At 47.4% G+C, this 72089-nt stretch overlaps 1 pseudogene; it reads left to right on the plus strand.

The window, feature by feature from the left end:
* Nucleotides 1–33808: 33808 nt before the first annotated feature.
* LOC148504755 (uncharacterized) lies at nucleotides 33809–39164 on the plus strand (annotated as a pseudogene).
* The last annotated feature ends 32925 nt before the right edge of the window (nucleotides 39165–72089 follow it).

A 72089-nucleotide genomic window follows, 5' to 3' on the forward strand; every position in this document is an offset into this window, starting at 1 on the left:
TAAAGGGTGCTGTAACCCCTATAGGGCACTCCAAACAAAATAAAAAAATATTTTCTGTGTTTGTGAATTGTGTGGGCTGTAGCTGCACGTGCATCAACAAAGGAGCAGCGTCAAGCGTGCGCCTGTGTCCCATAGGTAAATGGCTGGCTGGTTTGACCACTACAGGGTGGTGTAACCCCCAAAGTACACTCCACACAAAAAAAAATATATATTTCTGTGTTTGTGAATTGTGTGCACAGTGGCTGCACGTGCATCAACAAAGGAGCAGCGTCAAGCGTGCGCCTGTGTCCCATAGGTAAAGGGTCGGCTGGTTTGACCACTACAGGGTGGTGTAACCCCCAAAGTACACTTCAAACAAAAAAATATATATTTTCTGTGTTTGTGAATTGTGTACACTGTGGCTGCACGTGCATCAACAAAGGAGCAGCGCCAAGCGTGCGCCTATGTCCCATAGGTAAAGGGCCGGCTGGCTTGACCGCTAAAGGGTGCTGTAACCCTGAAAGGGCACTCCAAACAAAATAAAAAAATATCTTTTTTTGTGTTTGTGAATTGTGTGCGCAGTAGCCGCACGTACATCAACAAATATCTTTTTTTGCCAAGCGTGCGCCTGTGTCCCATAAATAAAGGGCTGGCAGGCTTGTCCATTAAACGGTGCTGTAACCCCCAAAGGGCACTCCAAACAAAATAAAAAAATATTTTCTGTGTTTGTGAATTGTGAGCGGCTGTAGCTGCACGTGCATCAACAAAGGAGCAGCACCAAGCGTGCGCCTGTGTCTCATAAGTAAAGGGCCGGCTGGCTCATTTCTTAAAGGGTGCTGTAACCGTCAAAGTGTACTAGTCTCCAACAAAAATGAAAAATAATTTTCTGTGTTTGTGAATTGTGTGCACTGTGGCTGCACGTGCATCAACAAAGGAGCAGCGCCAAGCGTGCGCCTTTGTCCCATAGGTAAAGGGCTGGCTGGCTTGACTGCTAAAGGGTGCTGTAACCCCCAAAGTGCACTCCAAACAAAATAAAAATATATATTTTTTTGTTTGTGAATTGTGTGCGCAATAGCCGCACGTGCATCAACAAAGTAGTCCCAAGCGTGCACCTGTGTCCCATAAATAAAGGGCCGGCTGGCTTGTCCGTTAAAGGGTGCTGTAACCCCCCAAAGGGCACTCCAAACAAATTAAAAAAATATTTTCTCTGTTTCTGAATTGTGTGGGCTGTAGCTGCACGTGCATCAACAAAGGAGCAGCGCCAAGCGTGCGCCTGTGTACCATAAGTAAAGGGCCGGCTGGCTCATTTCTTAAAGGGTGCTGTAACCCACAAAGTGCACTAGTCTCCATCAAAAAAAAAATATATTTTCTGTGTTTTTGAATTGTGTGCACTGTGGCTGCACGTGCATCAACAAAGGAGCAGCGCCAAGCGTGCGCCTGTGTCCCATAGGTAAAAGGCCGGCTGGCTTGACCACTAAAGGGTGCTGTAACCCCCAAAGGGCACTCCAAACAAAATAAAAAAATATATTTTTTTGTGTTTGTGAATTGTGTGCGCAGTAGCCGCACGTACATCAACAAAGTAGTAAAAAGTGTGCGCCTGTGTCCCATAAATAAAGGGCCGGCTGGCTTGTCCGTTAAAGGGTGCTGTAACCCCCCAAAGGGCACTCCAAACAAAATAAAAAAATATTTTCTGTGTTTGTGAATTGTGTGGGCTGTAGCTGCAAGTGCATCAACAAAGGAGCAGCGCCAAGCGTGCGCCTGTGTACCATAAGTAAAGGGCCGGCTGGATCATTTCTTAAAGGGTGGTGTAACCCACAAAGTGCACTAGTCTCCAACAAAAATGAAAAATTATTTTCTGTGTTTGTGAATTGTGTGCACTGTGGCTGCACGTGCATCAACAAAGGAGCAGCGCCAAGCGTGCGCCTGTGTCCCATAGGTAAAGGGCAGGCTGGTTTGACCGCTACAGGGTGCTGTGACCCCCAAAGTACACTCCAAGCAAAAAAATATATATTTTCTGTGTTTGTGAATTGTGTGCACTGTGACTGCACGTGCATCAACAAATGAGCAGCGCCAAGCGTGCGCCTGTGTCCCATAGGTAAAGGGCAGGCTGGCTTGACCGCTAAAGGGTGCTGTAACCCCCAAAGGGCACTCCAAACAAAATAAAAAAATATATTTTTTTGTGTTTGTGAATTGTGTGCGCAGTAGCCGCACGTGCATCAACAAAGTAGTGCCAAGTGTGCACCTGTGTCCCATAAATAAAGGGCCGGCTGGCTTGTCCGTTAAACGGTGCTGTAAACCCCAAAGTACACTCCAAACAAAATATAAAAATATTTTCTGTGTTTGTGAATTGTGTGGGCTGTAGCTGCACGTGCATCAACAAAGGAGCAGCGCCAAGCGTGCGCCTGTGTTCCATAAGTAAATAGCCGGCTGGCTCATTTCTTAAAGGGTGGTGTAACCCCCAAAGTGCACTAGTCTCAACAAAAATAAAAAATTATTTTCTGTGTTTGTGTGCGCCTTAGCCGCACATATATATCAATATAACATAAATGGAGGACCAAACTTTCTCTGATAAAAATAAAAAAGGGAAAGATCAAGATCCACTTCCTCCTAGTGCTGAAGCTGCTGCCACTAGTCATGACATAGATGATAACATGCCATCAACGTCGTCTGCCAAGGCCGATGCCCAATGTCATAGTAGAGGGCACGTACAATCCCAAATGACACAGTTCCGGAAAATGACCTTGAAAAAAACATTTAAATCATCTGAAGAGAAACATAAACTTGCCAATACGCCATTTACGACACGGAGTGGCAAGGAACGGCTAAGGTCTTTCCCTATGTTCATGACTAGTGGTTCAGATTCACATGACGATGGAAGCCCTCCTCCTACTAAAAAAATCAAACGAGTTAAGCTGGCAAAAGCACAGCAAAGAACTGTGCGTTCTAAGAAGATCTCAAAAATCCCCAAGGAGAGTCCAAGTGTGGTGGCGGTTGCGATGCCTGACCTTCCCAGCACTGGACGGGAAGTGGTGGCTCCTTCCACCATTTGCACACCCCCTGCAAGTGCTGAAAGGAGCATCCATAGTCCACTTGCTGATATGCAAATTGAAGATGTCATTGTTGAAGTACAACAGGATGAGGATACTGGTGTAGCTGGCACTGAGGAGGAAGTTGGCGAGGAGGATTCTGATGGTGATGTGGTTTGTTTAAATCAGGCTCCGGGGGAGACAGTTGTTGTCCGTGGGATGAAAAAGCACATCATGGTCATGCCTGGGCAGAAGACAAAACATTCCACCTCTTTGGTCTGGCAATATTTCTATCCAAATCCGGACAACTGTCTTGCCATATGTACCATATGTAAAGGTGAAATAAGTAGGGGTAGGGACGTTAACCACCTAGGAACATCCTCCCTTATACGGCACCTGCAGCGCGTTCATAAAAAGTTACTGTCAAGTTCAGAAACTTTGACTAAGACCATAAGCAGTCCAGGGACACCTAAATCCCGTTGTCCTGTTGTATCCAAGCGCCTGCAAACCACACCGTCAACTGCCTCCTCATCAATTTCCTCCTTAGTCAGGATCGGAAGTAGTCCTGCAGGCCATGTCACTGGCATGACTGACTCTCCTATCCGGGATTCCTCCGGAGGATCCTGCATTGCTACGCCTCCTGCTGCCGCTGCTGCTGTTGCTGCTGCTGGGAGTTGTTCATCATCCCAGAGAGGAAGTAGGAACACCACTACTATTTTTACTAAACAATTGACCCTCCAACAGTCCTTAGCGAGGAGGATGAAGTACGACATCCTGAAGCAAAATGTATAACTGAGGCCTTGACTGCTATGTTGGTGTTAGACGTGCATCCGGTATCTGCCATTAGTGCAGTGGGATTTAAACAATTGATGGAGGTAGTGTGTCCCCGGTACCAAATCCCATCTAGATTCCACTTCACTCGGCAGGCGATACCGAGACTGTACAGAAATGTCAGAAAAAGTGTCCTCAGTGTCCTGAAAAATGCGGTTGTACCCGATGTCCACTTAACCACGGACATGTGGACAAGTGGAACAGGGCAGACTAAGGACTATATGATTGTGACAGCCCACAGGGTAGATGTATCACCTTACGCACCAACAACAGCAGCGTCACCAGTAGCAGCATCTCAGAAATGCCAGCTCGTTCCAAGGCAGGCTACGCTGTGTATCACCGGTTTCAGTAAGAGGCACACCACCAACAACCTCTTAGAGAAACTGAGGGAAATCATCGCCCAGTGGCTTACCCCACTTAGACTCTCCTGGGGATTTGTGATATCTGACAACGCCACCAATATTGTGCGGGCAATACATCTGGGCAAATTCCAGTACGTCCCATGTTTTGCTCACACAATAAACTTGGTGGTGCAGAATTTTCTGAAAAGCGACAGGGGCATGCAGGAGACACTTTGGGTGGGCTGAAAAATTTCTGGCCACTTTCGCCATTCAGCGACTGCGTGCCAAAGACTGGAATGCCAGCAAACACTCTTGAACCTGCCCCGCCATCACCTGAAGCAAGAGGTTGTGACGCGGTGGAACTCAACCCTCTATATGCTTCAGAGGATGGAGGAGCAGCAAAAGGCCATTCAAGCCTATACATCTACCTGTAACATAGGCAAAGGAGGGGGTATGCACCTGACTCAAGCGCAGTGGAGAATGATTTCCGTGTTGTGCAAGGTTCTCCAGCCCTTCGAACTTGCCACACATGAAGTCAGTTCAGACACTGCCAGCTTGAGTCACGTCATTCCCCTCATCAGGCTTTTGCAGAAGCAGCTGGAGAAAGTGAAGGAGGAGCTAAGATGGAGTGATTCCGCTCGGCATGTGGGACTTGTGGATGAAGCCCTTCATTCGCTTTGCCAGGATTCCAGGGTTGTCAATCTGTTGAAATCAGACCACTACATTTTGGCCACCGTGCTCGATCCTAGGTTTAAAGCCTATGTGGTGTCTCTCTTTCTGGCCGACACAAGCCTGCAGAGGTGCAAAGACCTGCTGGTGAAAACACTGTCAGCTGAAGCGGAACGTGACACGTCAACAGCTCCTTCTTTATTTTCTCCCGCAACTGGGGCTGCCAGGAAACAGCTTAGAAATCCTAAGCAACCTGCTGATGCAGTACAGGCAGGACCAAGTTTGGACATTTGTTCCGGACTCAAGGACCTGCCAAATATTTATGGCATGTCTACTGTCACTGCATATGATACTGTCACCACTGACAGAATGGTGGAGGATTACATCGGTGACAGCATCCAAGTAGACATGTCAGACAGTCCATACCTGTACTGGCAGGAAAAAGAGGCAATTTGGAGGCCCCTGTACAAACTGGCTCTATTTTACCTGAGTTGCCCCCCCTCCAGTGTGTACTCCAAAACAGTTTTTAGTGCAGCCAGGAACTTTGTCAGTGAAAGGCGTAGGAGATTACTTCCACAAAATGTGGAGAAGATGATATTCATCAAAATTTTCTCCCGCAACTGGGGCTGCCAGGAAAAAACTTAGGTATCCTAAGCAACCCGCTGGTGGTGATGCAGGGCAGGCAGGACCAAGTTTGGACATCTGGTCTGGACTGAAGGACCTGGCAACAATTTCTGACATGTCTACTGTCACTGCATATGATACTGTCACCATTGACAGAATGGTGGAGGATTACATCAGTGACAGCATCCAAGTAGGCATGTCAGACAGTCCGTACCTGTACTGGCAGGAAAAAGAGGCAAATTGGAGCCCCTGTATAAACTGGCTCTATTTTACCTGAGTTGCCCCCCCTCCAGTGTGTACTCCGAAAGAGTGTTTAGTGCAGCCGGGAACCTTGTCAGCGAAAGGCGTAGGATGTTGCTTCCACAAAATGTGGAGAAGATGATGTTCATAAAAATTAATTACCAACTCTTCCAGGGAGACCAGCCTCCAGAACGTACAGAGGGACCTGTGGTGGTGGATTCCAGCAGGGACGAGTTAATACTCTGTGAGGATGAGGACGTACACAACACTGAAGAGGGTGAGGAATCGGTGGATGAGGAGGATGAGGACGACATCTTGCCTCCGTAGAGTAAGTTTGTGCAGGGACAGATTAATTGCCAGCTTGTTTTGTGGGGGCCCAAAAGAACCAATCATTTCAGACCCTGGTGCTGAAATGTTTGGTTTGTTAAAGTGTGCATGTCCTGTTTATACAACATAAGGGTGGATGGGAGGGCCCAAGGACAATTCCATCTTGCACCTCTTTTTTTTCTTTGCATTATGTACTGTTCGGGGCCTAGTTTTTCAAACTGCCATCCTGTCTGCCACTGCAGTGCCACTCCTAGATGGGCCACGTGTTTGTGCCGCCCACTTTTGTCGCTTAGCATAGCCTTTTGGACATAAAAACACTATTGTGAGGTGTGAGGTGTTCAGAATAGACTGGAAATGAGTGGAAATTAAGGTTATTGAGGTTAATAATAGCATTGGAGCAGAAAAACCAACACATTCTGTGATTTTAGCTGTTTTTATTTATTTTATTTTTTTTAAATACAGATCCAAAACACAAAACCCAGAACCCAAAACACGGAAGGGTGGTTTTGGCAAAACCAATCCAGATCCAAAACACGAAGAAAGATCCAGATCCAAAACCAAAACACAAAACACGAAAAGTGGCCGGTGCACACCCCTAATATATATATATATCCATGATGACCATGTGAAGCAAATACATTGAGTTGTTGGATTGTTTTTGCTGCCTGTTTGTATTATTTTGAGAAATCTGAGTACTGCCCTTTCCTTACTCCACAGGGATGAGTCCAGGTTCTGCCTCAGTGGACACAGATTTTCTGGTCTCAGAAGCTGCCAGGAACTGGTCAGGCTGAGTAAGTTTAAGCTTACACAGCCTGACCAAAGGAACAACCATCGCGGTCATGGGCCGCAATGGTGATATAAGGCTGCGCCTACGGACGCTACACTCGGATCACAGACAGAGCAAGGAGTCTATTTCCTACAGTCACCTCCTGCTGCATTTACATTTACGTTGGACGGTATTGCACAGCCGCTGCCTTGCAGCTGTGCACTACCATCCATCTCTGAATTAGGGCCTAATTCAGAGCTGAACGCTCTGATCAGAGCGCTCGCTCTGAATCAGGGCCCTCCTCCTGGACGCTCGTATAGCTGTGGGTGACCACCCACAGCATATGCGAGCGTCCATGATGATGGTCGCGATGTTCATGACCATCGCGACCATCGGGCTTGCGACGGAGACCCTGCGGTAGGGTCTCTCTGCCGCAAGCCCTGGAGTGATTTTAGCTATATCAGAGCCAAAATCACTCCCACTGGGGGCGGCTTCAGACGGTAGGCGTTCCCATGGGAACGCCTCCTTCTGGCTGCCACACCCCCAGCACGCCCACCAAAGGGGGCGTGCTGTCAGTCACCATCGACAGCACGCCCCCTTTGGTGCGAGACCCCGAGCGATGTATTTCTCGTCGCTCGCCGGGTCTCACGCATGCGCACGACGGAGCTCCCTCCGTCGTGCGCATGCGCAGTGGGGGAACATCAACCCCTTGCGAGCGTCCTGCCGCTCGCAAGCGGGTCTGAATGACCCCCTTAGGCCCTTTATCTACTAAACACTACTTTGCATAAGTTGGTTGATGTAGCATAAATATTTCAAATAGATATTTATTAACTGTGCTAGAAAACTCAAGTAATCTGATTGGTTGTTATAGGCAACATTTACCAACACTAACCAATTTTTATAGATGTCCCATGTTTACTACCTATTATTTAACATTTTTATTATTATTTCTCTTTTACAGAATAATCTTATCTTATACAGATACTTGATTAAGTAATTGTTGTTGTCACGTAAATACACCTCATTAGTTCTGGCCAATCACACACACTGGTATTTCAGTGTTGTAAAAGTTGAGATATACAGCCTGGGGGGGGGGGGGGAGTTTTATGACAAGAACTAAATTGAAACGTTCTAAACTACCGACTGGATTCATTTGATACAATGGGCTCTATTTACTACAATCCGCATATTGAATGCAGATTGTAGTGTGATATTACCATTGTGAATTCAGGCAATATCACAGGGATTTATCATAAATCGCTTGCAGGGACAGAGCTTGCGAGAAAGCTCTGTTCCTGCGAATCCCCTCCGCAGACTAGTCACGGTATTTTCTGAAAAAATACCGTGACTAAGTGCCCACGCAGTCCCCCGCTGCTACCCCCCAACCCCTGCCCCCCGGCACTAAGCCCTGCCCCCTGCAATCATGGACCCCCGCGAACCCCCCTCCCTTAATGTCACTTACCTGCAGTCAACGGTGCTCCAGTGATGTCTTCCATGTCCTCGGGTCAGGTGATCGCCCATACTGCACTGGGACCCGATCACCTGATGACTGGGCTGCAGTGCAACATGGGAGACCAGCTGACCAGAGGGGAGAACATCACCGCAACCCCGTCCACCGATCCCTGGAGTCAGGTAAGTACATTTTTGTTTTTACTTTTTTTATATCTTTTTTTTACTGTAATCAGCTTGCGGTCTGTTTAAACCACACAGCTGATCACTGGGGCCGGCTCCCGGCTCTGCTCTCCCTGTTAGAGCAGAGTAGGAGCCCAGTAACTGGGGGAGACGCTGGATAACACCACCTCCAGGTGGCGTTATTATCACAGGGCCTCCCTAGGTATTTTTTTTACATTTTATTTTTAGTAACTCTGGTCGGATCACATTTCCCATTACAATTATGGGAAATGTGATCTGCTTACTAAAAATAAGTGATACTTAAGGTGCATACACAAACGATTTTTTGAACGATTATCGTTAAACGATATCATTTAACGATAATCGTTTGAAAAAATCGTTCACTTTCTGAGTCAAATGATGAACGATTATTGTTCATGCGCATTCACGTTTGTAGTTTGTAGTTCAGTCAGACTTGTCAACTGAACGATTTTCATTAAGGGAATATGCAAAAATCATTTGTAGTTCAAAAAAATCATTCATTACACTTTAAAAAATCTGACAGATAATTGTTCATAAAAATCGTTCATAAAATCGTTGGTAACAAAATCCTTGTGTGTGTATGCAGCTTTAGGGGTTGGAGTAGACTTTTACTAATTCTACTCCAATTGCCCTTTAGTAACTGTAGGTGAAACTAAAATAATGTGAAAAGGGTGTGAAAACACCCTTTTTCACTTTATTTTAGTCAAAATAATGTTAATGAATAGAGCTCAATGTTTTATAATAAATGTAGGCAGAATACATTTATTGCTTTAAAGAATATTATTAAAAAAAAGTGTTCAGAAGCCAAAAATCTATAAGTATCACATAAATTTGTTAAAAAAGCTTTTTCATCGCAGACCTGCGTTATTAGATTGACGTAAAGTACGAATGTGGGCAGTGAGACTCAGAAACAGAAAGATTATTACAATTCTTCTTGGCCATTAATATTTATTAAGGATTGTGCAATATAATTAGGCCTGCAATTTATATTGTGACTTCTGTATATTTTTATTATTGAATAAATGTCTAATAAAATCTTGAGTAACCCTAATCCATACTTGCCAACTCTCCGTGATTGCCAGGAAGACTCCCTGAAATAGTAGCAATCTCCCTGCCTCCCTGAAGAGTCTAGTAATCTCCCTGATTGCACCTTACCCCCTGTTAATTATAAAAAAAACAGATATATACATTCAAAAAGGACCATTAGTATAATTTCCCTGCATTGGTTATAAGGCACAATGATCCCTATGGCTACATGCATTTTCTGAAAAGTATTAGTGTGTTTTCATCAACAAGTAGGTCTTAGTAACTGCTTTGGGGCTCGTTTATATATGGATGTCAGGTTTATGACACGCCTCTCAGATGTAGCAGTACACGCCCACTTTAACGCCGCACTAATAGGTGTTGTTTTCACACTCTCCCTGAAATGCTTTTCAAAGTATGCAGGTATGCCCTGGCCTAATTGTGTGGTTTGTCTTTTTTACGAGTCGCTTTCAATGCAGGATATTTATAATAAGGGACAGGCATGTTAGCCACCAAGGATTCTTAGGGGCATATTAATTTAGCTGCAAACAAGGTTAAATGACGTAAGGTAGTCTTGACCAATCATGGCTTCATTAGCATAATATCATCCAGAAAGCCCTCCTGAGTTCCTATTCACTACACATGGACCATCAGTATTGATTACATGGACCAAAACTGAGAGGATATCTGTGACTCGGACATACATCACACTGTATTATTATAAACTGCTTCATATCACCATAAGGCCGGTTTTCACAATTGTTTTAATTTGTGCATGATGCTTATTCCCAATTATTTTGTAAAAAATAAAATGGTAATATTGGGGATCATGTTTGAGTTTATCTAACATGGGATTGCAAATATCTTACATTCTTCTAATAACAAGGGGTACATACAGGTATCTCTTACCCAAGGCTGGTGCTAACCTTAGGCAGCTGCCGATTGTACCAGCCACTAGAGGGCACCATTGAGTCCACCTACCATAAGCATGAAGGATGTCCATGAGGGAGATAAGGTTATATTATTAAAGATATAATAATATGCATATACCTTCAGGGGTGGATTGGGACACCGGGCCATTTCCTGCTGGGCCAGTCCCTTTGTTCTCTGTAGTGACCCCCTTTATTCATCCCTCCTGCCGGCTGCCATGATCGGAGCTCAGCTCAGCTCAGAACGGGCAGAAGTAGTACACTGTGTGGAGTTTGTATATTCTCCCTGTGCTTGCGTGGGTTTCCTCCGGGTACTCCAGTTTCCTCCCATATTCCAAAAATATACTGGTGGATCCTAACAAAATTACCCCTAGTGTGTATGTGTGTGAGCATGTGATAGAGAACATAGGGCCTGATTCAGACCCACTCGCGAGCGGCTGTACGCTCGCAAGTGGGTCGATGGTCTGCACTGAGCATGCGCACGACGGAGGGAGCTCCGTCGTGCGCATGCGCCAGACACGACGAGCGAAGGACTTTCCTTCGCTCGTTGTGTCCGATCAAAGGGGGCGTGCTGTCAATGTTGATTGACAGCACGCCCCCTTTGGTGGGCGTGCCGGGGGCGTGCCTCCCTGACGGGGGCGTTCCCACGGGAACGCCTCCCGTCAGAAGCCGGCCCACTGACATCACTAGTGATGTCAGTGGGAGTGATTTTGGCTCTGATAGAGCCAAAATCACTCCGGAGCTTGCGGTTGAAAACCTCAACCGCAGGCTCCGGCTCGCAATTTCGATGGTCGCGATGGTCACGACCATCGCGGCCATCAAAATGCACGCTCGTATAGCCTGTGGGTGGTGACCCACAGCTATACGAGCGTCCAGGAGGACGCTCCATGAAAAAGGAGCCCGGCCCTCATGCAGAGCGTGCGCTCTGCTCAGAGCGTACGGCTCTGAATGAGGGCCATAGATTTTAAGCTCCACTGAGGCAGGGACTGATGTAAATAGCCCAATATTCTCTGTAAAGCTCTGCGGAATATGTGTGCGCTATATAAATAACTGGTAGTAATAATAATAAATAAAATGGTTGTTAGGGGAGCTACTGCACAAGCCCTGCAGCAGCAGTTCCTCCCATAAGCCTTTGCGGAGCCAGTCAGTCACCACTGATGGCTCCGCCTCCAGCCAGATCGAGACCACTTCCAATGTACCCCACTCTCAATAGCAGCATCCCCGACCCTCCCTCCCCCCACACACACAGGTCCTCTACCTGCTCCTCTCATTATAGCTGCAAACAATTCCCCCACCCCCAATCACGGCACCCCCGAACCCCCCCACCCCAACACACACATAAACAGGTCCTCTTTCCCCCCAAAATTCCCCCACCCCCAATCACAGCATCCCCGACCCCCCAACACACACACATAAACAGGTCCTCCTTTCCTGCTTTTCTCCTCATCGCTCCAAACACTTCCCCAAGCCCCATCCGCAGCCTCCCCTCCCCCACCCACACACAGGCCCCCTTTCCTGCTCTCTCATAGCTCCAAACACTCCCCGGCCCCCATCCACGACACCTCCGTCCCCCCCACACAGGTCCCCTTTCCTGCTCTCTCTTCATAGCTCCAAACGCTTCCCCCACCCCCATCCGTACCTCTGCTTCCCCTCACATACAGGTCCCCTTTGCTGCTCATAGCTGCAAATATTCCCCACCCCCTATCGCGGCACCCCCTTACACACACACACAAGTCCCCTAGCTTCACAGATCCAAACACTTTCCCCAATACCATCTGTGGCACCCCCGACAACCATCTTCCCCCACACAGGTCCCCTTTCCTGCTCTCTCCTCACAGCTCCAAACACTTCACCGACTCCCATCCTCGGCACCCCCCTCCCCCATGCAGGTCCTCTTCACTGGTAGAACAGTGTAAGTGACTAGGGTCCTCATTTATTAATGAGTGATAAAACTCGTTGCATATGATAATGGTGCTCCAGCTAATCACCCTCCCAACTGTCATCTGTTTGAAAAATGACAGTTGTGAGCTGATTGGCCGGATCACCATTATCATACGTAACGCGTTTTATCACTTGTTGTGAATGATAGAACTTGTTAATAACTGAGGGCCTGCTTCAGACCCGGTCGCAAGCGCAGAGCTCTCGCAACTGGGTCAATGGTGGCCCACAGCGCATGCGCACGACGGAGCCGACTCCATTGTGTGCATTGCCGAGACCCGGATAGCGACAGGCACTCCGTCGCTCCGGGTCTCGCACCAAAGGGGGCGAGCTGTCGATGTTGAGTGACAGCTCACCCCGTTTGGTGGGCGGGCCGGGTGGGTGGCAGCCCAAATGGAGGCGTTCCCATGAGAACGCCTGCCATTTGGGGGCGGCCACACTGATATCACAAGTGATGTCAGTGGATAGCTTCCGGCTCTTTTAGAGCCGAAAGCTCTCTGGGGCTTGTGATGGACGAGACCCTACCACAAGGGTTTTGTCACAAGCCCAATGGTCGCGATGGTCTTGACCATCGCGACCATCATCCTGGATGGTCGCTATAGCTGTGGGTGGTAACACACAGCTATGCAAGCGGCCAGGAGGCCGCTCAAAAAAAAAAAAAAGACGGCCCTGATTCAGAGCGAGCGCTCGCTTTTTGCGAGCGGCTTTGAATCAGGCCCTTTGTGTGTTATACCACACAGTAGTACTCCTTATACACAGTATGCCACACATTAGTACTCCTTATACACATTATGCCACACAGTAGTACTCTTTATACACATTATGCCACACAGTAGTACTCCTTATACACATTATACCACACAGTAGTACTCCTTATACACATTATGCCACACTATAGTACTCCTTATACACATTATGCCAGACTGTAGTACTCCTTATACACATTATGCCACACTGTAGTACTCCTTATACACATTATACCACACAGTAGTACTCCTTATACACATTATACCACACAGTAGTACTCCTTATACACATTATGCCACACTATAGTACTCCTTATACACATTATGCCACACTGTAGTACTCCTTATACACATTATGCTACACAGTAATGTTCCATATACACATTATGCCACACTGTAGTCAGTGACTGCACTGAGCGAAAAAAATTGTGGGTCCCAGGGACCCCTCACATTAAAAAAACTGAGGTCCTACACCACTTTTTCTGGGTCCCGTCACATATTATGGGAGTTGAGGGCAGGCACCAGTTAGGACAGTGCTGGGGGGGTATAGCAGTTGGGGTACAGGGTGTTGGGGTAGAGCTGGGGGTAAAGGCAGGGAGAAGTTGGGGTAGAGCTGCACCTATAGGGGAGTAAGGGCAGACAGGGCTAGGAGTAAAGTGGGGTAAGTGCAGACAGTTGTTGTGACAGTGCTAGGCGGCAAGGAGGGGGCTAGAGGTAGGTAGTGCTGGGGCAGGGAGGAGCAATGGTAGATAGATACTGGCGCAGTACTTGGGGGGCACTGTGTGGGTTAGCATCAAGCAGAACTCTGGGTTGGGAGGTGGTGAGGGTAGATAGCTGCTGGGGCAGTACTGCAGGCAAGGAGGAGGTTAGGAACAAGCAGTGCTGGGTTTAGGGAGGAGGTCATGGTAGATAGCAGCTAGGGCAGTACTGGGGGGCAAGGAGGGGGTTAGGGGCAGTGCTGGTGTTAGAGAGTGGACAAGTGTAGATAGCAGCTGGGGCAGTATGGGAGGCATAGAGGGGAAAAGAGTTGTTAGCAGCTAGGGCAGTACTGGGGGCAAGGACAAGGTTAGTAGGGCAGATATCTAAAGCAGTACTGGGGGGCACGGAGGGAGTTAGGAGAAGGCATTACTGGGGTTAGGGATGCGGTTAGGATAGCATCTGGGGCAGAACGGAGGGTAGGGAGGGGGTAAGGATAGACAGCACATGGGGTAGTGGTTACATTCTTGCTTTTGCTGGGAGCCATCGGCCTCACCTTCCCTGCCTCCTGTGTGCACAGAGCTCAGCTTGCTGAAAGAGCGGTGGCTGCTAGATGGGCCCGGCACCACCGACAATACTTCTGTCTGATGGATGGAGTGCAAACTGACTCAGAGTGGAGCGCCACGGAGAAGGTGATTGCACGGGTGATGCTGTGTGGTGATTGGATTGCTAGATGCCGCATGGTCATTGACTGGGGGAGGCACTGCGCGGTAATTGTCTGGGGGGATTGGCAGAGGAGACGCCGCTGTGCAACGAATGGCAGGAGAGATGCCACCTCACATTGTTTGGCAGGGGAGATGCCTGCCACAGCACCAGCAAGTCCTACAGGACCCAATCAGTTTTTAAAACTTGGTCCCCAGTTTGCTATTGCACGTAAAAATGCGCTATAGGGTGTATTTTGTGATCACTGTGTAGTACTCCTTATACACATTATGCTACACTGTAATAGTGTCATTTATAACAAATTATGCCATGCAGTAATGCCCCTTACACATTATACCATGCAGTAATGCCCTTTACACATAACGCCGTGCAGTAATGCCACTTACAAATTATGCCGCACACAGTAATGCCCCTTACACAGTATGCAGCGCACAGTAATCCCCCTTACACATTATGCCACATGCAGCAGATAAAGTGATAAAGTGCAGAATGATAAATGACCAACCAATCAGATCCCCACTGTCATTTTTCAAACACAGTCTGTAACAAGACAGAAGCTGAGTGGCTGGTCGGTTATCACTCTGCACTTTATCACTTTCCAGAGCTTCATACATCTGCCCCATTATGCCACATGTAGCAAATGCCCTTTATAATACTTTATGCCACACAGTAATGCCCCTTACACATTATGCCACACTGTAAAGCCCCTTGCACATTATGCCACAGTATAATGCCCTTTACTCATTATGCCACACTCTAATGCCCCCCCAGTGACTCACCTCCCCCCTCCCAGCAACTCACCTCCTCCTTCCATCAAGAGAGTGCTGTGAGAGGGATTCAATCGGATCCCTCCCAGTACCCCCTGCAGCATGCACATAAGGACACTAGAGGGGTTTCTGGGTCATAGACCCGGAAGTTCCTCCAATACAAAGGGCCACTCTTATGCCAGCATGCATGCAAAGGGTGGCAGGATGCATCGCCCTTGGGGTTTGTTTTGTTAGATAGATCTTGTTCCAGCATAGGGCCTTTCAGGGTTAAGGTTTTTGGGAAAGTTACAGTTTATTAATAATTAGCGAAATTGTGCTCCATTTTAGAGATAGGGGTTTTAAATTTATTGTGCATGTCAAGAACCCACCTGCAGTGGTGAGTGTTCAGAGTGGCTTTACTTGAGAGCACAAGGATGGATGATGTCTCCTCGCACAAATTCTTTTGTCAGCAGGAGAGGAACTGGCAAAATTTGAGTAATACTAGAGGGCAGGAGGGGTGTTTTGTGGCTGCAAAAGGCAGACCATGACATCATTAGCCCTGGCAGTGCTCCCATTAAAGAGTGCCTGGACGACAGCTTCCCCAGCCCTTGTCACATTTCACCCTCTCCCCCAGCCACTGTGTCTGCCACTCCCTTCATCTGTAGCTCCCCAATACCAGATACATGAGACTGTAGCCCAGCCTGGCTTCGGCCAACACTTACCTGCTGTGCTTGACTGTATTTTTCAGTCTTCTCAGGCGGCTCACAACCAGCGGCTCCTCAGTGTGATTCAGCGGCGCACATCACGCACGCTGCGCCAGTCCAGCCTTCCTGTGTTTGTCGGGACAGTAACAGCTAGATCCCCTTCCATCTTGCCGGGACTAGTCAGGAGGATCTCTAGCAGCAACCGTCATGCATACACAGCAGGTAGCAGTCTGCAGAGGCAAAGGGGACACATGAACTGGGCTTCCAAAATTCCTGATGGTTCGGGGCCTCTCAGAATCTTGAGGCCAGATTCAAGTGTCCCCTTTGACCCCCCCCCCCGTGTTGCCTGGCTTTGTGTAAGAGGAGTGGAGTTCATCGCAGTAAAGAGATTAACAGTGTGTAGATAGACACCAGGGGGTACAGTTCGATTTGGTATTCAATTTTATGAATCGATAACATTGACTGAAAACTAATTTAAAACTGACAAATTCCTTAACAAATTCCTCATTCACTAACATTTGATTTTGGATTCGATTTTGGTCAGTTTTAAGAAGGGATTTTGTGTTCAGTTTATGAAATCCCTTCCAAAATCGAACCTCTAATCTCCATTAAAATCTAATGCAAAATCAAAATCAAATTCCTCATTAATTCCTATTGGGCCAAATAAATCACATGCACACTTAATAACAGGGGAAAAATTGGAAACACTTGTGCACACTTTAGAAAAGTGTTTTATAATTTCTTCATAAATATAATATGCTCATCTTAAATATAAATATATTATTGAGACCTATTTAAAACCTCTATGCAATCCTGCCTATAACCTCTAAGGAATCCTGCCTATAACCTCTAAACCTTAGATTACGCTAATTAGCGTTATGAATAGTCGCACACAGCAATAAATACCTTCTAACTCAGATTGTGGTTCCGAAGCACAAAAAGTTATTATTTAGCATAAAAAGAAAAAGGTACTTTAGCGCAGATGATCTAGAAAATATGTGCAAAGGTTACAATCACTATGGTACAATCGATACATACGCATGCACTCTGGAACCAGATCCCGGCATCAAAGATGAAACCTCCATCACAGGAACAAGGATATGACTGACTAGCTGGTTTCAGAGAGCCTGAATATGTACCCGAAAAGGGATAAGCAATACAATAGGCATGAGCTGGCATTATCACATTGGTTCTTCTTCTTGAGTCTTCTGTTATAGCACAGTTCATTGGTCCATTCATACTTGAGAAGTTCAGCCTCCCAATGGCTCTTTGTGTACTTTTTCCGCCGCATAACTAAGCAATGAACATTTCATACATTGTACATTCTATCACCTAATTCCCTATAATTCATAACTTGCAGAGGCTTGTAGCGATTTCCCCACCGATAGAACCGGAGATCTGCAAATACACAGTGGATCAGAATGGCACCAAATATGATCTACTTATTATGTACTAAACCATTGATATCATATAACACACATTTCACAGTATTGCAAATATACATAAAACCTTGGGTAATAACCTTTATTACTGTGGAACCTTTTCATGTAATTGTGTAATATATATGCATTAGGAATATTAGGAAAAGACACTAGTTAGCGCTGTGCGGATGCGTGTTTGTGCTGTACACCATGGTATGTTTTTATGTAAGGTCGTTCTTAGAATGGGCTTAAATACATCAGGGTATGGTTTCTGGAAGGACTATTAAAAGTGTTCTTGTGCGTCAGAGTCGCACAATGCTAAATTATAACATCGCCATATGTACTTTCATCGTGAGTTGTAACTAAAATGGCGTTGGGTGATCAGTCGCAAAATGGCGTCTTGTTTGCCATTCGCAAGATGGCGTCGTGCAGATTCCGATTGTAACAGATTCTGTCTTAGCCAGTTATCCGGCTTCGAAAGTCAACCCTTTGATAGCCAATCATACGCTATTACAACCTATTTAGAATATATATCGTTTAATGTTATTATGGTATGACACAATTTTGGTCATTTGAACCATTAGATAATGCATCTCAAGGAGGGTAGAACAACCCTTATATGCCATCTGCAGATCCTTAAGGGACCATGGACAAGATGTGGGAACTCATCTAACCTATAAAGGAAGTTTGGAAAGGGGGGATTGGGACTGCATTACCTAAGATGACTTAAAATAACATCAACAATATATTTATGCATAACCACACAAATCCAGATCACATTAATTATAGAGTACATTCTAAGTCAGGGTTGTAATGCAGTTCTTCCTTAACCTTGGTATCCATATCTCTATCGCTATCCACCACCATCTCAATTCCTTGGTTCGCCCTGGTACGTTTCCTACACTTCAACACATTAGGAACACATCTGACACACAAGTCAATTACTAAGATGACACTGATTATGAGGATCAGAAGTTTACCCACTGTAGCAACCAATTTCTGGACCCAGGAGACTAGACCGGAGAACCATTTTACCAAGTTCAACCACGTGAACCACTCATCTACCTGTTCCTCAACTTCAGTCAATGAAGCATTATGGTTCTTCTGGAATTCCCATTTTAACTGCAGAATTTCATCCATCTTCCGGTCTATTACCTCCTTGGGATCACTGGTGTTATTTGTATTATACATGCAACACTTTACACCAAACTGGGTGGATAATGTCACACAGTACCCTCCTGTGACAGCTGTTAAGTCATTTAAGACTAGTCTATGTTGCACAAGTTCTTTCTTATAAGCTGGTAACTTTTACCTGTATATCTGAATGTGTCATCACACATCTCGGTGATATTATCTATTAATTTTGCAAGATCTTGGATATATCTAAAATTTAAAGTACCCCGAGCGATCCTGGTGGGATCTAGTGCTACCAAAACTTGGAAACCAGTTGTCTCGCTAATCAACTGTGTAGCTGTATGTATGTCACCAGGTATCATGTTTCTTTTGTCACGATGTTCATAATGTGTAAGAAGATATGGAGATGGGGTGTTTTTATGGATACCAAGCAATTCACCATGTGTAAGGGTCATAATTTCTGGTAGTATTCTTCCCAAATAACATAATCCTTCTGAACTCGGGGAGAGCCATTTATACGCTTTTCTTCCACATATAAAATATACGTCATTGGGAAGAACATAGGGGATTGAAAACATCATTGTCATTAAACACATATCTCTTGCATATAACCCTATTTCAGGTTCTCCCATCTGGTCAAGACATGTCTCTGGTTGTATAATCTTGGCACAATACCCTTCTGGTACCTTACCAACCATTTCTTTAGTATCACTAAGTGTGTACCAATACCTTAAGTATCTCCCATTTGATCTAATAGTGTGTAAAAGTTCAACATTCATAGGCTCATTATCAGCTCTTAGTGAGAAGGTCATCATCTGGTTATTCCCTGTCACTTCCCAACTCCCTGGTTTATTGGGGTTGGTTATGTTCAAACATAAAAGTGATCTATCTACTTGGAATTGATGGAGTTTGAAATGAGGTGGCTTGGATGAGAGGAATTTTCCATCCAGCATTTTCCCTTTTTGCAATTCTAAAACTTCTGAAACATTCAATGGAAATGGCACCAACCCTACATTATGCTGTCCCTGTTGCACGTGTGAGCACACCCATCAATCAGTTTGATTTAAAACTTTGCCTACCATGTTATGATAATCCTCTTAAGGATACCCACCCCAATACGGGTTATATTTAGGCTGGCACCATTGGATACATTTTTCATCAACTAGGGACCCACAATGTTCACAAATACAGGAATCTTCAGACGATAAACCTTCATACTTTCCCCGAGTTTCAGGTATCACAGATCTCTTAACAATTACTGTACTAAGATTGGTCAGACACTACCCTGATTGGCATAGCACTCCTCCTCTCAACTCCACTCCATTAACATCAACATCAGCTCCCATCTCCTTTATCTGTCCTCTGTCACAGATACCGGAAATCCCCAGACAAACCAAGATGATGGAAACTCTGGAAGAAAATACAAAAATGAACACAGCAGCACAATCCATTGCTGCAACACTGATCTAAAAAATTTTTTTTTCAGCTCAGATATCTCACTGCTACCTTTTAATCCTCCTGGAACAGGTTCACAATTGACAGGCCCTCGTTATCTGCCTCGACTCCACCCTGGATCTCCACCGGTTGGTTAACCTTCCTGCAGTGAGTGGAATGGACCCAGGTATTTCTCTCGGCCACCTTCAAGGATGTGGTACTCATCAACAACACCTGATACGGACCTTCCCACCGATCTATCAGACAACCTGAGCGTAAAAAATTTCTGATCATAACAAATTCTCCAGGTTCAACATCATGACAGTTTGTCTCTGGCATATCGGGTGACAACAATTTCAGTTTCTCCTGCTGCTGATTCAACTGTTTGCTCATTGTTATAAGATACTTTACAGTGACTTCGTTGTTACTTTCAGATCTTCCTGCAGACTTACAATCAAATGAGGTTGTCTACCAAACAGTATTTCAAAGGGGGACAGATTAAGAGGAGGTCTAGGAGTGGTCCTTATGCTATGTAGGACCAACGGTAGTGCTTCTGGCCATCCCAGTCCAGTTTCTGCCATAATCTTACTTAATTTATTTTTGATAGTGCCGTTCACTCTCTCCACCTTGGCACTGGCTTGTGGTTGATATGGGGTGTGAAGTTTACTATCAATACCCATCAACTTACACATACTCTGGAAGACATCACCAGTGAAATGGGTACCTCTATCACTTTCAATAATTCTAGGGATACCGTATCTACGTACAAACTCCTGTACAATCTTTTTAGCAGTGAACACAGCAGTATTAGTAGTAGCTGGATATGCCTCTACCCAATCAGAGAATACATCTTTACAAACTAATACATACTTTAAATTCCTGCAGTGTGGCAATTGAATGAAATCAATTTGTATTACCTGGAAAGGTCCGTCTGTCGGAGGAATGTGGGATGGCTCAGTTGGTATCATTTTTCCAACATTCTTCCTTAAGCATGTCAAACAGGACATTGCCCTCTTTTCAGCTTGAGAAGAGAAGCCCGGTGCACACCAATATGCCCTGACCAACTTACACATACCCTGCTTTCCCAAGTGAGTCAGACCGTATGCTGCCTCAGCCAAGCTTGGGTAGTATCCCTTGGGTGCCACTGGCTTACCTTGTCCATCTCTCCAAAGTCCGGACAACTCCTGCCCACATCCCTTCGATCTCCAGACTGACTTTTCCTGAAAAAACACTCAGTAATGTCAGTCTGAGTGAGTAACAGTTTATTGGCATTCTGTAGCTCCTGCTGCTAACAGTGTCCTATGCTGTGTTAATAGCAATTGAAAGCACTGCATCCACTGTGTGTATAAGCAAATGTGATTATCACAGTGAAGAAAATGGCATGCATTAACATGCTTTCCTAGTGTACTCAGACTATGTTATAGTGTTACTCTGAGCAAGTAGTGTGAATATATATAATCTACTCCAATACTACTACTTGTGATTAAACCTTGCAGCTGGGCATGAGGAACCCACATTAAACACTCAGTAATGTTAGTCTGAGTGAGTAACAGTTTATTAAACAATTTTGCAGCCCTATAGAGGGAGCTATAACAATAGCACTGTATTGTATTAGGTATAATTAAAACCAACAGGGGGTGCCACATTCTGAGCATAAACCAAATACAGTAACATACTGCACAAATAAACCCTATAGCTATACAAGGGAATCCTTATATTTGGGTTAAGCATTAATATCAACTAGGGCATTAAGATGTCCGCATAATAATTAGTTTCAAATATTATAACATTTCTATCAGTAAATTATGATGCAATCCAATAGGGGGAGCTGTAATAAATCAATTCTATCAGAAAAGTGTGATGTAATCCAATAGGGGGAGCTATAATAAGTAATTTCAATCAGCTAAATGTGATGCAATTCAATAGAACCCAATAGGGGGAGCTGTAAGATACAATCCTTATTAATCAAGCTGATTATGTTATATACTAGTTATTACAGCTTCCTTTGAATCACCGATAGTCTATATATCATTTGAATTAGCATTATAACTCATTAATGCATTTTGCAGCCCCATAAGAGGAGTTAATATAATATAAATAACCATTATGGGAAACACTACAACAGAGGTATAACATACTTATCATATATCCCTCCGTCGTGCGCATGCTCAGTCCATAACATCGACCCACTTGTGAGCGGACAGTTTAGTTTCAACACAGTATATCTAACTACAATTGTGGGTGGTACATGCAGGGCTAATTGATTTCAACTATATAAATACATGTTATGATTAATGACACTGGAGACAACAACATTTAATAGAATCTTTACTCAGAAAACATAACTGAAAGGGACACAGAGACAAATGAATTATTAATAATTTAATATCAATTGATGACACACATTTGTTTCAATGTTTTTATTATATTTTTTTCTTGGAATATTTCACTAATAAGGCGAAACATTTTTTAAATAATTTATTTAATAAAAGTTATATTTTATATACAATTATCCTCTATGTGCGCCAACAAAGAGACAATACCCTTTTCTTCTCTTTTTTATAAACTCCTACTTATTGTCCTTGGCAGCACCCCCATAGAATGATTTCATATGTACCACAAATTGTCTAATTGGGGCCATTACACAAGTATATATACCTTCTTAAACCTAAACCTAGTGCAGAAGTGCTTTCCCAGCCCCTTATCCCTGATTTAATAACTCCTGTAATGGCAAGGCCAGAATAAAAAAACCTGGGATCCACATTCTGCAATATCCACACACATTCCCAAGAAGGTACGAATTTGTTTTAGCTCTGCGGCAGAGTCATGGTCTGTATGGCTTGGATTCTGTCATTTGCCAGGTGTCGTAGGCCTTGGGTTAGGCAGTGTCCTAAGTATTTAACCTTAGCCTGGCATGGCTGTAATTTGTCCTTAGCATCCTTGTGTCCTGTTTGTGAGAGATGAAGTAACAAAAGTTTAGTATAATTTAAACATGACATAAACTAATCAGAACATAACAATAAATCATCTGCATATTGTATTAAAACAGATCCATTGGCAGGTTGAAAAGATTGCAAACAGTCGTGTAAGGCCTGGGAGAAGATACTGGGGCTGTCTATGAAACCCTGGGGAAATCTTGTCCGTGTGTATTGTACCCCCTTGTATGTGAAAGCAAAGAGGTACTGGCAGTCAGGATGTAAAGGGACAGAGAAGAAAGCAGAACAGAGGTCAGTGACAGTAAAATGGGTGGCAATTGTTGGAATCTGCATAAGGATGACAGCTGGATTTGGCACTAGGGTAAATTGGCTCTCTACCACTTTATTAATTTCTCTACAGTCTTGCACTAGCCTGTAACCCCTCCCCACAGCCTTCTGTACTGGAAAAATGGGACTATTAGCTACACTTGCTGTACGTACTAAAATTCCCTGCTGTAATAACTAGGGGTGAGCGGGTTCGGATTTCTGAAATCCGAACCCCCCCGAGCCCCCCCGATCCGAGTCCGATCCGAGTCAGGCTCGACTTTTCCCGCCTGACTCGGATCTGAAATCGAGGCAAAACGTCATCATCCCGCCTTCCGAGTCTCGCGGGTTTTGGATCCTATATAAGGTACCCGCGTCGGCGCCATTTTCTCACTCGGCTGTGGACAGTGAAGAGGGAGGGTGGGAGTTAGGGCTGTGTAGTGTAGTGTAGTGTAGTGTAGTGTAGTGCTGCTGTTGTCCACTACTTCAAAGTCCATAGGGGCTGGCTGTGTTGTGCTGTGCTGCTGTTGTTAATAGGGGCTGTGTCCACTACTTCAAAGTCCATAGGGGCTGGCTGGACTGTGTTGTGCAGTCAGTTCTCCATAGGGGCTGTGTCCACTCCAAAGTCCTGTGCAGTGTCCCAGTCCTAAAGGAGTGCTGTAGTGTTGTCCAGGGGGTGCTCTGTCCATCAGGGGTGCTCCCCCCAAGTGCTAAAAAAATAATATATTTTCTGTGTTTGTGAATTGTGTGCGCAGTAGCCGCACGTGCATCAACAAAGTAGTGCCAAGCGTGCGCCTGTGTCATAAGTAAAGGGCCGGCTGGCTTGACCGTTAAAGGGTGCTGTAACCCCCGAAAGTACACTCCAGTCCAAACCAAAAAAAAATTATTTTCTGTGTTTGTGAATTGTGTGCGCAGTAGCCGCACGTGCATCAACAAAGTAGTGCCAAGCGTGCGCCTGTGTCATAAGTAAAGGGCCGGCTGGCTTGACCGTTAAGGGTGCTGTAACCCCCGAAAGTACACTCCAGTCCAAACCAAAAAAAAAATTATTTTCTGTGTTTGTGAATTGTGTGCGCAGTAGCCGCACGTGCATCAACAAAGTAGTGCCAAGCGTGCGCCTGTGTCATAAGTAAAGGGCCGACTGGCTTGACCGTTAAGGGTGCTGTAACCCCCGAAAGTACACTCCAGTCCAAACCAAAAAAAAAATTATTTTCTGTGTTTGTGAATTGTGTGCGCAGTAGCCGCACGTGCATCAACAAAGTAGTGCCAAGCGTGCACCTGTGTCATAAGTAAAGGGCCGGCTGGCTTGACCGTTAAGGGTGCTGTAACCCCCGAAAGTACACTCCAGTCCAAACCAAAAAAAAAATTATTTTCTGTGTTTGTGAATTGTGTGCGCAGTAGCCGCACGTGCATCAACAAAGTAGTGCCAAGCGTGCGCCTGTGTCATAAGTAAAGGGCCGGCTGGCTTGACCGTTAAGGGTGCTGTAACCCCCGAAAGTACACTCCAGTCCAAACCAAAAAAAAATTATTTTCTGTGTTTGTGAATTGTGTGCGCAGTAGCCGCACGTGCATCAACAAAGTAGTGCCAAGCGTGCGCCTGTGTCATAAGTAAAGGGCCGGCTGGCTTGACCGTTAAGGGTGCTGTAACCCCCGAAAGTACACTCCAGTCCAAACCAAAAAAAAAATTATTTTCTGTGTTTGTGAATTGTGTGCGCAGTAGCCGCACGTGCATCAACAAAGTAGTGCCAAGCGTGCACCTGTGTCATAAGTAAAGGGCCGGCTGGCTTGACCGTTAAGGGTGCTGTAACCCCCGAAAGTACACTCCAGTCCAAACCAAAAAAAAATTATTTTCTGTGTTTGTGAATTGTGTGCGCAGTAGCCGCACGTGCATCAACAAAGTAGTGCCAAGCGTGCGCCTGTGTCATAAGTAAAGGGCCGGCTGGCTTGACCGTTAAGGGTGCTGTAACCCCCAAAGTACACTCCAGTCCAAACCAAAAAAAATATTATTTTCTGTGTTTGTGAATTGTGTGCGCAGTAGCCGCACGTGCATCAACAAAGTAGTGCCAAGCGTGCACCTGTGTCATAAGTAAAGGGCCGGCTGGCTTGACCGTTAAGGGTGCTGTAACCCCCGAAAGTACACTCCAGTCCAAACCAAAAAAAAAAATATTTTCTGTGTTTGTGAATTGTGTGCGCAGTAGCCGCACGTGCATCAACAAAGTAGTGCCAAGCGTGCGCCTGTGTCATAAGTAAAGGGCCGGCTGGCTTGACCGTTAAAGGGTGCTGTAACCCCCAAAGTACACTCCAGTCCAAACCAAAAAAAAAATTATTTTCTGTGTTTGTGAATTGTGTGCGCAGTAGCCGCACGTGCATCAACAAAGTAGTGCCAAGCGTGCGCCTGTGTCATAAGTAAAGGGCCAGCTGGCTTGACCGTTAAAGGGTGCTGTAACCCCCGAAAGTACACTCCAGTCCAAACCAAAAAAAAATTATTTTCTGTGTTTGTGAATTGTGTGCGCAGTAGCCGCACGTGCATCAACAAAGTAGTGCCAAGCGTGCGCCTGTGTCATAAGTAAAGGGCCATCTGGCTTGACCGTTAAGGGTGCTGTAACCCCCGAAAGTACACTCCAGTCCAAACCAAAAAAAAAATTATTTTCTGTGTTTGTGAATTGTGTGCGCAGTAGCCGCACGTGCATCAACAAAGTAGTGCCAAGCGTGCGCCTGTGTCATAAGTAAAGGGCCGGCTGGCTTGACCGTTAAAGGGTGCTGTAACCCCCGAAAGTACACTCCAGTCCAAACCAAAAAAAAATTATTTTCTGTGTTTGTGAATTGTGTGCGCAGTAGCCGCACGTGCATCAACAAAGTAGTGCCAAGCGTGCGCCTGTGTCATAAGTAAAGGGCCGGCTGGCTTGACCGTTAAGGGTGCTGTAACCCCCGAAAGTACACTCCAGTCCAAACCAAAAAAAAAATTATTTTCTGTGTTTGTGAATTGTGTGCGCAGTAGCCGCACGTGCATCAACAAAGTAGTGCCAAGCGTGCGCCTGTGTCATAAGTAAGGGGCCGGCTGGCTTGACCGTTAAAGGGTGCTGTAACCCCCAAAGTACACTCCAGTCCAAACCAAAAAAAAAATTATTTTCTGTGTTTGTGAATTGTGTGCGCAGTAGCCGCACGTGCATCAACAAAGTAGTGCCAAGCGTGCGCCTGTGTCATAAGTAAAGGGCCGGCTGGCTTGACCGTTAAAGGGTGCTGTAACCCCCGAAAGTACACTCCAGTCCAAACCAAAAAAAAATTATTTTCTGTGTTTGTGAATTGTGTGCGCAGTAGCCGCACGTGCATCAACAAAGTAGTGCCAAGCGTGCGCCTGTGTCATAAGTAAAGGGCCGGCTGGCTTGACCGTTAAGGGTGCTGTAACCCCCGAAAGTACACTCCAGTCCAAACCAAAAAAAAAATTATTTTCTGTGTTTGTGAATTGTGTGCGCAGTAGCCGCACGTGCATCAACAAAGTAGTGCCAAGCGTGCGCCTGTGTCATAAGTAAAGGGCCAGCTGGCTTGACCGTTAAAGGGTGCTGTAACCCCCGAAAGTACACTCCAGTCCAAACCAAAAAAAAATTATTTTCTGTGTTTGTGAATTGTGTGCGCAGTAGCCGCACGTGCATCAACAAAGTAGTGCCAAGCGTGCGCCTGTGTCATAAGTAAAGGGCCGGCTGGCTTGACCGTTAAAGGGTGCTGTAACCCACAAAGTACACTCCAGTCCAAACCCCAAAAAAAATTATTTTCTGTGTTTAGCCGCACGTATATATCAAATCGATATAACATAAATGGAGGACCAAACTTTCTCCGATAAAAATAAAATAGAGAAAGATCAAGAACCACTTCCTCCTAGTGCTGAAGCTGCTGCCACTAGTCATGACATAGACGATAACATGCCATCAACGTCGTCTGCCAAGGCCGATGCCCAATGTCATAGTAGAGGGCACATACAATCCCAAATGGCAAAGTTCAGGAAAATGACCTTGAAAAAGACATTTAAATCAGCTGAAGAGAAACGTAAACTTGCCAATATGCCATTTATGACACGGAGTGGCAAGGAACGGCTAAGGTCGATCCCTGGTATGTTCATGACTAGTGGTTCAGCTTCACATGACGATGGAAGCCCTCCTCCCACTAAAAAAATCAAAAGAGTTAAGCTGGCAAAAGCACAGCGAAGAACTGTGCTTTCTAAGAAGATATCACAAATCCCCAAGGAGAGTCCAAGTGTGGTGGTGGTTGCAATGCCTGACCTTCCCAGCACTGGACGGGAAGAGGTGGCTCTTTCCACCATTTGCATGCCCCCTGCAAGTGCTGAAAGGAGCACCCACAGTCCACTTGCTGATATGCAAATTGAAGATGTCACTGTTGAAGTACAACAGGATGAGGATACTGGTGTAGCTGGCGCTGAGGAGGAAGTTGGCGAGGAGGATTCTGATGGTGATGTGGTTTGTTTAAATCAGGCTCCGGGGGAGACAGTTGTTGTCCGTGGGATGAAAAAGCCCATCACGGTCATGCCTGGGCAGAAGACCAAACATTCCACCTCTTTGGTCTGGCAATATTTCTATCCAAATCCGGACAACAACTGTCTTGCCATATGTACCATATGTAAAGGTGAAATAAGTAGGGGTAGGGATGTCAACCACCTAGGAACATCCTCCCTTATACGGCACCTGCAGCGCGTTCATAAAAAGTTACTGTCAAGTTCAGAAACTTTGGCTAAGACCGTAAGCAGTCCAGGGACACCTAAATCCCGTTGTCCTGTTGTATCCAAGCGCCTGCAAACCACACCGTCAACTCCCTCCTCGTCAATTTCCTCCTTAGTTAGGATCGGAAGTAGTCCTGCAGGCCATGTCACTGGCATGACTGACTCTCCTATCCGGGATTCCTCCGGAGGATCCTGCATTGCTACGCCTACTGCTGCCGCTGCTGCTGTTGCTGCTGCTGGGAGTCGTTCATCATCCCAGAGAGGAAGTAGGAACACCACTACTTTTACTAAACAATTGACCCTCCAACAGTCCTTAGCGAGGAGGATGAAGTACGACAGCAGTCATCCTGAAGCAAAACGTATAACTGAGGCCTTGACTGCTATGTTGGTGTTAGACGTGCGTCCGGTATCCGCCATTAGTGCAGTGGGATTTAGACAATTGATGGAGGTAGTGTGTCCCCGGTTCCAAATCCCGTCTAGATTCCACTTCACTAGGCAGGCGATACCGAGACTGTACAGAAACGTCAGAAAAAGTGTCCTCAGTGTCCTGAAAAATGCCGTTGTACACAATGTCCACTTAACCACGGACATGTGGACAAGTGGAACAGGGCAGACTAAGGACTATATGACTGTGACAGCCCACTGGGTAGATGTATCACCTTACGCAGCAACAGCAGCAGCGTCACCAGTAGCAGCATCTCAGAAACGCCAGCTCGTTACAAGGCAGGCTACGCTGTGTATCACCGGTTTCAGTAAGAGGCACACCGCCGACAACCTCTTAGAGAAACTGAGGGAAATCATCGCCCAGTGGCTTACCCCACTTAGACTCTCCTGGGGATTTGTGATATCTGACAACGCCACCAATATTGTGCGGGCATTACATCTGGGCAAATTCCAGCACGTCCCATGTTTTGCTCACACAATAAACTTGGTGGTGCAGAATTTTCTGAAAAGCGACAGGGGCGTGCAGGAGACGCTTTGGGTGGCCCGAAAAATTTCTGGCCACTTTCGCCATTCAGCGACTGCGTGCCGAAGACTGGAGCGCCAGCAAACACTCTTGAACCTGCCCCGCCATCACCTGAAGCAAGAGGTTGTGACGTGGTGGAACTCAACCCTCTATATGCTTCAGAGGATGGAGGAGCAGCAAAAGGCCATACAAGCCTATACATCCACCTATGACATAGGCAAAGGAGGGGGTATGCACCTGACTCAAGCGCAGTGGAGAATGATTTCCATGTTGTGCAAGGTTCTCCAGCCCTTCGAACTTGCCACACGTGAAGTCAGTTCAGACACTGCCAGCTTGAGTCAGGTCATTCCCCTCATCAGGCTTTTGCAGAAGCAGCTGGAGAAAGTGAAGGAGGAGCTAAGACGGAGCAATTCCGCTCGGCATGTGGGACTTGTGGATGAAGCCCTTCATTCGCTTTGCCAGGATTCCAGGGTGGTCAATCTGTTGAAATCAGACCACTACGTTTTGGCCACCGTGCTTGATCCTAGGTTTAAAGCCTATGTGGTGTCTCTCTTTCCGGCCAACACAAGCCTGCAGAGATGCAAAGACCTGCTGGTGAACACACTGTCAGCTGAAGCGGAACGTGACACGTCAACGGCTCCTTCTTCATTTTCTCCCGCAACTGGGGCTGCCAGGAAAAAACTTAGGTATCCTAAGCAACCCGCTGGCGGTGATGCAGGGCAGGCAGGACCAAGTTTGGACATCTGGTCCGGACTGAAGGACCTGGCAACAATTTCTGACATGTCTTCTGTCACTGCATATGATACTGTCACCATTGACAGAATGGTGGAGGATTACATCGGTGACAGCATCCAAGTAGGCATGTCAGACAGTCCATACCTGTACTGGCAGGAAAAAGAGGCAATTTGGAGGCCCCTGTACAAACTGGCTCTATTTTACCTGAGTTGCCCCCCCTCCAGTGTGTACTCCGAAAGAGTGTTTAGTGCAGCCGGGAACCTTGTCAGCGAAAGGCGTAGGAGGTTGCTTCCACAGAATGTGGAGAAGATGATGTTCATCAAAATGAATTATCAGCTCTTCCAGGGAGACCAGCCTCCAGAAGGTACAGAGGGACCTGTGGTGGTGGATTCAAGTGGGGACGAGTTAATACTTTGTGAGGATGAGGATGTACACACTGAAGAGGGTGAGGAATCGGTGGATGAGGAGGATGAGGATGACATCTTGCCTCCGTAGAGCCAGTTTGTGCAGGGACACATTAATTGCCAGCTTGTTTTGTGGGGGCCCAAACGAACCAATCATTTCAGCCACAGTTGTGTGGCAGACCCTGGCGCTGAAATGATTGGTTTGTTAAAGTGTGCATGTCCTGTTTATACAACATAAGGGTGGGTGGGAGGGCCCAAGGACAATTCCATCTTGCACTTCTTTTTTTTCTTTGCATTATGTACAGTTTGGGGCCTAGTTTTTCTAACTGCCATCCTGTCTGCCACTGCAGTGTCACTCCTAGATGGGTCACGTGTTTGTGCCGCCCACTCGTGTCGCTTAGCATAGTCATCCAGCTACCTCGGTGCAACCTTTTGGACATGAAAACACTATTGTGAGGTGTGAGGTGTTCAGAATAGACTGGAAATGAGTGGAAATTAAGGTTATTGAGGTTAATAATAGCATAGGAGCAGAGAAACCAACAAATTCTGTGATTTTAGCTGTTTTTATGCTTTTTTTAAAAAAAATACAGATCCAAAACACAAAACCCAGAACCCAAAACACGGAAGGGTGGTTTTGGCAAAACCAATCCAGATCCAAAACACAAAGAAAGATCCAGATCCAAAACCAAAACACAAAACACGAAAAGTGGCCGGTGCACACCCCTAGTAATAACCTTTCAATTATGGGATAAACTCCTAATTCTACTTCTGGTTTAAACGGGTACTGGGGAATATTTGGAGCTTGCCTACCCCTTTTTAGGTTTACCATTACGGGAGTTATGTTTGCCATTAATCCAGTGTCCTGTCCATCTTTAGTCCAAAGGGAACTAGGTATCTGTGCTAACATTTGTTCTACCTGTGATGGCTTTTTACCTGTAACAGTAGAGTGGAACATTAACCTTTGGGGAGTGTCCATCACATCCCTCACCTCATGTGCAAATCTTTCTGGGACATCCATAAATATACCATCAGGGGTACAATAAATGACACCTCCCATCTTACACAATAAATCTCTTCCCAATAAGTTAGTAGGGGCCGCTGTAGCCAGGATAAAAGAATGCCTGGTACGCAATGGACTAATAGTAACTTCTGTGGGTTCTGTTAAAGGATAATGCTGCACTTTACCCATTACGTCCATTGCTAGTACTGTCTTGTTTGTCACCTGTACATTGGATGGAAAAGTTAACACTGACCTGGTCGCCCCTGTGTCTACAAGAAAAGAATGTTTAGTACCAGCTACATTAACTGTCATTACAGGCTCTTCCCTGGTATCCCCAGTTAACCTGACTTGCTGTAGACTACAGGTATGACCTGACCCGTAGAGCTGACTATCCTCTTCTAAAGCAGCATTCACGGCCATGATGTGAGCAGGTGATAGCTGTGACTGTCCTGTTTTGTGTGGTATCCCTCCTGTTGGTACCTAGGGAATCCCTGATTTACTTTACAAAACTTACTTATGTGGCCCTCCTGATTACATCTAAAACACCTCCTCATGTAACGTGGGTTGAAAGGTTGTTGTTGTGTAGGGAGAGAAGCATGAGAAGATTGAGGTTGGCTATGAGGGTATGAGTTTGGAGATTGTGTGGAGTTTGTGCTTTGGTCCAGTGTGGTAAGTGCGTCATGGTGGTATTTGCATTACTTCTAGAGCTTGAATACTAATGGCCAATAATTTCTCACTCTGCTTCTCTCTCTTCTTAAGGATGTTTTTGTCATGCTCAATTGCAGCTTCCCTGAGTGTGTCCACAGTAATTCCCCTCCACCTAGGAAGTGAGGTCTGAACCCTACTCTTAAGGACGTCTTTGAGGCCGTCCATAAGCACTGTGACTGTCATTTCCCTGTAATGGGTATTATCTTTAATATCTTTTATGCCTGTATATTGGGTAATAGTCTGCAGCGCTCGGTTAAAATAGTCTCCTGCAGACACACTCTCCTTCTGTTTAATTGTGAAAATTTTACTCCAATTAACTACTACAGGGAAAAATAGAAAAAGTACCTAGACACTTAATGAGTGGATATCACAGCCTAATAAATCACAGCTGATTGAGTTAGTCAATCCCCATAGTCAAGAAACATAAGAAATAAAAAAGCAGCTGGAAAATCAGGTTGTTTAAACAATGTAACAGGTTCGATAGTTTTAAACAGTATTTATTATCAAGTGATACAAATGTATCAAAACATATATTCTTATGCCTCTAATAGTACATGTTTTGTAAAATAGACATTAAAAACATAGATTGTTGCAGAGTTTAAATATATAGTCTTATGCCTCACATAGAGTCTTGAGTGGTTTCTATTATGTTAAAAACAGATTCAAGTTATATATAGGTATACTTGCCAGCCAATTGGAAAATTGAAGAAGTATACTTCTAAAAAAACGTGAGTATCACTGACAACCAAAGTCCTTGTAAACGGAATTAGGTATTGTTCCCGGTGTCACTGAGGGTTCAAACCTAACTTGAGGGAGCCTGGATCTCTGTTTAGTCTCCTGAACCAGCCAAAGTTGTCCTTGATGGGGACATAATACTCCTCGTCTGGCAGTTGCCCCAGTTGGTGGCAGGTGGGGTATGTGTATGCCGCTGTTTAGTACTGTCCTCTATTAGAGCAGCGGAGTTCACGGTGTCACTAGCAGGGCTCAACCTTATTCAGGGAGCCTGGATCTCCATGTGGCTTCTGCAGGAATAACGGGTTTCCGTGAGGTGGATGGTGGAACTCACCCGGCAGAAATCCCGGTGTATTCAGGAGGAGTGAGGCGCTGGTATGGATATCCAAGAACAGGAGAATGATCATGTGGGATAGTTAGCAGATGGTTTGTCCGGCTTTTCAATGAAGCGGCAGATGGAAATAAGCCTATGGATTTATTCAGTGACTAGTTCCCTGGAAACATCCATATTTAGGAGTGACTGGGGATGGCAATGGCAATGTATCCTTTAAAAGTGAATATCTGCAGCAATCGAAAAATCTTAGCAGGAGAATCGCCTACGCGTTTCAACGGTATTCTGGCATCTTTGTCAAGGTAAAAATATGGCCAGTTGATCTACAATACAAGTTATATTATTTTGGTTGCCTTCATCAGTTATGGGAACATCTCCATCCAATACACAGGCCGTGATAAACTTTTTCACGTCGGTATTGTGTGGAAGACATGCCCGTAATACCTCACGCCAATCCTTGTTGGTTGGCTCATGAGCATTACCCAAATCCTTTATACTTTTTGGCAACTTGCTAAATCCTTCCTAGGGTCTGGGAAATCTACCATTATGGTACGTAGTTTCGCTCTAGTCCATGGACAATGCATTGCTACATCCCTTGTGGTCACTATACCCCGTGCGTCCGGATTCCCATTGGGAACAGTTATTATCCGGATGGGGTGGATGCCTAATGCACTATTACCCGTTACTTTATTACCTGATTGAAGGTTCAGCCTCTGACTACTACATATGGGATTAGCAGCATCAGTAGCTGCAGGTGCTAATGTTTCCTGTACTGTCAATGATGAGGCTGCCTCCCTTGCTGGTGCTGGTGGGATCATTACCTGTGCGTGTGGTGCATGTAACAGTTGTGTAACATGTGAAAGAGCGGACATTACAACAGGTTCATTATCTGCATCATAAGCAGGTTTTTCTGATTGATTGTACCAACACCACTATCCGCATAGGGTGGCGGTGGTGCATGTACGTTAACAGTACCTTTGGCGACGCTACTTTGCAGTGCGTGCTCATTCCCTGACATGTACACAATGCTGTTTTGCATTGTAGAAACTTGTTGTGGAATTATCTCAAAAAGGGAAAGAGATTATCTATGGGTAGAGAGTCCTAAAATACCAACTTTTTATGTCCTACCCGAAATACATAAGGACCCTGATAAACCACCTGGAAGGCCTATAGTGTCAGGCATTGGAGGTCTGACAGAGAAGGCAAGTACTTTTGTCGATAGACAACTTAGAGGCTTTGCTATAGAATTACCATCGTACATTAGGGATACTCTGGATGTTTGGGCAAATTAGAAAATATGACTGTAACATCAAATACATGGTTATGCACTTGTGACGTGGAATCATTCTATACGAGTATAGACCATGATAAGGGACTCGAAGCCATGGACTACTTCTTAAACATCAAAGGAAAAAATGAGTTTGATGAATTCACCTTAAAATTGATGAAATTCTTATTAACGAAAAACTATTTCGTTTTTAACGAGCGGTACTACCTACAAACCCGGGGTACAGCTATGGGTAGCACTTGGGCACCAACATATGCTAATCTGTACCTCGGGTGGTGGGAGAAAAGATACGTTTTCACGGATTTGAATGATAGATACACAGATCATGTAATAGGATGATTTCGTTATATAGACGACATCCTGATCATTTGGGAAGGTGAAAAAGAACTTTTGAAAACCTTTATTGATACCCTAAATCTAAATTCTCTGAATTTAAGATTGACTTCTGAAATAAGTAAGAACTCAATAACATTTTTGGATCTAAAAATTGAAGTGGATGATAATGGTGGGATCACATCAGATCTGTATAGAAAATTGACGGCAACTAATAGTATTCTCCATTATAAAAGCTCACACCATCCAGCAACCTTACGTGGAATACCTAAAGGAGAATTTCTCCGAATACGTCGCAACTGCTCTAATGATGAGAATTTCGATAAAAGAGCAGAAGAACTAACAGATAGGTTAAAAACAAGAGGGTACAGTAAAAGGATCATCAAAAGGGGCTATAGAACAGCCAAGAAAAGTGACAGAAAAACTCTAATCCATCCAAATAAGAAATATAATAAAGAAGAAAATAAAATCAGATTTATAGGTACATTTTGTGAGGAATATGAACAGATCCAAGATATCTTACAAAAACATTGGAATGTGATAACAACGGATACAGATTTAAAACACTCCATGGGTGACAAAATATTTACTAGTTGGAGAAAGTTTCCCAATATAGGGGACACACTAGTACATAGTCATTTTTTACCAGAAAGAACAAATAGAAAGAACAAATTCAAAATCAAGGGATGCTATCCATGTGGAACATGCAGTACATGTGAGTTTATTGAACAGACAAAAGAAATTAAAGACCGTTATGGTCAAAATAGAAAGATAAATGATTACATAAACTGCAAAATGATAGGAATAATATACTGCCTTATTTGTCCATGTGGAAAGAAATATGTGGGCTTGACAAGTAGACAATTAAGAACAAGAATCATGGAACACACAAGGAATATCAAAAATGCATCATCTGATTTATTGAAATTTAAAAAACTAACTAGTGTATCACGTCAGTTCCTACAATATCATCAAGGAAATCAGAAAAAATTGAAGGCCTTTGGCCTAGAATGGATACATTTAGGAATTAGAGGAGGAGACTTCATGAAGGAACTTTTGAAAAAAGAAACCAAATGGATATTTCTCTTGGATAGTGTTGATCCTCAAGGAATGAATGAATTTAATCAATTCTCATCCTTTTTATAATAAATATCCAAGTCCATAAGATACCCACATTGACTAGGACATTACTATTGTTAAGAATTAATCTTATCTTAAACCGGAACATCTATAGTCTACATTATATATAAATGTTATTATTGGAGAATATTACATAATATATTTCATCTAATTGAGGCACCTTTCATTGAATTTAATTATTACCTATTATGGATTGGAGATGTCCCTTTTATATATATATATATATATATATATATATATATATGGACCATAGATACGGAAGATATATAATGGGTTCAAGATTGAGTAATATATTTATCATACATTATTAATTGGGAACAACAAAGACAGAGATAATTTGTGTTATACTTAAATTTATTACTGTGTTTTTTTTTATTTTCTCTCTGTAGTCTATTATATATTATATATTATTTCACACTATAATATGATCATCACTTTTCACGTTATTTATATTGTTTGATAACACAAGTTAATTAGCACTATTATTGTTAGATCACTATTTCCACATCACATTATATTATAGTATATGAATTAATTATGCACACATTGATATGATCTTACTAATACACTAATACACAAAAACAATTAATAATAATATTAATCAATATATTTTATGGTTATTTATTATTATATAATCTTTTTACACAGTTCACTCAATACACTTGGTATTATAATTCATTAATATACTAGGAGAGACATAGATATAATAATATTTTATTTATACACATATTTTATACATACTTTGATAATATTATGATATATGTATGAGATATCATAATATAATATATGACATAATTGATATGATCCAGTTACATACATTATATTAACACACCAATACACATGAATAAATAATAATTATATTAATTAATATATTTTAGGGTTATTTATTTTAAAATTTTCACACTGTATACTTGGTATTATAATGTATTAATATATTAAGAGAGATATTGATATTGTTGTATATATACACATAATTTATTTGTATTGTGATAATATTGTGATATATATGTGTGTGATATAATTATTTTGTATGTGTAGGATGTATAGATATATATTTATGTGACAATTATCAGGACAAGGTAATCTAAGAGGGTGATAGATAGGTAAGAATGTATTATACAATTAAAGGTGTTCATATCAATAATAATCTGATAAATAATGAGGCTTATAGATAGATAAGAATATAACATTTAATATTTATGATAGTTAATGGGAATAAGCAGAAATTCTGTTACTATTTTATTCAATGAAGAAATCATGTTTTGAGACTTAATTATCATAATTTATGATTGACAGAAAATGTATCCAATAGGAACAAACTGCAGGGAATAAAAGGCAGTGGAAGTCAGAATTCGGGTTAGCCTTGAGAAAGCCTAGGGTGAAACGGCCGTCGGCGTCCTAAACGGCTGCTAAAAATCATGTGATCTTATATAGTGTCATACTGCATCTAATATGAAAGTGTTGTTACATGTTGTGTCCCATTGAAACTTGGTATCCAGCGCTGTGACTAGGATAAGTTAATATAAGAGAACCGCCGAGCAGCGTTACTATACATCAGTAGAATACGGGCTGCAAGCGGGATTTTCTACCCTGTCTCACCGATAATAGTTAAAATTTGGTGCCTATTACCGTGGCAATTTACAGCCACAATATGAGATGATTCGCTGAGCATCAGCGTGTTAATATATACATACAGTGGCAGCTAACGGCGTTATTGCGGGTGTGAAGGCTAATGATTAAGACAGTGGAATAACCGATGATAAACTACATTAGGGTATTATCTCTCAAACACATGCCACAACCTAGCATTTATTGCTGTGATAATTGATAGCCTCAATAGGAGACCTTGTATTGAGCAGCGGCATCGTAGTTAATAAAATCAGTAACAGCAAAAGCGGAGCCTTGCTATTTTGATGGCTAATGAACTAAATAGAGGAACAACCGCTGAGTAGCTGTAACACAGCACACAATAAGATGCTGCAAACGGAATATTGATTAATTCTGGTCTGCTTATATTTTATGTTCATACGTGCTGTGTCCTATTAATGGTCAAGAATTAATTACCATGACAGGAATTAATTAAAACTAGGGAACAACTGTTGATGAGCTGCCCAATGTATCAGAAAAATAAAATCTGTAATTAAAATATTTAACCTGTCTCCTTTTATTTCAAACATATATATTGGGTTACAGCACTTGGGACATTAGTCATTATTAAGTGACGTCATATATTATTGAACACCAGGTATTGGCTAGGTGTACCTTTGTTAATGATTTACATGTGTTAGAGATACTGAAGGACACAAACGAACAAGTAACATAACTTTCATGTAGACCACAGGATACTATTTAATTTAGTTGAGTTTTGTATCAGTGTATTTTGAAACAATCTATTAATATACACAGTATCCTATTGTGACAATTCAACACTTCAATTATCAGTGCAGTTAATAGAGCATGTAAGCCTAGAATAAAAGACACTATAGATTTACATGTTTTTCAATTAGCAGCAGTTATATTTTAAACACACTATCTTTTCTTACACTTCTATTTTATTTTAATATTTCACCGATTCCCATATGTTATTTTATTATATACCAATAAAAGTATAAGTTTTAGAATAAGTTGGTTCTGAGTGCACCATATAGGATGCTTTCTTTCTTCTTGAAAAATTTGTCTGTTTTGCATTGTGCCCGTGCTCCCTTGCACCGCGCATGCGGCGCTGATTTGCGTCGCGTGCACTCTGTTTTGCCATGTGTTCCCCTCATGGTGCCACAGTTTCAAACAATCAAATAAACCTTACCCTTTTGTTTTGAGACCTCACCAAGCAAATACTGTCCCTAATATTGTTCAAGACTTCCACATTTTGACCCATATCTTACAATACGCCGTAGCATAAGCACCATACTTTTTAAACATTACATACCTTGCCGACCACTGTGGCCTTTCCATCAGCAGCACTTCATCGAACGTTACTAGAGATTGCTTAGCACCCATATTACAGTGTTACGCAATTTCCGGAAAACGTCGACCTGTGAACAATTTTTAACGAGCTACGTTCACGCACTCCCTCTTGCTATGCACAGCCATCCCTTCTAAAGTTCACAGCCGGCTTTGCACAATGAGGAGCAGAATAAACACCTATTGTACTTACCCTACTTGCGGCTGTATTACCAAGCTTCAACAGTTCGCTTCTGCAAGCTTATACACCGGTTTCCCGTTAGTATAGCCAAAATGTGAGGAAAGGCAACAACTTGCTTTGTGAGTTATTCCTTTTTCCTCGTGGTAAATCGACTCACATTTTACCACACCACTTCCTACTTCGAGTTTACTCCCACTGGTAGCATTTAGAAATTCCAATAACCCCTAACCTTGCCAGCAGTTTCACTCCCACGACACCCACTTCACAATCACAGTTTACACAACACTTATGCGGTCCAATCGCTCTGCCCAAGGACCCTAACTGATCAATGGACTTTGCGATTAATGGGTGTTCAGACTAGGAAGAACTCCTCGTTTCCCGACAACTGCAATGTACCTGCTTTGTACACTGGCCCAGTAGTTTGTACGGCCTCGTCAGGCACCTACCGAGTGTACACTTAGAGGTTTGATCAGACAGTAACCTCTGCTAGGCTTAACAGACAGTAGCCTTAGCTTTTTCGGGCTTTACCAGACAGTAGCCCCCACACACATGCACACTTCAATCACTACCCTATTTCTGTACATAAAAATAAAACCTTTTCTCAAAACACAGTAGTACAATTCAGAAGTTTGAACAGGTAATCACACTACAAAACACAATGATTTTTTTGAAACATTCGGCAGCAATACAGAGAGCGTGCAGCCGCTAATGTGTGACTTACCCCCTAACACACTGTTTTTACACCGAAGGAAAACACATTTTTCCTTCTTCGTCCCTGGTTCTAATCAGCACGCCTTGTTCTCACACGTTGACGGTAGCGCTCTTTCAGCAAACAAGTGGTAGCAGGTTTTCAAAGGCAAAGTGTTCTTTCCTGCTTATGGCACCTTATCCACTCTTTTGCTGAGAGATCGATGCCGTCTGTTACCGTGCAAGTGGCAGCGTGATTTCACTCTACAAGCCCCCAACTATTGATACTTATTTAAAACCTCTATGCAATCCTGCCTATAACCTCTAAGGAATCCTGCCTATAACCTCTAAAAAATCCTGCCTATAACCGCTAAACCTTAGATCAGAGGTTCTCAAACTCGGTCCTCAGGACCCCACACAGGTCACGTTTTGCAGGTTACCCAGCAGGAGCACAGGTGTACTCATTACTCACTGACACATTTTAAAACATACACAGGTGGAGCTAATTATTTCACTTGTGATTCTAAGGACACCTGCAAACTAGGGGTGTGCACCGGCCACTTTTCGTGTTTTGTGTTTTGGTTTTGGATCTGGATCTTTCTTCGTGTTTTGGATCTGGATTGGTTTTGCCAAAACCACCCTTCCGTGTTTTGGGTTCTGGGTTTTGTGTTTTGGATCTGTATTTTTTTTTAAAAAAGCATAAAAACAGCTAAAATCACAGAATTTGTAGGTTTTTCTGCTCCTATGCTATTATTAACCTCAATAACCTTAATTTCCACTCATTTCCAGTCTATTCTGAACACCTCACACCTCACAATAGTGTTTTTATGTCCAAAACGTTGCACCGAGGTAGCTGGATGACTATGCTAAGCGACACGAGTGGGCGGCACAAACACGTGACCCATCTAGGCGTGAAACTGCAGTGGCAGACAGGATGGCAGTTTGAAAAACTAGGCCCCAAACTGTACATAATGCAAAGAAAAAAAAGAGGTGCAAGATGGAATTGTCCTTGGGCCCTCCCACCCACCCTTATGTTGTATAAACAGGGCATGCACACTTTAACAAACCAATCATTTCAGCGCCAGGGTCTGCCACACAACTGTGGCTGAAATGATTGGTTCGTTTGGGCCCCCACAAAACAAGCTGGCAATTAATGTGTCCCTGCACAAACTGGCTCTATGGAGGCAAGATGTCATCCTCATCCTCCTCATCCACCGATTCCTCACCCTCTTCAGTGTGTACATCCTCATCCTCACAAAGTATTAACTCGTCCCCACTTGAATCCACCACCACAGGTCCCTCTGTACCTTCTGGAGGCTGGTCTCCCTGGAAGAGCTGATAATTCATTTTGATGAACATCATCTTCTCCACATTCTGTGGAAGCAACCTCCTACGCCTTTCGCTGACAAGGTTCCCGGCTGCACTAAACACTCTTTCGGAGTACACACTGGAGGGGGGGCAACTCAGGTAAAATAGAGCCAGTTTGTACAGGGGCCTCCAAATTGCCTCTTTTTCCTGCCAGTACAGGTATGGACTGTCTGCCATGCCTACTTGGATGCTGTCACCGATGTAATCCTCCACCATTCTGTCAATGGTGACAGTATCATATGCAGTGACAGTAGACATGTCAGAAATTGTTGCCAGGTCCTTCAGTCCGGACCAGATGTCCAAACTTGGTCCTGCCTGCCCTGCATCACCGCCAGCGGGTTGCTTAGGATACCTAAGTTTTTTCCTGGCAGCCCCAGTTGCGGGAGAAAATGAAGAAGGAGCCATTGACGTGTCACGTTCCGCTTCAGCTGACAGTGTGTTCACCAGCAGGTCTTTGCACCTCTGCAGGCTTGTGTCGGACGGAAAGAGAGACACCACATAGGCTTTAAACCTAGGATCGAGCACGGTGGCCAAAACGTAGTGGTCTGATTTCAACAGATTGACCACCCTGGAATCCTGGCAAAGCGAATGAAGGGCTTCATCCACAAGTCCCACATGCCGAGCGGAATCGCTCCGTCTTAGCTCCTCCTTCACTTTCTCCAGCTGCTTCTGCAAAAGCCTGATGAGGGGAATGACCTGACTCAAGCTGGCAGTGTCTGAACTGACTTCACGTGTGGCAAGTTCGAAGGGCTGGAGAACCTTGCACAACACGGAAATCATTCTCCACTGCGCTTGAGTCAGGTGCATACCCCCTCCTTTGCCTATGTCATAGGTGGATGTATAGGCTTGTATGGCCTTTTGCTGCTCCTCCATCCTCTGAAGCATATAGAGGGTTGAGTTCCACCGCGTCACAACCTCTTGCTTCAGGTGATGGCGGGGCAGGTTCAAGAGTGTTTGCTGGCGCTCCAGTCTTCGGCACGCAGTCGCTGAATGGCGAAAGTGGCCAGAAATTTTTTGGGCCACCCAAAGCGTCTCCTGCACGCCCCTGTCGCTTTTCAGAAAATTCTGCACCACCAAGTTTATTGTGTGAGCAAAACATGGGACGTGCTGGAATTTGCCCAGATGTAATGCCCGCACAATATTGGTGGCGTTGTCAGATATCACAAATCCCCAGGAGAGTCTAAGTGGGGTAAGCCACTGGGCGATGATTTCCCTCAGTTTCTCTAAGAGGTTGTCGGCGGTGTGCCTCTTACTGAAACCGGTGATACACAGCGTAGCCTGCCTTGTAACGAGCTGGCATTTCTGAGATGCTGCTACTGGTGACGCTGCTGCTGTTGCTGCGTAAGGTGATACATCTACCCAGTGGGCTGTCACAGTCATATAGTCCTTAGTCTGCCCTGTTCCACTTGTCCACATGTCCGTGGTTAAGTGGACATTGTGTACAACGGCATTTTTCAGGACACTGAGGACACTTTTTCTGACGTTTCTGTACAGTCTCGGTATCGCCTGCCTAGTGAAGTGGAATCTAGACGGGATTTGGAACCGGGGACACACTACCTCCATCAATTGTCTAAATCCCACTGCACTAATGGCGGATACCGGACGCACGTCTAACACCAACATAGCAGTCAAGGCCTCAGTTATACGTTTTGCTTCAGGATGACTGCTGTCGTACTTCATCCTCCTCGCTAAGGACTGTTGGAGGGTCAATTGTTTAGTAAAAGTAGTGGTGTTCCTACTTCCTCTCTGGGATGATGAACGACTCCCAGCAGCAGCAACAGCAGCAGCGGCAGCAGTAGGCGTAGCAATGCAGGATCCTCCGGAGGAATCCCGGATAGGAGAGTCAGTCATGCCAGTGACATGGCCTGCAGGACTACTTCCGATCCTAACTAAGGAGGAAATTGACGAGGAGGGAGTTGACGGTGTGGTTTGCAGGCGCTTGGATACAACAGGACAACGGGATTTAGGTGTCCCTGGACTGCTTACGGTCTTAGCCAAAGTTTCTGAACTTGACAGTAACTTTTTATGAACGCGCTGCAGGTGCCGTATAAGGGAGGATGTTCCTAGGTGGTTGACGTCCCTACCCCTACTTATTTCACCTTTACATATGGTACATATGGCAAGACAGTTGTTGTCCGGATTTGGATAGAAATATTGCCAGACCAAAGAGGTGGAATGTTTGGTCTTCTGCCCAGGCATGACCGTGATGGGCTTTTTCATCCCACGGACAACAACTGTCTCCCCCGGAGCCTGATTTAAACAAACCACATCACCATCAGAATCCTCCTCGCCAACTTCCTCCTCAGCGCCAGCTACACCAGTATCCTCATCCTGTTGTACTTCAACAGTGACATCTTCAATTTGCATATCAGCAAGTGGACTGTGGGTGCTCCTTTCAGCACTTGCAGGGGGCGTGCAAATGGTGGAAAGAGCCACCTCTTCCCGTCCAGTGCTGGGAAGGTCAGGCATCGCAACCACCACCACACTTGGACTCTCCTTGGGGATTTGTGATATCTTCTTAGAAAGCACAGTTCTTCGCTGTGCTTTTGCCAGCTTAACTCTTTTGATTTTTTTAGTGGGAGGAGGGCTTCCATCGTCATGTGAAGCTGAACCACTAGTCATGAACATACTAGGGATCGACCTTAGCCATTCCTTGCCACTCCGTGTCGTAAATGGCATATTGGCAAGTTTACGTTTCTCTTCAGCTGATTTAAATGTCTTTTTCAAGGTCATTTTCCTGAACTTTGCCATTTGGGATTGTATGTGCCCACTACTATGACATTGGGCATCGGCCTTGGCAGACGACGTTGATGGCATGTTATCGTCTATGTCATGACTAGTGGCAGCAGCTCCAGCACTAGGAGGAAGTGGTTCTTGAGCTTTCTCTATTTTATTTTTATCGGAGAAAGTTTGGTCCTCCATTTATGTTATATCGATTTGATATATACGTGCGGCTAAACACAGAAAATAATTTTTTTTTGGGTTTGGACTGGAGTGTACTTTGTGGGTTACAGCACCCTTTAACGGTCAAGCCAGCCGGCCCTTTACTTATGACACAGGCGCACGCTTGGCACTACTTTGTTGATGCACGTGCGGCTACTGCGCACACAATTCACAAACACAGAAAATAATTTTTTTTTTGGTTTGGACTGGAGTGTACTTTCGGGGGTTACAGCACCCTTTAACGGTCAAGCCAGCCGGCCCTTTACTTATGACACAGGCGCACGCTTGGCACTACTTTGTTGATGCACGTGCGGCTACTGCGCACACAATTCACAAACACAGAAAATAATTTTTTTTTTGGTTTGGACTGGAGTGTACTTTGGGGGTTACAGCACCCTTAACGGTCAAGCCAGCCGGCCCTTTACTTATGACACAGGCGCACGCTTGGCACTACTTTGTTGATGCACGTGCGGCTACTGCGCACACAATTCACAAACACAGAAAATAATTTTTTTTTGGTTTGGACTGGAGTGTACTTTCGGGGGTTACAGCACCCTTAACGGTCAAGCCAGCCGGCCCTTTACTTATGACACAGGTGCACGCTTGGCACTACTTTGTTGATGCACGTGCGGCTACTGCGCACACAATTCACAAACACAGAAAATAATTTTTTTTTTGGTTTGGACTGGAGTGTACTTTCGGGGGTTACAGCACCCTTAACGGTCAAGCCAGCCGGCCCTTTACTTATGACACAGGCGCACGCTTGGCACTACTTTGTTGATGCACGTGCGGCTACTGCGCACACAATTCACAAACACAGAAAATAATTTTTTTTTGGTTTGGACTGGAGTGTACTTTCGGGGGTTACAGCACCCTTAACGGTCAAGCCAGCCGGCCCTTTACTTATGACACAGGCGCACGCTTGGCACTACTTTGTTGATGCACGTGCGGCTACTGCGCACACAATTCACAAACACAGAAAATAATTTTTTTTTTGGTTTGGACTGGAGTGTACTTTCGGGGGTTACAGCACCCTTAACGGTCAAGCCAGCCGGCCCTTTACTTATGACACAGGTGCACGCTTGGCACTACTTTGTTGATGCACGTGCGGCTACTGCGCACACAATTCACAAACACAGAAAATAATTTTTTTTTTGGTTTGGACTGGAGTGTACTTTCGGGGGTTACAGCACCCTTAACGGTCAAGCCAGTCGGCCCTTTACTTATGACACAGGCGCACGCTTGGCACTACTTTGTTGATGCACGTGCGGCTACTGCGCACACAATTCACAAACACAGAAAATAATTTTTTTTTTGGTTTGGACTGGAGTGTACTTTCGGGGGTTACAGCACCCTTAACGGTCAAGCCAGCCGGCCCTTTACTTATGACACAGGCGCACGCTTGGCACTACTTTGTTGATGCACGTGCGGCTACTGCGCACACAATTCACAAACACAGAAAATAATTTTTTTTTGGTTTGGACTGGAGTGTACTTTCGGGGGTTACAGCACCCTTTAACGGTCAAGCCAGCCGGCCCTTTACTTATGACACAGGCGCACGCTTGGCACTACTTTGTTGATGCACGTGCGGCTACTGCGCACACAATTCACAAACACAGAAAATATATTATTTTTTTAGCACTTGGGGGAGCACCCCTGATGGACAGAGCACCCCCTGGACAACACTACAGCACTCCTTTAGGACTGGGACACTGCACAGGACTTTGGAGTGGACACAGCCCCTATGGAGAACTGACTGCACAACACAGTCCAGCCAGCCCCTATGGACTTTGAAGTAGTGGACACAGCCCCTATTAACAACAGCAGCACAGCACAACACAGCCAGCCCCTATGGACTTTGAAGTAGTGGACAACAGCAGCACTACACTACACTACACTACACAGCCCTAACTCCCACCCTCCCTCTTCACTGTCCACAGCCGAGTGAGAAAATGGCGCCGACGCGGGTACCTTATATAGGATCCAAAACCCGCGAGACTCGGAAGGCGGGATGATGACGTTTTGCCTCGATTTCAGATCCGAGTCAGGCGGGAAAAGTCGAGCCTGACTCGGATCGGACTCGGATCGGGGGGGCTCGGGGGGGTTCGGATTTCAGAAATCCGAACCCGCTCACCCCTACTGCAAACCATGCACTGTTTGGGGTCCTGAGGACCGAGTTTGAGAACCTGTGCCTTAGATGACGCTAATTAGCATTATGAATAGTCGCACACAGAAATAAATACCTTCTGACAATAGGCATGAGCTGGCATTATCACATTGGTTCTTCTTCTTGAGTCTTCTGTTATGGCACAGTTCATTGGTACATTCATACTTGAGAAGTTCAGCCTCCCAATGGCTCTTTGTGTACTTTTTCTCACCACATAACTAAGCAATGAACACTTCATACATTGTACATTCTATCACCTAATTCCCTATAATTCATAACTTGCAGATGCTTGTAGCGATTTCCCCACCGATAGAACCGGAGATCTGCAAATACACAGCGGATCAGAATGGCACCAAATATGATCTACTTATTATGTACTAAACCATTGATATCATATAACACACATTTCACAGTATTGCAAATATACATAAAACCTTGGGTAATAACCTTTATTACTGTGGAACCTTTTCATGTAATTGTGTAATATATATGCATTAGGAATATTAGGAAAAGATGCTAGTTAGCACTGTGCAGATGCGTGTTTGTGCTGTACACCATAGTATGTTATCATGTAAGGTCGTTCTTAGAATAGGCTTCGCCATATGTACTTTGCTCAATAGTTGCAACTCAAATGGCTTTGGGCGATCAGTCGCAAAATGGCGTCTTGTTTGCCATTTGCAAGATGGCGCCGTGCAGATTCCGATTGTAACAGATTCTGTCTTGGCCAAATATCCGGCTTCGACTATATATATATATATATATATATATATATTCCATAGACAAAAAACCTTACTGTTTCACATGTTCCATTATGGCTGCTTAGACATGATCTGAAAATTCACAAAACCTATTGATTTTCTACCACTCAAACTTCAAAAAGCAATGAAATTATGATCATTAAGGCTGACGCCTTAATGGACGTGTTCCTTGCGCAAAACAGATATGGTATGCCATCACACCCTGTGGTTAACTGCAGATTCAACACTCTCACAGAATGAGCTTGCTGTCACTCACAAAATGGTGGAGCTGCTAATTCACAGAATTGTGTGCTCATTGGAATACACACATGCAGTCTATGCAACTGAGGTTTGAGCAGTTATGTGGCTCCCCCATCCCACTCAGTGCCCACAATCTTCCCATTTGGTCACCAAAACAATCTCACTGGCTTCCAACATCCTTCCTTCTCACTGCATACATTTATCTCATTTAGAATACACCTTCAGCTCCCTTATTTTTAAACATATCATACTCTGTCTATGCATGTACACTTTTTCCCCTATATGCCTCCATGCTGTTATATATTCCCTAATCCATACTACTGTGTGGTCTACCAACTGTGATAGTTTGTGTTCCCTCATCCGCACCAATGTTTTTCCCCAGCTGCATCTGTGTCTTCTCCACAGCCATGTTGCTGTCTTTCTCTCATCTGTGGCACTCTTTCTTCCTCCGTCTGCACTACTCTGGTCCCCCAACCATGCAACTCTGTCTCCCCCCACCACTTTGTCTTCCTCCCCATCCACACCAATCTGTCTTCCCCAATCCCTACTGCTGTGTGGTTTCTGAACTGTGGTAGTCTGTGTTCTTTAATCTGCACCAATCTGTCTTTTTCCATCTGCACCACCCTGCATCTGTGCCACTCTATTTCCTTTTGTACCACTGCCTTCCCCTAAGCCACGCCACTGTCTTCCTTTCCTCTGTGGCACTCTTTCTTCCTCCATCTGCACCACTCTGTCCCCCCCAACTGTGCAAGTCTGTCTCCTCCCCCCAACCACACTACTCTGTCTTCCTACCCATCCAGACTAATTTGTCTTCCCCAATCCCTACTCTTGTGTGTTCTCCTATTTGTGTTAGTCTGTATTCCCTTATCTGCACCAATCTGTCTTTACCCATCTGCACTGCTCTGTCATCCCATGTCCATGCCACTCTCTAATCCCATCCAAATTACTGTCCCCCACATCCGTACCACTGTTTCCCCCCATCTGCACAACTGTTTTCCACCCATCTGCATTACTTTGGCTACCCCCTCTGTACTGTTTAACCTTCCTTCCTCTACATGCCTTTGTGTCTCACCTATCCTCACTGCTGTGTCTCCTCCCCCAATCCAAACCACTTTTATTCCATCTAAAAAGCTCTATTTTCTGCTTTGACTTCAGTTGCATAGACTGCATGTTTGTATTCCAATGAGCACACAATTCAGTGAGTTATCAGCTCCACCATGTTGTGAGTGACAGCAATCTCATTCTGTGAGAGTGCCGAATCTGCAGTGTGATGGCATACCATATCTGTATTGCGCAAGGAACGCATCCATTAAGGCGTCAGCCTTAATGATCATAATTTCATTGCTTTTTGAATTTTGAGTAGCAGAAAATCAATAGGTTTTGTGAATTTTCAGATCATGTCTAAACAGCCTCAATGGGACATATGAAACCGTAAGGTCTTTTGTCTATGGAATTTCATAGCTTTTTAAACGTATTAACTATCAGGGTTTGGATGAGCAAACTGGGCCACCTGCAGGGGAGAAGGGCAACAAAATGGTACACTAATGCAGGTGGAAGAGGGGACAGCACACAGGAGGTTGGTTTGGGAGGAGCAGAGTTCGAGACAGCTGTAGGCGTGTGGGGTAGCGGCAGCAGCAGTGGTGCAGAGCAGTGGCAGTGGTGCAGTGCAAAGGGGGCATCAGTGGGTGACAGAGGGCTCATTGGTAGTGCATAACCACCTGAGAAAATTAAATCAATAAGTCACAGATGCACGAATGCAGCAGTGAGATCCATCTACGCATCTGTTAAAAATGTAATGTGTAAATAAAAAAAAGGCATAGCCCCGCCCCCTAGAAGACAACCAGTGCGAGCTTTGGAGCCCCAGTACTGGTTGTGCCCTATACAGGGGACAAACGACGTAGGGGGTCTCCCATATTAAGCACAACCAGCATCAGGCTTTTCAGAACCTATCCTGGTTGCCAAAATATGGGGGACAAATGACGGTGGGGCCCCCCGTATTTAGCGCAACCAGCACAGGGTTCTGAGCTGGTCCTGGTTCTGGAAATACAATGGGAAAAAAATGCACAGGGCTCACCTGTATTTCCCAGAATCAGCACTGGACTCCTTCTAGTGGGAGGGTGATGCCACAGCCAGGGGAACCTTTTCACAAGGCCCCCCAGCCGCAGCATCACCCCTGACTGCTAGTCAGCCCAGGCTGGGGTTCCCTGGGGAGTTGGGGACTCGGCCTGAAAGGGGGAGGGGCGGGGATGGTAACGGGGGACCAAAGTGTCCCCTCGTGGGCTCACTACGCTCGCCATGCTTCGGGCACGGTGGCTCACTGCGCTCGCCACAAATATATATTCCTCCTCTGTGCCCTAGTGGATGGTAACGCAGGAGCGGTCCAGCCTCCTGCAGCGGTCACGTGGTGTCTACGTCACAGAGGTCCTTTCTCCAACTTGGAAATAGCAGCAACCCAGGAAGAACGCTGCAGACACAGCCCAGTAAGTACCACATGGATCTCATTTCTTGTGGCTGCAGCTCTATGTTCTCTCCCTACCACCATGATATCTATCCCTGTCTCTCTCCCCGTCTTTACTCTGTATTTGACTGTAGTGAACTCTATGTAGCTCAGTATGTGTGCTTCTGCTCCTCCCCATCCCACTCCATGGGTGATTTTGCCTCACACCTCCATGAGTGCCTCTATTCCCTCCACTTCCCATTACCTCTGCCTCCTACTGCAAATCCCAATTGTGCCATTGCTTCTTCTCCACTTGCCATGTGTACCTATGCAACTCCTTCCCTCCCTATGAATGCCTCTGCATCCACCCCACTTGTGTGACTCTTAACACCTTTTTACTCTCTTTATTCCTGTGTGTCACATTCCAGACCTGTCCAACTTTTGACTCTCCAGCTGTTGTGAAACTACAAGATCCAGATTACACTCCCGTGATTAGCTGGTAAAACATGCTGGGACTTGCAGTTTCACAACAGCTTTAAAGTCACAGGTTGGTCAGGACTGCATTAATCCATCTTTTTCCCCATCCCATCTGTTCCCAAATCTGTTTCTGCTATCTGTTCACATTATTCATTTTCTTCTTTCACAACTTTCTACCCCCTCATCTACCACATCTTCATTCCTTATGTCTGTCCATCCTCGACTCCTGAATGTTCTAAATAGAACCATGGCCAGCGATCAGAAGAGGCATGGACGAAGGGGAAGCAATACCAAGTTTAACGCCACAATCTAAGGATACCAGGTAAGTACGATTCTCATTTATTAAATAACTCAGCACTCTACACTACACTTTTATACCCTCAGTGCTTTGGGAGAGGGGGGGCCCTGTATGATCCACTTCTACTGGGCCCCGTGATTCCTGATGGCGGCCCTGGTCACACACACACACAGGGGTAGGGGGTACAGGGTGACACACACAGGGTTGGAGGTACAGGGTGACACACACACACAGGGGTAGGGGGGAAACAGGGTTTAACATACACACAGGGGTAGGGGGTACAGGGTGTAACACACACACAGGGGCAGGGGGTACAGGATGACACACACAGGAGTAGGGGGTACAGGGTGACACACACACAGGGGTAAGGGGTACAGGGTGACACACACAGGGGTAGGGGGTACAGGATGACACACACACAGGGGTAGGGGGTACAGGGTGTCACACACACAGGGGTAAGGGGGTACAGGATGACACACACACAGGGGTAGGGGGTACAGGGTGTAACACACACAAAGGGGTAGGGGGTACAGGGAGTCACACACAGGGGTAGGGGGTACAGGGTGTCATACACACATACAGTGGTAGGGGGTGCAGGGTGTCAAATACAGGCGTAGGGGGTACAGGGTGTCACGCACACACACAGGGGTAGGGGGTACAGGGTATAACACACTCACATGGGTAGGGGGTACAGGGTGTCACATACATGGGTAGGGGGCTACAGGGTGTCACACACACACACAGGGGTAAAGGGTACAGGGTGTAAAACACACACAAGGGTAGGGGGTACAGGGTGACACACACACAGCGGTAGGGGTACAGGGTGTCACACACACAGGGGTAGGGGGGTACAGGATGATACACACACAGGGGTAGCGGGTACAGGGTGTCACATACAGGGGTAGGGGACTACAGGGTGTCTCACACACACAGGGGTAAGGGGTACAGGGTGTCACACACACACACACAGGGGTAGGGAGTACAGGGTGTCTCACACTCACACAGGGGTAGGGGGTACAGGGTATCACACACAGGGGTAGGGGGTACAGGGTGTCACACACAGGGGTATGGGGGTACAGGGTGTCACATACAGGGGTAGGGGGGTACAGGGTGTCACGCACACACACTGGGGTAGAGGGTACAGGTGTCACACATACACACAGGGATAGGGGGTACAGGGTGACTCACAGGGTTGGGGGTACAGGGTGACACACACACAGGGGAAGGGGTGTACAGGGTTTAACACACACACAGGGCTAGGGTGTACAGGGTATCACACACACACATACAGGGGTAGGGGGTACAGGGTGTCACACACACAGAGGTAGGGGACTACAGGTTGTCTCACACACACAGGGGTAGGGGGTACAGGGTGTCTCATACAGGGGTAGGGGGCTACAGGGTGTCACACACACACAGGGGTAGGGGGCTACAGGGTGTCACATACAGGGGTAGGGGGGTACAGTGTTTAACACACACACAGGGGTAAGGGGTACAGGGTGTCACACACACAGGGGTAGGGGGTAAAGGGTGTAACACACAAAGGGGTAGGGGGGTACAGGGTGACACACACAAAAGTGTAGGGGGGTACAGGCTGTAACACACACACAGGGGTAGGGGGGTACAGGCTGTAACACACACACAGGGGTAGGGGGGTACAGGATGTAACACACACAGGGGTAGGGGGGTACAGTGTGTCACACACACACACAGTGGTAGGGGGTACAGGGTGTAACACACACAGGGGTAGGGGGCTACAGGGTGTCACACACACACACACACAGGGGTAGGGGGTACAGGGTGTCACACACACACACAGGGGTAGGGGGTACAGGGTGTAACACACACACACAGGGGTAGGGGGTACAGGGTGTAACACACACACACGCATGGGTTGGGGGTACAGGGTGTCACACACACACACAAGGGAAGGGGGTACAGGTTATCACACAGGGTTGGGGGGTACAGGGTGTCACACACACGCCCACACAGGGGTAGGGGGTACAGGGTCTCACACACACATACAGGGGTAGGGGGTACAGGGTGTAACAGACACATACAGGGGTAGGGGGTACAGGGTGTAACACACACACAGGGGTAGGGGGTACAGGGTGTAACACACACACACACACACACACACACAGGGGTTGGGAGTACAGGGTATCACACACAGGGTTGGGAAGTAAAGGGTATCACACACACAGGGGTAGGGGGTACAGGGTGTCACACACAGGGGTATGGGGGTACAGGGTGTCACATACAGGGGTAGGGGGGTACAGGGTGTCACGCACACACACAGGGGTAGAGGGTACAGGTGTCACACATACACAAAGGGGTAGGGGGTACAGGGTGACTCACAGGGTTGGGGGTACAGGGTGACACACACACAGGGGAAGGGGTGTACAGGGTTTAACACACACACAGGGGTAGGGTGTACAGGGTATCACACACACACACACACACAGGGGTAGGGGGTACAGGGTGTCACACACACAGAGGTAGGGGACTACAGGGTGTCTCACACACACACAGGGGTAGGGGGTACAGGGTGTCCCATACAGGGGTAGGGGGCTACAGGGTGTCACACACACACACAGGGGTAGGGGGCTACAGGGTGTCACATACAGGGGTAGTGGGGTTCAGTGTTTAACACACACACAGGGGTAGGGGATACAGGGTGTCACACACACAGGGGTAGGGGGTACAGGGTGTCACACACACAGGGGTAGGGGGTACAGGGTGTCACTCACACAGGGGTAAGGGGGTACAGGGTTTAACACACACAGGACTAGGGGGTTCAGGGTGACACACACACAGGGGTAGAGGGTATAGGGTGTCACACACACAGGGATAGGGGGTACAGGGTATCACGCACACACACAGGGGTAGGGGGTACAGGGTGTCACACACACAGGGGTAGGGGGTACAGGTGTCACACATACACACAGTGGTAGGGGGTACAGGGTGACACACAGGGTTGTCGGTACAGGGTGACACACACACAGGGGTAAGGGGGTACTGGGTTTAACACACACACAGGGGTAGGGGGTACAGGGTGTAACACACACACAGGGGTAGGGGGTACAGGGTGTAACACACACACACACAGGGGTAGGGGTTACAGGGTGTAACTCACACACACAGGGGTAGGGGGTACAGGGTATCACACACAGGGTTGGGGGGTAAAGGATATCACACACACACACAGGGGTAGGGGGTACAGGGTGTCACAAAAAACAGAGGTAGGGGGCTACAGGGTGTCTTACACACACAAACACAGGGGTAGGGGGTACAGGGTGTCACATACAGGGGTAGGGGGCTACAGGGTGTCACATACACACACACACACACAAGGGTAGGGGGCAACAGGGTGTCACATACAGGGGTAGGGGGGGTACAGTGTTTAACACACGCACAGGGGTAGGGGGTACAGGGTGTCACACACCCAGGGGTAGGGGGTACAAGGTGTCACACACACAGGGGTAGGGGGGTACAGGGTTTAACACACACACAGGGTAGGGGGTAGAGGGTATCACACACACACACACACACACACAGGGGTAGGGGGTACAGGGTGTCACACACACACAGGTAGCGGGCTACAGGGTGTCTCACACACACACACAGGGGTAGGGGGTACAGGGTGTCACATACAGGGGTAGGGGGCTACAGTGTGTCACACACACACACACACAGGGGTAGGGGGCTACAGGGTGTCACATACAGGGGTAGGGGGGTACAGTGTTTAACACACACACAGGGGTAGGGGGTACAGGGTGTCACACACACAGGGGTAGGGGGTACAGGGTGTCACACACACAGGGGTAGGGGGTACAGGGTGTCACACACACAGGGGTAGGGGTTATAGGGTTTAACACACACAGGGTAGGGGGTACAGGGTGACATACACACAGGATTAGGGGGTATAGGGTGTCAGACACACAGGGATAAGGGGTACAGGGTATCACGCACACACACAGGGGTAGGGGGTACAGGGTGTCACACACACAGAGGAAGGTGGTACAGGGTGACACACACACAAGTGTAGGTGGTACAGGATGACACACACACAGGGGTAGGGGGTACAGGGTGGAACACACACACAGGGGTAGTGGGGTACAGGTTGTAACACACATAGGGGTAGGGGGGTACAGGGTGTAACACACACAGAGGTAGGGGGCTACAGGGTGTCTCACACACACACACAGGGGTAGGGGGTACAGGGTGTTACATACAGGGGTAGGGGGCTACAGTGTGTCACACACACACACACAGGGGTAGGGGGCTACAGGGTGTCACATACAGGGGGAGGGGGGTACAGTGTTTAACACACACACAGGGGTAGGGGGTACAGGGTGTCACACACACAGGGGTAGGGGGTACAGGGTGTCACACACACAGGGGTAGGGGGTACAGGGTGTCACACACACACAGGGGTAGGGGGGTACAGGGTTTAACACACACAGGGTAGGGGGTACAGTGTGACATACACACAGGGGTAGGGGGTATAGGGTGTCAGACACACAGGGATAGGGGGTACAGGGTATCATGCACACACACAGGGGTAGGGGGTACAGGGTGTCACACACACAGAGGAAGGTAGTACAGGGTGACACAAACACAAGGGTAGGTGGTACAGGATGACACACACACAGGGGTAGGGGATACAGGGTGTAACACACACACAGGGGTAGGGGGGTATAGGTTGTAACACACATAGGGGTAGGGGGGTACAGGGTGTAACACACACAGGGGTAGGGGGGTACAGGGTGTAACACACACACACAGGGGTAGGGGGTACAGGGTGTAACACACACACACACAGGGGTAGGGGGTACAGGGTATCACACACAGGGTTGGGGGGTAAAGGGTATCACACACACAGGGTTAGGGAGTACAGGGTGTCACACACAGGGGTATGGGGGTACAGGGTGTCACATACAGGGGTAGGGGGGTACAGGGTGTCACGCACACACACCGGGGTAGAGGGTACAGGTGTCACACATACACACAGGGGTAGGGGGTACAGGGTGAGACACAGGGTTGGGGGTACAGGGTGACACACACACAGGGGTAGGGGGTACAGGGTTTAACACACACACAGGGGTAGGGGGTACAGGGTATCACACACACACACACACACAGGGGTAGGGGGTACAGGGTGTCACACACACAGAGGTAGGGGGCTACAGGGTGTCTCACACACACAGGTTTGGGGGGTAAAGGGTATCACACACACAGGGTTATGGGGTACAGGGTGTCACACACAGGGGTATGGGGGTACAGGGTGTCACATACAGGGGTAGGGGGGTACAGGGTGTCACGCACACACACAGGGGTAGAGGGTACAGGTGTCACACATACACACAGGGGTAGGGGGTACAGGGTGACACACAGGGTTGGGGGTACAGGGTGACACACACACAGGGGTAGGGGGGTACAGGGATTAACACACAAACAGGGGTAGGGGGTACAGGGTATCACACACACACACACACACAAAGGGGTAGGGGGTACAGGGTGTCACACACACAGAGGTAGGGGGCTACAGGGTGTCTCACACACACACAGGGGTAGGGGGTACAGGGTGTCACATACAGGGGTAGGGGGCTACAGGGTGTCACACACACACACACAGGGGTAGGGGGCTACAGATTGTCACATACAGGGGTAGGGCGCTACTGGGTGTTTAACACACACACAGGGGTAGGGGGTACAGGGTGTCACACACACAGAGGTAGGGGGTACAGGGTGTCACACACACAGGGATAGGGGGTACAGGGTATCACGCACACACACAGGGGTAGGGGGTACAGGGTGTCACACACACAGGGGTACGGGGTACAGGGTGACACACACACAGGGCTAGGTGGTACATGATGACACACACACAGGGGTAGGGGGTACAGGGTGTAACACACACACAGGGTTAGGGGGTACAGGGTGTAACACACACACTGGGGTAGGGGGGGTAAAGGGTGTAACACACACAGGGGTAAGGGGGTAGAGGGTGTAACACACACAGGGGTAAGGGGGGTACCGGGTGTAATACACACACACAGGGGTAGGGGGTACATTTGTCACATACAGGGGTAGGGGGCTACAGGGTGTCACACACACACACAGGGGTAGGGGGCTACAGGGTGTCACACACAGGGGTAGGGGGTACAGGGTTTTGCATACAGGGGTAGGGGGCTACAGGGTTTCCCATACACACACAGGGGTAGGGGGTACAGGGTGACACACAGACAGGGGTAGGGGGTACAGGGTGACACACAGATAGGGGTAAGGGGGTACAGGGTGTCACATAGAGGGGTAAGGGGGTACAGGGTATCACACACAGGGGTAAGGGGTACAGGGTGACACACACAGGGTAGGGGGTACAGGGTGACACACACACAGGGGTAGGTGGTACAGGATGACAGACACACAGGGGTAGGGGGTACAGGGTGTAACACACACACAGGGGTAGGGGGGTACAGGGTGTAACACACATAGGGGTAGGGGGTTACAGGGTGTCATATACAGGGGTAGGGGGCTACAGGGTGTCACACACACACACAACGGTAAGAGGGTACAGGGTGTAACACAAACACATAGGGGTAGGGGGTACAGGGTGTAACACACACACACAGGGGTAGGGGGTACAGGGTATCACACACAGGGTTGGGTGGTAAAGGGTATCACACACACAGGGGTAGGGGGTACAGGGTGTCACACACGGGTATGGGGGTACAGGGTGTCACATACAGGTGTAAGGGGGTACAGGGTGTCACGCACACACACAAGGGTAGAGGGTACAGGTGTCACACATACACAAAGGGGTAGGGGGTACAGGGTGACACACAGGGTTGGGGGTACAGGGTGACACACACACAGGGGTAGGGGGGTACAGGGTTTAACACACACACAGGGGTAGGGGGTACAGGGTGTAACACACACACACACAGGGGTAGGGGGTACAGGGTGTTACACACACACACAGGGGTAGGGGTTACAGGGTGTAACACATGCACACACACAGGGTAAGGGGGTACAGGGTGTAACACACATACACACACACACACACACAGGGGTAGGGGGTACAGGGTATCACACACATGGTTGGGGGGTAAAGGGTATCACACACACAGGGTTAGGGGGTACAGGGTGTCACACACAGGGGTATGGGGGTACAGGGTGTCACATACAGGGGTAGGGGGGTACAGGGTGTCATGCACACACACAGGGGTAGAGGGTACAGGTGTCACACATACACATAGTGGTAGGGGGTACAGGGGGACACACAGGGTTGGGGGTACAGGGTGTAACACACACACAGGGTTAGGGGGTACAGGGTGTAACACACACACTGGGGTAGGGGGGGTAAAGGGTGTAACACACACAGGGGTAAGGGGGTAGAGGGTGTAACACACACAGGGGTAAGGGGGTACCGGGTGTAATACACACACACAGGGGTAGGGGGTACAGGGTGTCACATACAGGGGTAGGGGGCTACAGGGTGTCACACACACACACAGGGGTAGGGGGCTACAGGGTGTCACACACAGGGGTAGGGGGTACAGGGTATCGCATACAGGGGTAGGGGGCTACAGGGTTTCCCATACACACACAGGGGTAGGGGGTACAGGGTGACACACAGACAGGGGTAGGGGGTACAGGGTGACACACAGATAGGGGTAAGGGGGTACAGGGTGTCACATACAGGGGTAAGGGGGTACAGGGTATCACACACAGGGGTAAGGGGTACAGGGTGACACACACAGGGTAGGGGGTACAGGGTGACACACACACAGGGGTAGGTGGTACAGGATGACAGACACACAGGGTTAGGGGGTACAGGGTGTAACACACACACAGGGTTAGGGGGTACAGGGTGTAACACACACACTGGGGTAGGGGGGGTAAAGGGTGTAACACACACAGGGGTAAGGGGGTAGAGGGTGTAACACACACAGGGGTAAGGGGGTACCGGGTGTAATACACACACACAGGGGTAGGGGGTACAGGGTGTCACATACAGGGGTAGGGGGCTACAGGGTGTCACACACACACACAGGGGTAGGGGGCTACAGGGTGTCACACACAGGGGTAGGGGGTACAGGGTTTCGCATACAGGGGTAGGGGGCTACAGGGTTTCCCATACACACACAGGGGTAGGGGGTACAGGGTGACACACAGACAGGGGTAGGGGGTACAGGGTGACACACAGATAGGGGTAAGGGGGTACAGGGTGTCACATACAGGGGTAAGGGGGTACAGGGTATCACACACAGGGGTAAGGGGTACAGGGTGACACACACAGGGTAGGGGGTACAGGGTGACACACACACAGGGGTAGGTGGTACAGGATGACAGACACACAGGGGTAGGGGGTACAGGGTGTAACACACACACAGGGGTAGGGGGGTACAGGGTGTAACACACATAGGGGTAGGGGGTTACAGGGTGTCATATACAGGGGTAGGGGGCTACAGGGTGTCACACACACACACAACGGTAAGGGGGTACAGGGTGTAACACAAACACATAGGGGTAGGGGGTACAGGGTGTAACACACACACACAGGGGTAGGGGGTACAGGGTATCACACACAGGGTTGGGTGGTAAAGGGTATCACACACACAGGGGTAGGGGGTACAGGGTGTCACACACGGGTATGGGGGTACAGGGTGTCACATACAGGTGTAAGGGGGTACAGGGTGTCACGCACACACACAAGGGTAGATGGTACAGGTGTCACACATACACAAAGGGGTAGGGGGTACAGGGTGACACACAGGGTTGGGGGTACAGGGTGACACACACACAGGGGTAGGGGGGTACAGGGTTTAACACACACACAGGGGTAGGGGGTACAGGGTGTAACACACACACACACAGGGGTAGGGGGTACAGGGTGTTACACACACACACAGGGGTAGGGGTTACAGGGTGTAACACATGCACACACACAGGGTAAGGGGGTACAGGGTGTAACACACATACACACACACACACACACAGGGGTAGGGGGTACAGGGTATCACACACATGGTTGGGGGGTAAAGGGTATCACACACACAGGGTTAGGGGGTACAGGGTGTCACACACAGGGGTATGGGGGTACAGGGTGTCACATACAGGGGTAGGGGGGTACAAGGTGTCATGCACACACACAGGGGTAGAGGGTACAGGTGTCACACATACACATAGTGGTAGGGACACACAGGGTTGGGGGTACAGGGTGACACACACTCAGGGGTAGGGGGGTACAGGGTTTAACACACACAGGGGTAGGGGGTACAGGGTATCACACACACACACAGACACGGGTAGGGGGTACAGGGTGTCACACACACAGAGGTAGGGGGCTACAGGGAGTCTCACACCCACACAGGGGTAGGGGGTACAGGGTGTCACATACAGGGGTAGGGGGCTACAGGGTGTCACACACACACACAGGGATAGGGGGCTACAGGGTGTCACATACAGGGGTATGGGGGTACAGTGTTTAACACACACACAGGGGTAGGGGGTACAGGGTGTCACACACACAGGGCTAGGGGGTACAGGGTGTCACACACACAGGGATAGGGGGTACAGGGTATCAAGCACACACACAGGGGTAGGGGGTACAGGGTGTCACACACACAGGGGTACGGGGTACAGGTGACACACACACAGGGCTAGGTGGTACAGGATGACACACACACAGGGGTAGGGGGTACAGGGTGTAACACACACACTGGGTTTGGGGGTACAGGGTGGAACACACACACAGGGGAAGGGGGGAACATGGTGTAACACACACAGGGGTAGGGGGGTACAGGGTGTAACACACACACCGGGGTAGTGGGTACAGGGTGTAACTAGGGGTGTGCACCGGCCACTTTTCGTGTTTTGTGTTTTGGTTTTGGATCTGGATCTTTCTTCGTGTTTTGGATCTGGATTGGTTTTGCCAAAACCACCCTTCCGTGTTTTGGGTTCTGGGTTTTGTGTTTTGGATCTGTATTTTTTTTTAAAAAAGCATAAAAACAGCTAAAATCACAGAATTTGTCGGTTTCTCTGCTCCTATGCTATTATTAACCTCAATAACCTTAATTTCCACTCATTTCCAGTCTATTCTGAACACCTCACACCTCACAATAGTGTTTTCATGTCCAAAAGGTTGCACCGAGGTAGCTGGATGACTATGCTAAGCGACACGAGTGGGCGGCACAAACACGTGACCCATCTAGGAGTGACACTGCAGTGGCAGACAGGATGGCAGTTAGAAAAACTAGGCCCCAAACTGTACATAATGCAAAGAAAAAAAAGAAGTGCAAGATGGAATTGTCCTTGGGCCCTCCCACCCACCCTTATGTTGTATAAACAGGACATGCACACTTTAACAAATCAATCATTTCAGCGCCAGGGTCTGCCACACAACTGTGGCTGAAATGATTGGTTCGTTTGGGCCCCCACAAAACAAGCTGGCAATTAATGTGTCCCTGCACAAACTGGCTCTACGGAGGCAAGATGTCATCCTCATCCTCCTCATCCACCGATTCCTCACCCTCTTCAGTGTGTACATCCTCATCCTCACAGAGTATTAATTCGTCCCTGCTGGAACCACAGGTCCCTCTGTACGTTCTGGAGGCTGGTCTCCCTGGAAGAGTTGATAATTCATTTTATGAACATCATCTTCTCCACATTTTGTGGAAGCAACCTCCTACGCCTTTCGCTGACAAGGTTCCCGGCTGCACTAAACACTCTTTCGGAGTACACACTGGAGGGGGGGCAACTCAGGTAAAATAGAGCCAGTTTGTACAGGGACCTCCAAATTGCTTCTTTTTCCTGCCAGTACAGGTACGGACTGTCTGACATGCCTACTTGGATGCTGTCACCGATGTAATCCTTTAACAGACAGACGCACGCTTGTCGCTGCTGCTTTGAGGATTCAAGTGCGGCTACAGCCCACACAATTCACAAAGACAGAAAAAAAAAAAGAATATTTTTATTGTTTGTGGAGCACACTTTGAGGGTTACACCACCCTTTAACAGACAGACGCACGCTTGTCGCTGCTGCTTTAAGGATGCAGGTGCGGCTACAGCCCACACATTTCACAAAGACCGAAAAAAAAAGAACAATATTTTAATTGTTTGTGTAGAACACTTTGAGGTGTCACCACCCTTTAACAGACAGACGCACGCTTGTCGCTGCTGCTTTGAGGATGCAAGTGTGGCTACATCGCACACAAGTCACAAACACATTAAAAAAATAGTTTTTTATTTTTTGGAACACTTTGAGAGTTACACCACCCTTTAACAGACAGACGCACGCTTGTCGCTGCTGCTTTAAGGATGCAGGTGCGGCTACAGCCCACACATTTCACAAAGACCGAAAAAAAAAGAACAATATTTTAATTGTTTGTGTAGAACACTTTGAGGGTGTCACCACCCTTTAACAGACAGACGCACGCTTGTCGCTGCTGCTTTAAGGATGCAGGTGCGGCTACAGCCCACACAATTCACATAGACAGAAAAAAGAAGAAGAATATTTTTATTGTTTGTGTAGCACACTTTGAGGGTGTCACCACCCTTTAACAGACAGACGCACGCTTGTCGCTGCTGCTTTAAGGATGCAGGTGCGGCTACATCGCACACAAGTCACAAACACATTAAAAAAATAGTTTTTTATTTTTTGGAGCACTTTGAGAGTTACACCACCCTTTAACAGACAGACGCACGCTTGTCGCTGCTGCTTTAAGGATGCAGGTGCGGCTACAGCCCACACATTTCACAAAGACCAAAAAAAAAAGAACAATATTTTAATTGTTTGTGTAGCACACTTTGAGGGTGTCACCACCCTTTAACAGACAGACGCACGCTTGTCGCTGCTGCTTTGAATATGTAAGTGTGGCTACATCGCACACAAGTCACAAACACATTAAAAAAATAGTTTTTTATTTTTTGGAACACTTTGAGAGTTACACCACCCTTTAACAGACAGACGCACGCTTGTCGCTGCTGCTTTAAGGATGCAGGTGCGGCTACAGCCCACACATTTCACAAAGACCAAAAAAAAAAGAACAATATTTTAATTGTTTGTGTAGAACACTTTGAGGTGTCACCACCCTTTAACAGACAGACGCACGCTTGTCGCTGCTGCTTTAAGGATGCAGGTGCGGCTACAGCCCACACAATTCACATAGACAGAAAAAAAAAGAACAATATTTTAATTGTTTCTGTAGCACACTTTGAGGGTGTCACCACCCTTTAACAGACAGACGCACGCTTGTCGCTGCTGCTTTGAGGATGCAAGTGTGGCTACATCGCACACAAGTCACAAACACATTAAAAAAATAGTTTTTTATTTTTTGGAACACTTTGAGAGTTACACCACCCTTTAACAGACAGACGCACGCTTGTCGCTGCTGCTTTAAGGATGCAGGTGCGGCTACAGCCCACACATTTCACAAAGACCGAAAAAAAAAGAACAATATTTTAATTGTTTGTGTAGAACACTTTGAGGGTGTCACCACCCTTTAACAGACAGACGCACGCTTGTCGCTGCTGCTTTAAGGATGCAGGTGCGGCTACATCGCACACAAGTCACAAACACATTAAAAAAATAGTTTTTTATTTTTTGGAGCACTTTGAGAGTTACACCACCCTTTAACAGACAGACTCACGCTTGTCGCTGCTGCTTTAAGGATGCAGGTGCGGCTACAGCCCACACATTTCACAAAGACCAAAAAAAAAATAACAATATTTTAATTGTTTGTGTAGCACACTTTGAGGGTGTCACCACCCTTTAACAGACAGACGCACGCTTGTCGCTGCTGCTTTGAGGATGCAAGTGTGGCTACATCGCACACAAGTCACAAACACATTAAAAAAATAGTTTTTTATTTTTTGGAACACTTTGAGAGTTACACCACCCTTTAACAGACAGACGCACGCTTGTCGCTGCTGCTTTAAGGATGCAGGTGCGGCTACAGCCCACACATTTCACAAAGACCGAAAAAAAAAGAACAATATTTTAATTGTTTGTGTAGAACACTTTGAGGGTGTCACCACCCTTTAACAGACAGACGCACGCTTGTCGCTGCTGCTTTAAGGATGCAGGTGCGGCTACATCGCACACAAGTCACAAACACATAAAAAAAATTGTTTTTTATTTTTTGGAGCACTTTGAGAGTTACACCACCCTTTAACAGACAGACGCACGCTTGTCGCTGCTGCTTTAAGGATGCAGGTGCGGCTACAGCCCACACATTTCACAAAGACCGAAAAAAAAAGAACAATATTTTAATTGTTTGTGTAGCACACTTTGAGGGTGTCACCACCCTTTAACAGACAGACGAACGCTTGTCGCTGCTGCTTTGAGGATGCAAGTGTGGCTACATCGCACACAAGTCACAAACACATTAAAAAAATCGTTTTTTATTTTTTGGAACACTTTGAGAGTTACACCACCCTTTAACAGACAGACGCACGCTTGTCGCTGCTGCTTTAAGGATGCAGGTGCGGCTACAGCCCACACATTTCACAAAGACCGAAAAAAAAAGAACAATATTTTAATTGTTTGTGTAGAACACTTTGAGGGTGTCACCACCCTTTAACAGACAGACGCACGCTTGTCGCTGCTGCTTTAAGGATGCAGGTGCGGCTACAGCCCACACATTTCACAAAGACCAAAAAAAAAAGAACAATATTTTAATTGTTTGTGTAGCACACTTTGAGGGTGTCACCACCCTTTAACAGACAGACGCACGCTTGTCGCTGCTGCTTTAAGGATGCAGGTGCGGCTACAGCCCACACAATTCACAAAGACAGAAAAAAGAACAATATTTTAATTGTTTGTGTAGCACACTTTGAGGGTGTCACCACCCTTTAACAGACAGACGCACGCTTGTCGCTGCTGCTTTAAGGATGCAGGTGCGGCTACAGCCCACACAATTCACAAAGACAGAAAAAAGAACAATATTTTAATTGTTTGTGTAGCACACTTTGAGGGTGTCACCACCCTTTAACAGACAGACGCACGCTTGTCGCTGCTGCTTTAAGGATGCAGGTGCGGCTACAGCCCACACAATTCACAAAGACAGAAAAAAAAAGAACAATATTTTAATTGTTTGTGTAGCACACTTTGAGGGTGTCACCACCCTTTAACAGACAGACGCACGCTTGTCGCTGCTGCTTTGAGGATGCAGGTGGAATCTAGACGGGATTTGGAACCGAGGACACACTACCTCCATCAATTGTCTAAATCCCACTGCACTAATGTCGGATACCGGACGCACGTCTAACACCAACATAGCAGTCAAGGCCTCAGTTATACATTTTGCTTCAGGATGACTGCTGTCGTACTTCATCCTCATCGCTAAGGACTGTTGGAGGGTCAATTGTTTAGTAAAAGTAGTGATGTTCCTACTTCCTCTCTGGGATGATGAACAACTCCCAGCAGCAGCAACAGCACTAGGAGGAAGAGGTTCTTGATCTTTCCCTATTTTATTTTTATCGGAGAAAGTTTGGTCCTCCATTTATGTTATATTGATATATATACGTGCGGCTAAAGCGCACACAAACACAGAAAATATTATTTTATTTTTGCTGGAGGGTAGTGCACTTTGTGGGTTACACCACCCTTTAAGAAATGAGCCAGCCGGCTCTTTACTTATGGGACACAGGCGCACGCTTGGCGCTGCTCCTTTGTTGATGCACATGCAGCCACAGTGCACACAATTCACAAACACAGAAAATAATTTTTTTTTTGGTTTGGACTGGAGTGTACTTTCGGGGGTTACAGCACCCTTAACGGTCAAGCCAGCCGGCCCTTTACTTATGACACAGGCGCACGCTTGGCACTACTTTGTTGATGCACGTGCGGCTACTGCGCACACAATTCACAAACACAGAAAATAATTTTTTTTTAGGTTTGGACTGGAGTGTACTTTCGGGGGTTACAGCACCCTTAACGGTCAAGCCAGCTGGCCCTTTACTTATGACACAGGCGCACGCTTGGCACTACTTTGTTGATGCACGTGCGGCTACTGCGCACACAATTCACAAACACAGAAAATATTTTTTTTTTGGTTTGGACTGGAGTGTACTTTCGGGGGTTACAGCACCCTTTAACGGTCAAGCCAGCCGGCCCTTTACTTATGACACAGGCGCACGCTTGGCACTACTTTGTTGATGCACGTGCGGCTACTGCGCACACAATTCACAAACACAGAAAATAATTTTTTTTTAGGTTTGGACTGGAGTGTACTTTCGGGGGTTACAGCACCCTTAACGGTCAAGCCAGCCGGCCCTTTACTTATGACACAGGCGCACGCTTGGCACTACTTTGTTGATGTACGTGCGGCTACTGCGCACACAATTCACAAACACAGAAAATAATTTTTTTTTTGGTTTGGACTGGAGTGTACTTTGGGGGTTACAGCACCCTTTAACGGTCAAGCCAGCCGGCCCTTTACTTATGACACAGGCGCACGCTTGGCACTACTTTGTTGATGCACGTGCGGCTACTGCGCACACAATTCACAAACACAGAAAATAATTTTTTTTTTGGTTTGGACTGGAGTGTACTTTCGGGGGTTACAGCACCCTTAACGGTCAAGCCAGCCGGCCCTTTACTTATGACACAGGCGCACGCTTGGCACTACTTTGTTGATGCACGTGCGGCTACTGCGCACACAATTCACAAACACAGAAAATAATTTTTTTTTTGGTTTGGACTGGAGTGTACTTTCGGGGGTTACAGCACCCTTAACGGTCAAGCCAGCCGGCCCTTTACTTATGACACAGGCACACGCTTGGCACTACTTTGTTGATGCACGTGCGGCTACTGCGCACACAATTCACAAACACAGAAAATAATTTTTTTTTTGGTTTGGACTGGAGTGTACTTTCGGGGGTTACAGCACCCTTAACGGTCAAGCCAGCCGGCCCTTTACTTATGACACAGGCGCACGCTTGGCACTACTTTGTTGATGCACGTGCGGCTACTGCGCACACAATTCACAAACACAGAAAATATATTATTTTTTTAGCACTTGGGGGGAGCACCCCTGATGGACAGAGCACCCCCTGGACAACACTACAGCACTCCTTTAGGACTGGGACACTGCACAGGACTTTGGAGTGGACACAGCCCCTATGGAGAACTGACTGCACAACACAGTCCAGCCAGCCCCTATGGACTTTGAAGTAGTGGACACAGCCCCTATTAACAACAGCAGCACAGCACAACACAGCCAGCCCCTATGGACTTTGAAGTAGTGGACAACAGCAGCACTACACTACACTACACTACACAGCCCTAACTCCCACCCTCCCTCTTCACTGTCCACAGCCGAGTGAGAAAATGGCGCCGACGCGGGTACCTTATATAGGACAAAACCCGCGAGACTCGGAAGGCGGGATGATGACGTTTTGCCTCGATTTCAGATCCGAGTCAGGCGGGAAAAGTCGAGCCTGACTCGGATCGGACTCGGATCGGGGGGGCTCGGGGGGGTTCGGATTTCAGAAATCCGAACCCGCTTACCCCTAGGTGTAACACACACACACAGGGCAGGGGTTACAGGGTGTCACACACACACACAGGTGTAGGGGCTACAGGGTGTCACTTACAGGGGTAGGGGGATACAGGGTGTCACACACACACAGGGGTAGGGGGGTACAGGTTGTCACACACACACAAAGGGGTAGGGGGCTACAGGGTGTAACACACACAGGGGTAGGGGGGTACAGGGTGTTACACACACACACACAGGGGTAGGGGGTACAGGGTGTAACACACACACAAGGGTAGGGGGTACAGGGTGTACAACACACAGGGGTAGGGGGGTACAGGGTGTAACACACACAGGGGTAGTGGGGAACAGGGTGTAACACACACAGTGGTAGGGGGGTACAGGGTGTAACACTCTCTCAGGGGTGGGGGGTACAGGGTGTAACACACACACACAGGGGTAGGGGATACAGGGTGTAACACATTCACAGGGGTAGGGTGTACACGGTGTCACACACACACACACAGGGGTAGGGGGCTACAGGGTGTCACATACAGGGGTAGGGGTCTACAGGGTGTCACACACACACAGGGGTAGAGGGTACAGGGTGTCACACACACACAGGGGTAGGGGGCTACAGGGTGTAACACACACACATAGGGGTAGGGGGTACAGGGTGTCACATACAGGGGTAGGGGGATACAAGGTGTCACACACACACAGGGGTAGGGGGCTACAGGGTGTCACACACACACACAGGGGTAGGGGGCTACAGGGTGTCACACATAGGGGTAGGGGGGTACAGGGCTTAACACACACACAGTGGTAGGGGGTACACGGTGACACACACACACAGGGGTAGGGGGTGTGTGTGTGTCACCCTGTACTCAGGTGTAGGGGGTACAGGGTGACACACACAGGGGTAGGGGGTACAGGGTGACACTCACACACACAGGGGTAAGGGTTACAGGATGACATACACACACACAGGGGTAGGGGGTACAGAATGACACACACACAGGGGTAGGGGGTACAGTGTGTAACACACAGCAAGGGGTAGAGGGTACAGGGTGTCACATACAGGGGTAGGGGGGCTACAGGGTGTCACACACTCACACACACACACACACGGGGTAGGGGGTACAGGGTGTAACACACACACAGGGGTAGGGGGTACAGGGTGTCGCACACACAGAGGTAGGGGGTACAGGGTGTCACATACAGGGTTAGGGGGCTACAGGGTATCACACACAAACACAGCGGTAGGGGGTACAGGGTGTCACATACAGGGGTAGAGGGCTACAGGGTGTCACACACACACAGAGGGGTAGGGGGCTACAGGGTGTCACACACACACAGGGGTAGGGGGTACAGGGTGTCGCATACAGGGGTAAGGGGCTACAGGGTTTCCCACACACACACACACACAGGGGTACGGGGTACAGGATGACACACAGACAGGGGTAGGGGGTACAGGGTGTCACATACAGGGGTAAGGGGGTACAGGGTGTCACACACACACACAGGGGTAGAGGGTACAGGGTGTCACATACAGGGTTAGGGGGGTACAGGGTGTCACACACACACACACAGGAGTAGGGGGTACAGGGTGACACACACAGGGTTGTGGGTACAGGTTGAAACACACACACAGGGGTAGGGGGTACAGGGTATCACACACAGGGTTGGGCGTACAGGGTTTAACACACATACAGGGGTAGGGGGCTACAGGGTATCACACACACACATAGGGGTAGGGGGCTACAGGGTGTCACACACAGGTGTAAGGGGGTACAGGGTTTAACACACACGGGGTAGGGGGTACAGGGTATCACACACAAGGTTGGGGGTACAGGGTGACACACACACAGGGGTAGGGGGTACAGGGTGACACACACACAGGGGTAGGGGGTACAGGGTGTCACATACAGGGATAGGGGGTACAGGGTATCACGCACACACACAAGGGTAGGGGTACAGGGTGTCACACACAGGGGTAGGGGGTTCAGGGTGACACACACACAGGGGTAGGGGATACAGGGTGTAACACACACAGGGGTAGGGGGGTACAGGGTGTAACACACACACACACAGGGGTAGGGGGGTACAGGGTGTCAAACACACACACACACACAGGGGTAGGGGGTACAGGGTGTAACACACACACAGTGGTAGAGGGTACAGGGTGTCACACACACAGAGGTAGGGGGCTACAGGTTGTCATACACACACTCAGGTTTAGGGGGTACAGGGTGTCGCATACAAGGTAGGGGGCTACAGGGTGACCCACACACACACGCACACACACACAGGGGTAGAGGGTACAGGGTGACACACACACACACACAGGGGTAGGGGGGTACAGGGTGACACACACACACAGGGGTAGGGGGTACAGGGTGACACACACACACAGGGGTAGGTGGTACAGGGTGTCACATACAGGGTGTCACACACACAGGGATAGGGGGTACAGGGTGTTACATATAGGGGTAGGGGGCTACAGGGTGTCATACACACAGACTGGGTTATGGGGTACAGGGTGACACACAGACAGGGGTAGGGGGTACAGGGTGACACACAAACAGGGGTAGGGGGTACAGGGTGTAACACACACAAAGGGGTAGACGGTACAGGGTGTCACATACAGGGGTAGGGGGCTACAGGGTGTCACACACACACACAGGGGTAGGGGGTACAGGGTGTAAAACACAGGGGTAGGTGGTACAGGGTGACACACACACAGGGATAGGGGGTACAGGGTGACACACACAGGGGTAGGTGGTACAGGGTGACACACACATACAGGGGTAGGGGGTACAGGGTGACACACACACACACAGGGGTAGGGGGTATAGGGTGACACACACACACAGGGTTAGGGGGTACAGGGTGACATGCACACACACAGGGATAGGGGGTACAGGGTGTTACATATAGGGGTAGGGGGCTACAGGGTGTCATACACACAGACTGGGTTATGGGGTACAGGGTGACACACAGACAGAGGTAGGGGGTACAGGGTGACACACAAACAGGGGTAGGGGGTACAGGGTGTAACACACACAAAGGGGTAGACGGTACAGGGTGTCACATACAGGGGTAGGGGGCTACAGGGTGTCACACACACACACAGGGGTAGGGGGTACAGGGTGTAAAACACAGGGGTAGGTGGTACAGGGTGACACACACAGGGATAGGGGGTACAGGGTGACACACACAGGGGTAGGTGGTACAGGGTGACACACACATTCAGGGGTAGGGGGTACAGGGTGACACACACACACACAGGGGTAGGGGTACAGGGTGACACACACACACAGGGTTAGGGGGTACAGGGTAACATACACACACAGGGGTAGGGCGTACAGGGTGTCACATACAGGGTGTCACACACACAGGAATAGAGGGTACAGGGTGTGACATTCAGGGGTAGGGGGCTACAGGGTGTCATACAGACAGACAGGGTTAGGGGGTAAAGGGTGTCACACAAACAGGGGTAGGGGGTACAGGGTGACACACAGACAGGGGTAAGGGGGTACAGGGTGACACACACACAGGGGTAGGGGGTACAGGGTGTAACACACACAAAGGGGTAGAGGGTACAGGGTGTCACGTACTGGGGGTAGGGGGCTACAGGGTGTCTCACACACACACAGGGGTAGGGGGTACAGGGTGACACACAGACAGGGGTAGGGGGTACAGGGTGACACACAGACAGGGGTAAGGGGGTACAGGGTGTCACATACAGGGGTAGGGTGGTACAGGGTGTCACACACACACATAGGGGTAAGGGGTACAGGGTGACACACACAGGGTTGGGGGTACAGGGTGACACACACACACAGGGGTAGGGGGGTACAGGGTTTAACACACACACACAGGGGTAGGGGGTACAGGGTATCACACACAGGGTTGTGGGTACAGGGTTTGACACACACACAGGGGTATGGGGGTACAGGGTGTCACATACAGGGGTAGGGGTGTACAGGGTGTGACGCGCACACACACAGGGGCAGAGGGTACAGGTGTCACACACACACAGGGGTAGGGGGTACAGCGTGACACACACAGGGTTGGGGGTACAGGGTGACAAACACACAGGGGTAGGGGCGTACAGGGTTTAACACACATACACACACACAGGTGTAGGGGGTAGAGGGTATCACACACACAGACAGGGGTAGGTGGTACAGGGTGACACACACAGGGTTGGGGGTACAGGGTGACACACACACAGGGGGAGGGGGGGTACAGGGTTTAACACACACACATACATGGGAAGGGGGCTACAGTGTGTCACACACACACAGGGGTAAGTGGGCTACAGGGTGTCACACACACACACAGGGGTAGGGGGCTACAGGGTGTCACACACAGGTGTAGGGGGGTACAGGGTTTAACACACACAGGGGTAGGGGGTACAGGGTATCACACACAGGGGTAGGGGGTACAGGGTATCACACACAGGGTTGGGGGTACAGGGTGACACACACACAGGGGTATCGGGTACAGGGTGACACACACAGGGGTAGGGGGTAGAGGGTGTCACGCACAAAGGGGTAAGGGGTACAGGGTGTCACACACACACAGGTAGGGGGTACAGGGTGTCACACACAGGGGTAGGGGGTACATGGTATTACGCACACACACAGGGGTAGGGGGTACAGGGTGTCACACACAGGGGTAGGGGGTACAGGGTGACACACACACTGGGGTAGGTGGTACAGGATGACACACACACAGGGGTAGGGGGTACAGGGTATAACTCACACAGGGTTAGGGGGTACAGGGTGTAACACACACACAGGGCTAAGGGGTACAGGATGTAACACACCCATATAGGGGTAGGGGGGTACAGGGTGTAACACACACATAGGGGTAGGGGGTACAGGGTGTAACACACACACAGGGGTGGGGGGTACAGGGTGTCACATACAGGGGTAGGGGGCAACAGGGTGTCACACACACACACACACAGGGGTAGGGGGTACAGGGTGTAACACACACACAGGGGTAGGGGGTACAGGGTGTCACACACACATAGAGGTAGGGGGCTACAGGGTGTCATACACACGCAGGGGTAGGGGGTACAGGGTGCCCCATACAGGGGTAGGGGGCTACTGGGTGTCCCACACACACACACAGGGGTAGGGGGTATAGAGTGACACACACACAGGGGTAGGGGGTACAGGGTGTCACATACAGGGTGTCACACACAGGGGTAGGGGGTACAGGGTGTAACACACACACACAGGGGTAGGGGGTACAGGGTGTAACACACACACACACACAGGGGTAGGGGGTACAGGGTGTAGCACACTCACAGGGGTAGGGGGTACAGGGTGTCACATACAGGGGTAGCGGGCTACAGGGTGTCACACACACACACACACGGGTAGGGGGTACAGGGTGTCACACACACACACACACAGAGGTAGGGGGTACAGGGTGACACACACAGGGTTGGGGGTACAGGTTGACACACACACACAGGGGTAGGGGGTACAGGGTATCACACACAGGGTTGGG

Source organism: Taudactylus pleione, unplaced genomic scaffold (genome assembly GCF_031769625.1).
Source record: "Taudactylus pleione unplaced genomic scaffold, aTauple2 ptg000457l, whole genome shotgun sequence".
In the NCBI taxonomy this organism is placed as follows: Eukaryota; Metazoa; Chordata; class Amphibia; order Anura; family Myobatrachidae; genus Taudactylus; species Taudactylus pleione.